Source organism: Lepidochelys kempii, chromosome 9 (genome assembly GCF_965140265.1).
Source record: "Lepidochelys kempii isolate rLepKem1 chromosome 9, rLepKem1.hap2, whole genome shotgun sequence".
NCBI lineage: Eukaryota > Metazoa > Chordata > Testudines > Cheloniidae > Lepidochelys > Lepidochelys kempii.
In genome coordinates this window covers 27,724,240-27,795,792 of record NC_133264.1, presented here as the reverse complement: position 1 = coordinate 27,795,792, position 71,553 = coordinate 27,724,240, and the positions used below count along the sequence as shown (strand labels likewise).

At 41.6% G+C, this 71,553-nt stretch overlaps 3 protein-coding genes across 6 annotated transcripts in view; 2 read left to right on the top strand and 1 right to left on the bottom strand.

Moving 5' to 3' along the window:
• Nucleotides 1-12,778: 12,778 nt before the first annotated feature.
• On the bottom strand, nt 12,779-14,768 carry SERP1 (stress associated endoplasmic reticulum protein 1). The gene is made up of 3 exons (XM_073359701.1): nt 14,443-14,768; nt 14,119-14,194; nt 12,779-13,066 (listed from the first exon to the last, which is right to left on the bottom strand). Exons 1-3 carry the CDS (start codon nt 14,524-14,526, stop codon nt 13,026-13,028), a joined length of 201 nt encoding a protein of 66 aa, XP_073215802.1. The 5' UTR covers nt 14,527-14,768; the 3' UTR covers nt 12,779-13,025.
• Nucleotides 14,769-14,827: 59 nt separating this feature from the next.
• Nucleotides 14,828-47,903, top strand: EIF2A (eukaryotic translation initiation factor 2A). Of its 4 annotated transcripts, none has more exons than XM_073359697.1 (14): nt 14,828-15,034; nt 24,023-24,092; nt 24,504-24,578; nt 26,068-26,186; nt 29,957-30,056; nt 30,452-30,534; nt 32,789-32,862; nt 32,994-33,138; nt 35,784-35,900; nt 39,077-39,648; nt 41,341-41,457; nt 42,423-42,551; nt 43,649-43,789; nt 45,560-47,903. In XM_073359697.1, exons 1-14 carry the CDS (start codon nt 15,007-15,009, stop codon nt 45,623-45,625), a joined length of 1,836 nt encoding a protein of 611 aa, XP_073215798.1. In that variant the 5' UTR covers nt 14,828-15,006; the 3' UTR covers nt 45,626-47,903. The 4 variants fall into 4 exon arrangements, with proteins under 4 accessions (XP_073215798.1, XP_073215801.1, XP_073215799.1 ...); XM_073359700.1 differs by having other exon boundaries at nt 14,829-15,034; nt 43,724-43,789; XM_073359698.1 differs by lacking the exon at nt 14,828-15,034 and adding an exon at nt 20,547-20,619.
• Nucleotides 47,904-65,294: 17,391 nt separating this feature from the next.
• SELENOT (selenoprotein T) overlaps nt 65,295-71,553 on the top strand; it is a 21,605-nt gene continuing 15,346 nt past the window's right edge. Inside the window, exons 1-2 of the mRNA XM_073359696.1 lie at nt 65,295-65,543; nt 70,643-70,753. Coding sequence (XP_073215797.1) covers nt 65,413-65,543; nt 70,643-70,753 — 242 coding nt within the window. The 5' untranslated portion in view covers nt 65,295-65,412. The remainder of the gene's footprint in view (nt 65,544-70,642; nt 70,754-71,553) is intronic.

Genomic DNA, 71,553 nt, shown 5'->3' with positions numbered 1-71,553 from the left:
ACTAGATGATCATAATGGTCCCTTCTGACCTTAACATCTATGAGTGTATGTGCACATTTATGTGTGTAGCACCCTAGCTTTTCACAACCAGGAAATGTATTTTTTTTGTGGTTTTTCTCACACACATATTTGTGGGTAATGCAGAAGCTGAGGCATCTGGTGCCCATTTAAAGTAAGGTGTTCCGTGATTGTTATTTTCAAAGAAGACATATAATTGAAGCACTGAAACAGAAAGAATACATCAGGGAACTGAAAACACAGAGCAAAGTTAGACATGCACAAGTGCATACATGCACATACAGAACTAAATTTTGTGAAATCACCTGATGTGTGTATGAAAATCTGTTTACACACACACACACACACACACACAGAGGCACCTAAATAGCCATGTGTATGTCACAATGACACATTAGGTATCTGTTCACATCTGCCTGGCAAACACAAATGTTTGCAGGAAATTTTTAGTCATTGATTAATAGATTTGAAGGCCAGAAGGGCCCATTGTGATCCTCTAGTCTGATCTCCTTCATAATATAGGCTATAGGACTTCCCTGTATTAATTCCTGCTTTACGTTCAATAGTTGGGCTTAAATTAAAGAATAGCTTGTAGAAAAACATCCAATCTTGATTTTAAAATTTCTAGAATCCACCACAACTCTTGGTAGATTGTTCTAATGATTGATTATCTTCACTGTTAAAATTTTGCACCTTATTTTTAGTCTCAAGTTGTCCCACTTCAACTTCTGGATTTTGTTATATCTTTGCTTGTTATATTGAAAATCCCTGTATTATCAAATTTCGGTTCCCCGTTGAGGTACTTATAATCTGTGTTCAAGTCACCCCTTAAGCTTCTTTTTGATAAACTAAATAGTTTGAGTGCCTTGAGTCTACCGCAGTTAGGCCATGCATACTCATCTTTTAATCATTCTCATGAGTCTTCTCTGAGCCATCTCCAATTTTTTTAACATCCTTCTTGAAGGTGAACAGGAACTGATGGTTCCAACACTTTTGGGAGCAATGTAATCATTTATCCCAGAGGTGGTTACCCCATCTTCACTATCTCTGCCTGATGACCATCCAGATACAACTTGAAGAGGATCAGGAGCATTAAGATAGTTTGTTGAACATCTTCCAACCCTTGGGTCCCACGTGAGTGGCCCTCTTGATCAATGAGCCTGTCATGAATTCAGCTACACAGCCTGACACACTCCTGCTTCTTGTGCTCCCATCACAAAGAGGGTCGAGAGGTGCTAGTTTGTTCAATCTAAAGGAGCAGAGTTTCTATTCTCTCACCCACCACCCAACTCTCTGGTGGATCAAGCAGGCACTGAAAGTACTCCAGTCTTCAGTACCCCAAAACTACACCCTCAGACAAGGGTGCCAAACAGCTCAACCTCCTATGGAAGAAGGTCTTCTCCACTGTCTCCAATTTAGAGTTTCAAATAATCAGACCCTTCTAGCTAAATAGGATTTCACTAATTATGTGAAGTTGTTGGATTTTAAGGGCAAGCTCCCTCAGAAAGACAAGAGCTCAGTTGCATCCCTTAATTAAGGCAAATTAAGGGCCAAAACCTCTCCCCAGACTGCAGTAAATTCTCTGGACACCGTATCCAAAGGGATAACTGGCAATTGTCATGAAGAGAGATGCCTGGTTACAATGCTCTGGTTTCCCTAGGGAGGTGTAAAGTTCTATTCAAGATCTGCCCTTGATACAGTTAACTTGTTCAAAGAAAAGATGGATGAACCTCTCCACTCTCTCAAGGACAAACTTGTTCTCTGGGTATCCATAACCCCGCCCCTAAAAGGAAGCATGACAAGCAACGGTACAGAGCAAGACCTCCTCCTCAACCATTTTACCACCAATGCTCCTAGGAACCACCATGCAAATGACAGAGGGTACAAAGGCCTAAGTACCCACCTCCTGAAACACCCCTGCCACACCTCACTCTAACCCACAGGCAAATAATTTATTTTGAAGGGATCAGTGAGACCCGTGACTATTTACTGATGCCACATCATCCTGCCCTTCAGTTTTTTGAAGGTTGCTTTGCCACCACTGGAGGGCTTTAACAACAGACAAATGGGTACTGAAAATTATTCCTTATATCTATCTGATCAAGTTTCTGTCAATCCCTACTCACAAACCTCCTTCCCACTTCCTTTTCAGCGAACAATCTCAGAGGGAAATTCTGCATCAAAAAGTGGATTCCCTTCTCCATCACAAAGCTATAGAAAGAGTTCCACAATGGCACCTTCAGGCACCCCAACCTGGGACCACTGCAACTCAAAGCCTGGTGTTTTGATGCGCATCAGGAGTAGAGCATTTATGTTCCAGGGTGGTTCAATCTATTCTCAACCGAAGTAGGAAGGATTCTATTAAGATATGCTATTCAGCCAAGTAGAAGTGTTTCTCCTCTGGAGCATGACACCGCCAAAGTTGAGTGGGATCCCTGCTATTCTAGAATATCTAGTTACCCTTAAAACATCTAGTCTCTGTTAGTTCCCTATGGATTCACTTAGCAGCAATCAGCGCTTTTCATCTCCCTATCAACAACCTCACTATCTTCTTTCATCCCACAACAACTGAATTCCCCCCCAGAATTCACCCCAAAACTAATTTCAGAGTTTAACCTGAGTCAAACCATTTACTTACCAATATTTTTCCAAAACCACATGCCTCTGATGAGGAGAGAAGTCTTCATTCTCTAGAAGTCTGAAAAGCTCTGGACTTTTATCTACAAAGAACAAAAGCAGTTAGCAAGACACCTGGACTTTTTGCTACCATAACAGAGATCAGGCTGTATCCGAGCAGAGACTTTCTAAATGGATCTTTGGCTGCATTATCCTTTGTTAACAAATAGCTCACATCCTTCCCACAACGGGGATGAAGGCCCATTCCACCAAAGCACAAGCAACCTCTGCTGCATCTCTGTGAGACATACCTCTACTGGAGGTATGTCGGGCAGCTGCCTGGAGCTCCTTATACACCTTCACAAGATATTACACTTTGGTCCAGTCTTCTACTACTGATACACTTGTGGAATAGCAGTATTACAGACAGCCATCATTTCTGCATCCTTCCACCAACCTCTTGTTTGACTACTGCTTGCTAATCTCCCATGTATGGAATTCACATAAGGACCATCACTCAAAGAAGAAATGGAGGTTACTTACCTGTAACTGGAGGTTCTCCGAGATGTATGGTCTCTATCTGTAGCCTACAACCTGCCCTCTGTCCCCTCTGCTGCTGCTCATAACTGGATTTGTGGCAGAAGAAGGAACTGGAGAGGTGCTGGTCTGAGCCGTCCCTTATACCTTTGGTTCAGAGCATGAAAACAACTGCGGATGTGCAGACAAATGGACACTGCTTACTAAAAATCTCCAGACTCAGGCACATAGTGTACATGTGTACCCACATGTGGAACACAGATAGGGACCACACATCTTGAAGAACCTCCAGTTACAGGTAAGTAACCTCCATTTCCCTAGAAACTAGAAAATTTTTTGAGCATTCTGGTAAGCTGTAGTACTTAAGTACTTAAAGCATTAACTACTTCCAAGGTTAGTCAGTATTATTATCCCCAGTGTATAGCTGTAAGGACTTTGCTATGCCATTCTCCTGATCTGGGCGATGCTCAGATATTCCAGTACAGAACCCCTAGGTCAGACAGATATGTAAACTGAAAGGGTAAGAATAAATTATGCAAAGTTGGATGTATAAAACTGGGTATCATGAGGTCCTGGTCCATGACTAGGTCTCCTAGGTGCTATGGTAATACACATAAATAATAAGAATAAATCCATTTTGAGGGGAATTTAGATAAAATGGCCTGCTTTTCTGAGAAACTATCTATGACTAGTAGCTCTGGATTAAGGTCTATATAATTTTAGATATTCCTGATTTAAAAAATTGTCCATGTGACTCAACAATGGGACTAGAGGGAGTCCACATCTGAACTGAGTTAGTCAGTCCCTTTCTGAATCCCTTTCCTTTCTCACAAAGATATGCTATTTAGGGAAGACTTTTGCTGATAGGGTGAGGAAGTGACTTGCTGGTAATTTGTCTCCACCTGCTGGCAGAAAGCTTAAAACTGAATGCATCAGATTAGCCTAGGACATTTAAGAAACTGCATTTACACAAGTAGAAAGAAATTAGTTTCACAAATTTACATGTCCTATCCTCACTTCCTCACATTTATATCTCTCTGTCACTTTCTGTTCATCTGACCTTCCTGTTTCTTTCTGCTCCCTTCTCTGGTTCAGTTTGTAGCTGGGACACTGTAACTTGTTTTATCTGCACATGCACTCATTAATTAAATCCATCTTTGAATGTGCCCATCAGTCCGTTGTTTTGTCCACCAGGATCTTCAAGGAAGGTTAGTTGCTGCTGCTGCTGGTTTGAACTCCCTCAACGAATTGTGCATTTTGCAGCATGTGGCAGATTTCCCAGAGCTGCCTACAGTGCAAAAGAAAAGCTGGAGGTTTCCCACTTGACTCACTTCCCTCTCCTCTCCCAACCCAAGTTTGTTGCTATCTTCTGAGGAAAAAAATTGACTTAAAAAGATTTGTTTTTAATTCAGCAAAATTCACTTCCCCGTCTTTTAAATGAACATGGACAATGGCTGAGCACAAGAACTCTCATCTTTGAGGGATTTTGGAACACTAGGCCACTGGTAATATTTCTGCAAGCAGCACTGCCTGTCATCACAATCTTTTCTTCAAGGACTGCTCTCTGTGGAAAACTCAGATGTGGGTGCTTATCCCTGAGATTTCCTGGGGGGAGAGGAAGTAAATGTCCCCTCCCCTGTAACCTGCAAGGGGGACTTCTTAGTGGAAATAGGGAAATCTGACCGTAAATAAAAACTGGTTGGGATGAGACTAAGAGACAGTGAGACAGAAATAAGAGTGGGGAGAGAATTTAGTATTTGCTAATGGAGGGAATTAAGTTTTCCTGTGCATATGATTATTCCATTAGTACGTAGAATTTGAGTCTGTAAAATTACCTAGAAGAGTGCTTTAACTTAAGGATACTCAGCCTTTAACAGCCGTGGAGCCGTTTTGCCAATGGAGTTGCAGGGTCACAACATTATCATGTCCTGAAGCTGGGTTGTGATAGTTGTATCATGATGTTTGGCAATGCAAGTCAGCATGGTCACAAATTTAAGGACAGTCAGATTCTGAATTTGATGGTACCTTCCAAGCTCTTTATTACTCTCCAAGAACTCTTTGGCGTAATGCAGAAGCTGCTCTCCTCACTTCTTTCTTTCATCCTCTTTTATTGAGGCTTATATCAAGATCAGCTCTGACTAACCTACTGAATGGGCTGTGTTACATCTCTTGGGTTTGGGCCATGTCAGAAGTTATTCTAAGATAGTACCCACATGTAATGTCATTGCCATGTTCTGATTTTTCAAGGAGTTGAACAGCTTTGTCACCATATCAATAACTCACCCATGGCCCCGCTTGAAACACAGTTCTGTTAAACAGCATTTCTGACTGGGCATTTGTTTTTTCAGACATTCCTACAATTCACCATAGACAGCTGTGATGGGGTAAATACCCCATCTTGTCTCTGAAAGAGTTAACTGGAGCTGGTGAGGCCAATTAACATAGCTGGTTGTACCTAGAGGATGGGGATGGGCCAGGTCTAATTTGAACATGAGTGCCTGCTGGGGGGGAGGTAGGTGGTTAGTATAAAGAAAGGGAGCCTGGACAAGGAAGAGAAACTCTAGTTACTCTCTAGGATTAGAGAATTGAGGAGAAAACCTAGAAAGTTAGCCCTAGGAATCTCTTCTAAGTAGAGAAGTCTGCTAGGAGTCCAGGAAAGAACTGGAGCTGCTACCAGAGTGGAGTAAACTCTGGTAGTGAGCTGTAATAAAAAGGCAGGATGGGGACTTCCAGGGAGAGAGAGACCTTGGAGGTATTCAACTGAGGTATTAAGTAAGGGACATGAAAGGTCAAGCCCCAGAAGGGCAGAAGATAATTTGTAATCTTGGTTTGGGGATTTGTTGGCAGGTTCCAGGAGAGAGTTCTGTGAGTCCTAGTGCTGAAAGAAGGGTGAACTTGGAGAGGCCTGCTAGCAGGCTTGGTAGGAAGAAGTCCAGGGAGGAAGCAGCAAGGAGCCTGATGGAACAGACCTTGGCTGATGGTTATAGGATCTGTGGGCTGGCATAATGGTAAATGGGCCTGCGTACCCACCAGCCATGGGAATGGGAAAAGGACTACTGGATGCCCTGAGAAAAGGGTATGTGGGCCATGCAGCCCAAAGTTCAGGGGTAAGACCTTTTATAAGGACACAGGACTTGTTTTGTTTTTTTGTTAGACTTTGTTACCCTAGGAGGGTGGGACTAAAATGTTGTCTGGCTGGAGGGCTAAGTCATGCAAAGAAGCAGACCACTGTGAGTTGGGAGGCACTAGATGAGGAGAGATGGATATGCCATTCCCAGTCCTGTAGGGGTGTGCCAATGGTGAGTTCACCCTTCCTCAGCATCACTTTATTTTCAGAGGTATTTGCGCACGGAGACCTGGCTTCACATCAGTATTACTCTGGGCCATCTCAGGCAGCCATTCTTCCCTGGCCACCTGTTGGCATGGTAAGAACACCTCTAATTTCCCAGAATTTGTCCCTCAGAACCTGCAGTTCTGCCCACCCACACCAATGGGGCCTTTAATATTGCTAGGGAAAGTTGCCCCACTAGTTCCCTATGTGTTTTTACAGTGGGCCAATGAAACCTACTCCCAGCGTAACAGCATTAGAAATAATTCTCTCCACAACAAACATCTAACACAGAGGCCTCAAGTTTAGTGAAAACTGTATTTACCTTGCCATTTGCAAGATGGTGATTAATAGTCACCTGCAGTAATCTCCTCCTTTCAGAGTATCCCAGTGTAGTTTAAAAAAAACAAACTGTCACAAAGCTATTCAAGCCTCTTATATATGAAAAGCATCATCCAGGAAATAGTGCCTTGGATATACGGTTTGTCAAGACAAGTTGACAATGTCCCTTTAGAAAGCCTGTTACATAAAGCAGGTTCCCAAACTGTGGTGCACAGAGCATTTGGTGGTAGTCCATGGAGCAGTGGCTAGTCACATGGTGCTGGCTCCTCCTTGTAGTTTCTGGCTGCCATTTTGCACTAAAAGAGAACAGTGAATACTTTTCTAATCTTGTTTTTCCACCTAAGCAATTGGTGTAATTGTCACAGGGAAGTTATCTGATTAAGGTTGGATTTGCAAGTGATTTTCACAATCTGGAATGGAAAGAGTGATCATGTATGAGACAACTTCTCTATTATACTTTAGTATTAATACCTAGCTCTTAGAGAGCACTTTTCCTCAGAAGATCTCAAAGTGGTGATTTACACTAGGAAAAGATTTGTGAAACCCTGATTTAAAAAAAATAAAAAATAAATGCTAAAATCTAAGACAAGAGACTTTCATGTCGGCATTCCTTTCTCCTGCTGATAATAGCAATTGTTGTATTCATGTAAATACCTTACTCATTACATTTGGCTTTTAATTTTTTTTTTAAAAGGAATTAAGGAAACAATCTATTTGTTTTCATCTCATCATATGTGGTTTTCACTCTGCAAGTTCTTGGATAATCTTGCTGCTCTTGCTCTGCCATCAAAAGCTGAGAGTGTGTGTCTATTTAGAGTTGCTAATCAGGGCTAATTTGTCATTATAGAAAGATGACTACCCAAATTGCTGAAGACTTCTGCTGTGTGATTAACTGATCTGCCCACTGGGTGTCACTGTTGATATGGTACAATTATTAAAGTGATGTAAATTGTTTTCCCATGCAAGTGGTATTATAGTGTATGGTGGAAGGGCTTGAGTCAGGACCTAGAAAAGGCTACTCCTGCCCACTTCTTGTCACTGCTTAAGGGGGACTAGAGGATGATTCCTAGTACTCTACTTTGGAAAACTGCTTTACTTCCCCCTTGTCCACACCTATCAAGGCCCCTCCCCTGTATCTTTCTCCCCTTACATAAGTGTAACTCCTACTTCTCCTATGAATTGAAGCCAACTCCTCCTCCCACCACAACCCACAGGTACTATCCTATATCATATCCTCCATGTGACTGTAGAACAGTACTTCCTGCTGGTTAGAGCAGGGGACTGAGCCAGAACAACACGGTTTTTTATTGCTTACTTTGATCGCTATGTCATCTTGAGCCAGTCACAACCTTTCTCAGCCAAAGTTTCTCAAACTATAAAATGAGGATAACTCTCACTCACCAAACAACAAAGGATAGCTGGATCCAGGCCAACATTCAGGGCTGTTCCCCTCCGACAAGAGCCCTGCTCATGTAAATTATCAGGAGGCCTGGTGCATGTTAGTGGTTTTCTTCCAGCGATACAAAGGTTTCTGAATTTTTATTTGTGTGATATCACAGCCTATTAGGACATTAAATATAGTAAATTATAACAAACATTGCTGAGCCACACAATCCAATTATGGAAGTCTGCTTCTTTTAAAAGCAGCTGGATGTGGCATTTACTCTAACTCGGCTGTGCTGCATTTCAGGAAAGCCCTACAAGACAGGAAGAAGAAAAAATACAGCTACAATGCAGAAGAGAAACTGCAAGCTACACCATGTAGCTACAACTGTTTTATTTAAGAATGATGCAATGCTTATTTCCTTTTGCATTATATGCATTAAGATTTTGAAATGAATATTGTTTTATCAAAGATAAGTCCACCAAATCAACTAAAAATGTGATTCTGTTCATAAAAGCATTGGCATCTCTATGGCTTTAAAAGTTTAGCATTGTAGAAGCCCAGACAAGCAATAACTAGAAAGCAATGAGTCCTTCACCCCTAAATTACAAATACATTATTTTAATATGCCCATGTGCTTTGGCTTCATGGATACATTAATTAACCCAAAAGTGTGGCTACAATCCTTTTTTTTAATGCAAAAATATTGATAGATACCATCATGCAAATAGGGGGAAGACTCCCTCACTGAGAGGGACCTCCTCCCAATCTCATTCAGCTACATCTATATGGTAAAGAGGAAGTAACCCTCAACCCAAGATAAGTGCTGAAATCCATCCTCCCACACCTCCCTGAAAGCTTTAACACTTTCTCAGAGCTCCATCCCCTTGGCTATTCCAATTCAGTGTTCTGGAGACATGAGACAGTTACAATAAGGAACTCAGAAGATTTGAAAGTGACTTTTTAGATACCCACATATTTTATTCCTGGCAAAAGCAGAGATGTATAGATCCATACAAAAACAAAACCTGCATGTAAAAACCCACCCTCCGGCAGCTTCACCATTCAGACTCCTTTGGGTTTTTGGTTAGTCAGGATCCCCAGATCCTCCTCTCTTTCTGCTCCTGCATAAGCTCTTTCTAGTTTTGGTCCATTGGTCAAATAGTTCCAAGAGCACATGTGATTTTTAACAGCAGCTTCTAATTTCTATTGCTCCAACCTCCCTTCATGGAATAACTAGTTTCTTTTATTAAGGAGTTTGGCCAAGCTATGTTCATTGTTCTCCTAAGGCACAGTCATTCCATGTTAATGACTTCTTTGTGTAGCTGCTTCCAGACAGGATGTGCAATACCTAACCTGGTCTGTCAGCAAAAAGCTGATTCAATGAATATTGAGGGTTAGTTATACATAAATCATAAAAATTAGAATTTGTAAGTTCTACAAAGGTTTCCCCCAACAATCTAACTGAAATAATTCTATTCATTTAATCACTTCAGGAGGTTTCATAGTTTCCAAGACATTACAGAAAAACTCACTCACAGATTAGTCTATTGCTGCAGCAGATTCTGTATCATAAGAAAAATATTGGTAGTGTAATACTAAATGTTGAATGAAAATGTATCCTTGGCACTAGTCCAGTAGGTATAGTGATAGCCTGGTTTAGGGACACTATTATAGGTAATGTTCTGACTGCAATTTAATTCTAAATTCATACAGCAGTCAAGCTGAAGTTAATTCAGGAAACTGGCTTATGATGCAAAATAAGACCAAATCCTGCCTCACTTACTCACTAATGATCCCACTAATATCCTCAGGACCACTCATAAGGCAGAGGACTTTGTTCTCCGTTGCCTCTAAAGCAGTTACTATAACATGACCATCTGTTGACTTGCATTAACAGAATAGTACATGGTTTAAAAAAAAAAAAAATCAAAGTACTTACCTGTGCTATGTTAGATTACACCAGTATATTGCATCATAAGATTTGATAAACTTTGTATTTTTAGATAACATTGAGACTTCCCTACATCATCTGTTTGCAAAGAAAACTAAATCCAAGTTTGAAAGCAGTGCTTGGGTTTTAAGTGTAAGCAAGCCTGACTCTTTGACACTTACCCATTGACTGTATTAAGTAATATTTGTTGGCAAATAGCTACCACTAACAAAATGATTAAGATTTGGAGACTAATTTTTCTTCAAGTTTCTATAATAAGACAAGTCCCATTTTTTACATATTTGGATAAAAAGACATGGTGCAAAGAGGAAAATAACTAAAAGCGATTGGCCCTATACATGTATTTCATAACTGTAATCAGAGATGCTCCAGTATTATGGGAAACATTTTGTAGCTAACCAAATATGGCCCCTACCATGGACTAGGTCTTTATCTGACAAATCTGCATACTGATTTCTACTGATTTCAGTAGAGCTAAGCCACTTTGCACCAGCTAAGGAGCTGGCCTTATATATAATGTTAGTGGCTCTATTAATAGTTTCTAATGATCAGACCTGTTTCTCATTTAAGCATAAGGTTTAATACTTAGTGAGATGGAAACTGAATTAGGTTGGCTAGTTCATGCCCCTGCCAATGCAAAATTAGGCCCTAGAGTATAATTCCTAGTGCTTTATTAAATCTAACCCTGTTTTAAACAGTGCTTTTTATTAATTCTAAGTTACATAGCAATGCTCTTTCTGGGTTAATGACCAAATTGTTACCATACATGACTCGTATAAAAACTTCTCCTTAGTAACTGTACAGCCAAAACGAGGTATTAGTCGGGAATGAATCTGACTACAGTTTCAATCCATTTGATTAAAGAAAAACTAGAATACTTAGCCTTATGGAAACTAGACACTACCATTTTCCAACTGTAATAGTGTGTTAAAGTACATTTATGATACTCAAAGCTATAAACTCATTTCTTTCTCATTCAAGCTATGTGGCTCTCACTATAACCACATAAGGCTCAGTAACATCAAGATCATCATCCATGTCTGATTAAAAATAAGCAATTACTCCATGTTTTCTCGAAACTCTGTTGTGGGATTGTTATACCATGCTGGAGGCAGCCAACTCGGCTACTAAACAGCAGAGTATAAAAAAAATTATTCACACTGGACTGAACCAAAACTTAACATCTCATTTAATCAAGCTTGCATAAACTGTTGAACAACATAAAATGCAGCAAAATTGATATTTAAATTCATTCTGAGTGATACCATAGAAAGGTATTGACAACTCTAACAAAAAAAATTAGGAGCTAATTTTCCCATTAAACCAGAAGATTTAGTTTGGAATGGTCAGCACCTACAAGTTTAAAAGGGAGACAATTCACATTTTAAAAGTAATTTATTTAAAATAGTACTGCAATTGTACACAAACTTTCTCATTTACAAATTATACCAATTTCCAAGGACAGAGAACATAACTTGTCTGGCTAAACTATGGGGCAGATCCTCAGCTGTATAAACTGTCATAAGCCCACTGATTTCAAGTGGACTTAGGCAGCTGAGGATCTGCCACTAGGTGGTTAGTAACACATCCCTATGAAAGTAGCATAGCTTATTTTTCTAGTTAATTCTTAATGCAACCAAATTTGAGTAATACCCCCTTCTTCTACCCAAAAAACATGCTGGAAAAACAGACCTTTATTTTCCCAAAAGAAGTGCACAATGGAAGACCGACTCCACCTTTAAGTTAGACTTAGCTATTACAAAAGGTAGTTTGACAGCCTACGCTTTTGAGAGACTTCTGCAATAAACTAGGTGTGATACATTGCATCACAAAGATAATTTCAGTCTTATACACAAGGAAGTCAAATCAGATTTTTAGGGTTATTTGAATGCAGCTGGGGTGTTTGATGGGGAAATATTTAAGTGATAGAGACAAAGGCAGGTTTGGACCCAGTAGCTTGGTTCACATGAAAACATGTTACTTCTCTTTGGAGGTATTGTGTGCGTGTAAATGGCATGTGTATGATGGTTGAGTGGTTCAAGAAGTATTTACAGCCAAGTTATACACTGCTGCCAACAAAAGTTTAACACTGACAGTCCCAACAGCAGCATTTATCACAGCTGCTATGCCTTAACTTGTTAGTACTAAAGCATTCCCGAAGCAGTTGTTGCCTTGTCATGTTTAGTCAGCCTCATCAAGTAAAACCTACTGATTTTACATTAACAAACACTTGTTTTAGGAGGATAGTCTTGCAAGGGGCATGGAATAAGGTGTTCCACCATTATAAGCGCTAATGCACTGCCACATGCTATAGTAAAACTAGGTGACAGCTACACATGATGTTCCATTTAGATAAGCAATGTAATGCAACAAAGCCCACTCAGCTTAATTGAGTGTGCTTTAAATTCATAGTACAGCCACTAAAAGAATCCCCGCTTCTCAATTTTAAATAAAACCAGTTCCATTTATACATAGGGTTAACAGATCTCAAGACTGGTGTTTACACAGATGTAGTAGTTCCTACATACCTACACTGCATACAACTTAACATATCTACAGAAAAAAAAATGTATACTTCACTAAATAAGTAGGTCCACGATTGTAGATCAACAATAGAATTTTATTGCTTTATACATGTGGTGCTTTTCAAGGCACTGTGGTATTGACTAGAAAACTTGGAATGCCTTGTGAAGGAACCTGGAATGACATATGGCCAATATGGAAAATCGTTCTGGAGCAGGACAGTATCATGAATTAAGTTTTCAGACCAGGGTATCAAACATTAGGAATGACAGTTCATTGTAATTCACAGGAAGATGAAAATAACTTGTTTAAGGTCAGCGCCTTCACATGCCCATCCTGATACTCTGAATAATTTGGAAGATAGCTGCAAAAGAAAAGATGAATACAAGTGATGCTTACCAAATAGGCCAAACAAATCATAGTTAATACTTGCAAGAATCAACAGACACATCAATCGCACACATTCATGAAGACACACAAGTTTTTTTCTTAAATGGCCAATTTTGAAAAAAACTGCCAGAGATCCCTTTAAAGGGTATATCCTTTGTATTCGTAATGGCTTAAAAGTTAAGGCTCCCCCTATTTATATGGATCTTTTCAGCAAAGGAGACTGATCAAAGAAGAAACAAAATACTGTCTAATGTGAAAAGAGAAGTTTCTCTAAAAAGTTAATCATAGATATATTACTAGGAACCAACAGTAGGCACTAAAGATTGGTTACTTTGCTTTACCCTGTTAAGTACAGTGCTAAAGCAATAAAGGACACAAGTGTAAAAACCCTACTTTGAGTGATTTGTTACTTGATCCTTTAGACTCTGTTATATAATACAAATTGCATGGCTGAATGCCATACCTTGAGCAAGGTTAAGGTTGATAAGCTCAAAACAGGTGCACTACTAACAAGATATTCCCAATCACAGTGTACAGGTACTCACTAAAGTTAATATGATTAGCAGATACACATCTAACTTGCTAATGTTAGGTTGTTTTAAATATTTTTTATAGCTTTCTCATTTATATAGTAAAGTCATTTCCAGATGACCACTGTGTTTGTTAAGATCAGTAACTACACAGAAAACCTGTAAGTCTATGTGTGGCTTTTTGCATCTTTCAAGATTTGTCATTTAAATTAGTTCCTCTTTAACTCTTGCCAGGGGGTGGCAGTGAGGAGTGACACCACCTGGGACACCCATCTCACCTGCACACTAATCAGTACCTCCTTTCAGTCCTGCCCCAAGAAAGGTCAGTCACCTGCTGGGCTTTCTCCAGTGATCAGAGGAAGAGCGGGCACAGCCACAGGCCTGGGAGTTGTTCCAAGAGGACTCTGGCCCCGCTGCTCACAGGCAGGGAAAGGCCTGGCCTCCCTCTCAAGTATGGAGGGGGCACAGCATGAGGTGACCCCTATGCAACGCTTACCTGAGCCACAAACCACAAAGATGAACAGCGCCAACAACCAGGGCCCCACGGATGCCTTCTCCTCGGGGGCGTTTCTCTGCAGGGAGAGCAGCAGCATCAGGGCCAACTCCCCTCCAACCAAGCCAACCCCCCCTGGCTCTGAGGGCGCGCACTGACCCACATGCTCCGTCCCCACAGCTCCCCATGCCCTGCCAGGTCCCCACCAGATCCCAGAGGGAATAAAGCAGTTCACCTACAGGGTCCTCCTACCCGCTCCCCCGACCCCGCTCTGGGGCACTCTCCGCCCCCGCCCGCCAGAGCACGGCTAGGGGCCCCCGCCCGTACCGAGGTCTTGGCGACGTTGCCCCGCTGGGTGATGTTCTTGCTGTGCTTCTCGTTCGCCATCCGGATCCGCTGCTTCGCCACCATCTTCCCCCCGCGCCGCCGGGGGCCCGGGCTACTCCTCCCCGCTGCTCTGTGGACGTGAGAGAAGCGACCGCCCCGGCCTGGCCACTCAACCGCCGAGTCTGTGCCGGGCTGGGGGGGTCTCAGGCACTCAACGCCGCCCGCTTCTCCCAGACCGCTGCCAGCGTAAGCACTAAGATGACGTCCCGCCCAGCGGAAACACGCAACGCGGGGAGGAAGGGGGGCGGCGGCCACCCGGAAGGGCAAAGGTCTCCGCTCTCACGGAGCGTCCAACCCGCTCGCCCTACCCCACTACTTCCGGGTCAACGGTAACGGAGGGGCTATCTGAGGCAGGAAGGCGCACTTCCTCGAAGCACATGACCACAGAAACCCACGTAGCCCAGGAGGCGGTTCCCGCTATCGGAGACCTGGGCGACGTGTGTTTTCTAGAGGCTCTGCTGGTGACCCTTGACCCGGAAAGAGAAGTTCTGCGTCCGACTCAACATGGCGCCTTCCACGCCGCTTTTGGCAGGTGGGTTCTGTGCCAATGGCTAAGGCCAGCGGCATAGGAGCAGGTGTCGCTCGGAGGAGCAGCGCCTGCTCCGCTCCCCTTGCGGGGAACTTCCCAGTCATCCTGCGCTGCTAAACCCTGTCCCGCCGCCCTGTTCCCACTCTACTTTCAGCGGCACCTTCCCCAGCCGGGCCATGGTCTCCCTGCCGCTTTGGCCCCGGTGTCCCGGCTCCTTCCCTCCCCCAGGCCTCACTGCGTTGGTTGCCCCCCCCCCCCCGTGCCCTCGCGTCCCCTGTGGCCCCGGCACGTTTCTCGAGCGCGGGCTGCGATGGCCCGTTTGCGCTTGGTGCCGTTGAGTCTCTGCCCTGTGGAGCGTCACACGCTCCATCTCCGCCTGGCGCCTCAGTACGCAGGGAGGGGCGCCGTGCCCGTACAAGCTGCCCTGCCAATGGGATCCCACCACACTCTCGCGTGACACGGGTGCCGTTCGCACGTGGTGGTGCGCCTAAGCCTAAGCAGTTTTGGTGTTTGGGGGGCTGTGGTATTGTTAACTTGGTGCGCTACATCAGCGTGCAACATTACACAGACCTGGAGTTTCCCATGTGACTCTGTTAGATCTGGAGTTGCTTTTGATACTATTTACCTTGAGCGGTAACTAGAATGTGGCTGTAATTATTAGTAGGAGTGTATGGAGTTCTGAAATAGCTAAATTCCTTTCGATTCATTTTGATAGGATACAGAGCATAATGCTGTAGCCAGGCCTTCAGATTTGGAGTTCCAGAGCATTCCAGTGTACTGCCCTCATTTTCATTATATATGTGAGGCTGCTAGGGGAGATAGTGAGGAGGTATGCGCTGTGGTATCTCCAGTATTTGGATGACAGCCAGCTCTGTATCTGCATTTCATAAGACTTGATGGATAGGATTGACCCAGTGTACTTAGTGCTTAGCTGAAATCAGGATTTGGATGAGTTAGCTGAACTCTGTTGTCTCTGCTAAAACTGAGATTGTGCTGGTGGAGTAGAGTACTCCGCTGGAGAAATGGATGATAATGATAGTTGTTCCTTCAGCTGGAGGAGCTTGATCAGTGCTTGTTAATCAGAACCTTGGGGTTCTGTGGGACTCACTGCTGCTTATTGACCAGAAAGCTGCAATGGCTAGGACGGTGTTTCATAGTTAATTCTTAACCAGAACATTTTGACCTTTACTTTTGAATGTAGACCTGCCCAGTGATCAATTTATTTGTTACCTCAGGACTAGACCACTGTGCTATTTTCTGCATCAGGCTACGCCTTAAAATTATTTAGGAACACTGGCAGGTGCAGAATATGTTACTTTGCTAGTTCAAGAATGTTTCTCAGCGGGTTCCCCACGTTAAATATTAGTATTCTAAAGAGCATGTTTAAGAGGAAAGCAGCACGGTCTGGTGATTAGAACACTGTGTAGGGGAGTCAGGAGACCTAGTTTCTATTCCCATTTCTGATACTGACTCTTTGTAACTATAGCCAAGCCACATAACTTCTCTGTGCCTCAATTTTTCTATATGTAAATGGAAATATTTCCCTAACTCATTGGGATGCAGAGAGTCTACATTTATTGTTGGTAAAGTGTTCTGAAATCATTACATAAAAGGTGACTCATGTAAGTACTGTCTTTACTGCATGTTGTGGTATGCTCAGACTCCATTCAATACAGTATCTTCTGTCTTTCTCTTTCCCACCTCTCCAGGCTACCTGGAAAGAAGGGAATGCATTTTTCCTTCTGTTCCTCACCTCTGGAAGTGAGGAGTCACTTTTTGCTCCTGGCTGCTTGGATGTAAAGGGGATTTCAACTGTTCAGATTTTTCTGCCCCCTTGTCAGCTCTGTCTCTTGCACTGTTCTCTACTGCCTGTGGTCTTTACAATGTCAAGTTGCACAGGGAGCACTCCTCGCACAGGTGCTTCACTCTTTCTGAGAGTAATGCCAAGGAAGTGGAGGGCATTCTGTGTCAAAGAATTAAAAATTCTACATGCAATATTTAAAATTCTGCAAATGTTGTCAAATAAATGTGGAGGCTCCAGCATGGCATTGGGGAGCACAGGCCACTGGTTGCACAGAGGTAGGAGATCATTATGCGTCTCCCCGCCCCCACCCCCCTGGACACTAACTCGGTGGTGAGGCTGCACCCAACCCTGATACAGTGCAAGGACTGGTCCTGCCCTAGAAACACCCCAGAGCCCTGCTCCTCCATGCCAGGTGCGGGCAGGCAGGCTCAGCATGGCAGGATCCAAGTGTGGAGGGGCTTGGTATGGGTTGAAAGGTTTCTGTGTGGGGCAATCTGGGTATGGGAGAGGTCGGTGGGTGATCTGGGGGCGGGAGTGGGGGCAGGATCTGGATGCACAGGGGCTTGTTGGGGGTTCTGGGTGCAATGGGAATGGGACTCTGTGGGGGGGGGGTCCAGGTGAAGGTGGTTGGGGCTCAGCAGGGGTAGTCTGGGTTTGGGGGGGATAGAGCTCAATGAGGGGCTGGGGATGGGGGTGTCCAGGTGCTGGGGGACTGGGGCTCAGTGGGGTTGGGATCCAAGTGCAGCTGGTTGGGGCTCGTTCATGTGGGGTTCTGGGTGCGGGAGGGGTGGGTATGAGGGGGTTTGGATGCATGGGAATTGGACGGATGATGGGGGAGCAGCTCCCTGTATGGTGACCCCCTCCCCCTGCAGCTGAGGAACAATGGGTGAAGGAAGTGCCGGGGGGGGGGGGGAGTTTGCAGAGTTCCTATAGCTGGTGGAGAAATCTGGGGGTGAGTCTGACCCGGCTCCGATGCTGTGCAGGGGAAGAGGAAGTCCCATCTTCCCCAGCCCAGCGGGACTAGGAACTGAGCCTGGCACAGGGTAGGAGCCACCAGCCAAGTCTTTCCCAGTTTTGACCCCACCCCACAGTGATTTACCTCTCTGCCGGCTGCCTTGGGCACCCAAAACATACTGCTGGGAAGGGTTGAATGACTGCTTTGGTGGCTTCCCTTTGCTTCCATGTCATAAAGTCATTTTTCTGCAGGGAAATAAAGAACTCTGTGAGGGACATACATTCTGCGCATGCGCAGTGGTGCAGAATTCCCCCAGAAGTAAATATCACTGATTTAGGCCACATCTACACTGGAGACCTTACAGATGTACTGCTGTACCAATGCAGCTGTATTGTTTTAAGATCTCCCATGTAGCCGCTCTATGCCCATGGGAGAGAGCTCTCCAGGTTGGCATAATTAAACCACCCCAATGAGCTGTGGTAGCTATGTCAGTGGGAGAGCGCCTCCTGCCAACATAGGTCTGTGCACACCAGTGCTTCTGTTAATGTAACTTGTGTCACTCAGAGAGAAGTTTTTTTCACACCCATTAGTGGTATAAATTTTATTGACAAACGTGCTAGTGTAGACACAATTAGATGTTAAGATCTTGATATCAGGTTGTCCATTTGATATATATGACCATTATGTCATAGTAAGGGTTGTTTTTCAGTTTCCTTTAAAGATTTTTTTAAAAATATTTGTCTGAAAGTGATTTGAAAAATGAGACTATCAAATATTAATAAGATGTAAAAACTTTAACAACTATTCTTTTTTTTAAAATGCTGCATGATAGAGGAAATAAGATCATTCCATTAATAGAATTTTTGAAGAACAGAATAAAATAATTGAAAATGTGTAGAACTTTTTTTAACTCCTTCAGACACCATTGAGGAACTGCTATATTTGTGAGTGATTTTCACTGCAAGTCAGACTTACTTATTTTTAAGGCCAGAAGGAGCCAGTGTGATCATCTAGTCCAGTGGTGGGCAAACTGCGGGCTGCACGCATTTTCATTGGTAGGTTGAAGAGACATCTATTATCAAGTTTCTGTTCCCCGTTAAAGTGCTTTCAGACTGTAATCAAGTCACCCCTTAAGCATCTCTTTAATAAAGCTACATAGATTGAGCTTCTTTGAGTTTCTTAATATAAGGTAAATTTTCCGGTCCTTTAATAATTTTCAGACCATTTTCTTAATTCTCTCCAATTTTTCCAACATAATTCTTGAAGTGTGGACACCAGAACTGTATTCCAATACCAATTGTATCGGTGCCAAATACAGAGATAATGTAACCTCCCAATTCCTCCTCAATATTCCCTTATTTATACATCTAAAAATCACATCAGACCTTCTAGCCACAGCATTGCACTGGAAGCTCACATTCTTCTGATTATCCATTGTGATCAAGTGTTTTCATTAGTATGGCCTACTTTTGTTTCCAGATGTGTGGCCTTATATTTAGTCACACCAAAACATATTTTTTTGTTTGCACCCCGCTTAGCAAGTGATTCACACTACTCTGTTTCAGTGAATTGTCCTCTGTTTTTTTTATCAGTCCCACAATTTTTGTATTATCTGAAAACTTTGAGTAATGATTTTATGTTTTCCTCCAGGTTATTGATAAAAATATTAAATAACATAGGGTTGAGAAACTATTCCTGTGGGATCCCAGTGGAAACAACCTCCTTGAACAGGAGTTTTCATTTACAGTTACATTTTGAAATCTATCAGATAGCTAATTTTTAATCCCTTTAATACATGCCATGTTGATTTTGTTAGCTTTAGTTTCCTAATCAAAATGGCAGTACCAGGTCTCATGTTTTAGAGAAATCTACTTATATTACATCAGCAGAATTATCTTTATTAACCAAACTTGTAATTGCATAAAAAAAAATCAAATTAGTTTGCCAGATTTATTTTCCATAAATCCAGATTGATTGGCATTAGTTTGAATACCCTCTTTAAATTCTTTATTAATTGAGACCCATATAAACTGTTCCATTATTTTTCCTAGAATCAGATTCAGACTGACAGGCCTACAGTGACTCAAGTCATCCTGTTTAATCTCTTAAAATATGGCACAACATTAGCTTCCAGTCCTTCTGGAACATCATAAGTGTTCCAAAACTTATTAAAAATTAACATTAACAGTTCAGAGAGCTCATTGGCCAATTTTTTGAAAATTCTTGGGTGCAAGTTATCCTGATCTGACTATTTAAAGGTGTCTAACTTCAGTGGCTGTTTAACATCCTCCTTAGTTACTGTTGGAATAGAAAGTATTTCATTATCATATGAGTTAAATACATTATCTGTCTTTTTCACAAATACTGAGCATAAATATTTATTGAACACTTCTGACTTGTCTTCATTATTATTGACAATTCTACAAAATCCATCTAGTAAAGAACTAATAACATTATGTATTAGGGTTCCTTTTGTTCCTAATATACTTCAAAAACACATTCTTGTTGTCTTTAATTTTACAGGCCATAGGTTTCTCCTTGTGTTCTTTTGCTTCCCTTATCAATTTTCTGCAATTTTTAGTTTCTAATTTAAATTCATTGCTGTCAACTTCCCCTTTAGAACAGGGTCAGATTTAACTTTTTATGTTAGAATTTGATGAGAGAATCTGACATAGACACATTATTCTAATTTTTTATTCCCAACTTTTGAGAGATATTACCGTGTATATTTCTTTCAGACCCTTCTGTAAACCATCTGCATGTGGACCTTCCATTGAAATCAGTGTATGAAGAACTAGAAGGATTGGGCCTCTTATCAGATAACCTATAGTAAATTTTGTTTTGATACCTACTAAAAAGCAACACAAAACTTGTTATTTTTGTTCATTCTGTTGTAGCCAACTCATGTGAATATACTAAGGCAATATCTTTGCTTTTTGATTAATCTTTAACCTTTAGAATTAAAAAATTAAGTAACAATCTTATTTTCTCCTCAGAATAAATTCAATTATTATAAAAATAATCAAAATAATATACAGTAATTTTTTTAAAAAAGGAGTTGGGGTAATATTTGTCCTAGCTCTCTCGATCTCCACAAGAGGAAGATTGCTATTCTTTTTATTATTTTCAACTTGGAAGTTCACAAAGATATAGGGCTTGCAGTGCAGTGCAAGGTATTTTTATGAAGACCATGATAAGCCATTTATACATGATAGCTCTGGCAATGATTTGATCTTGTAGTAATTTGCAAACTGTGCTAGACTATAATGTCTATTATCTGAAATAATCTATACTTGAAAAGGGACAAACCATTTACAAAAGATAAATAATGTTTAAACCGATGAAAAGAACTTTTCAAGGAAATGTATTTAGAAGAGGTCTAGATGTGCTGAATATGTTTTAATTATTCTTTTTATATTTTTTTAAACTTGTTCATTGTAGACCAGTCCAAGTGTAATTTGCAAAGTCTAGACTAAAAGTTTTAATTTATAGATCTAAATTCTTTTCTAAGAAGGAGAGAAAGATCCATGTAGCATTCTCAAAAACTTCCAAAGGATCATAATGTCAGTATATCTGCTGATCTGTAGTAAATAGATCAATACATAGTTTATTCAAATTGTATATTTCTCTGGGCAGAGACCTGCCCCTTTATTTTCCTGTTATGCATTTAGTACATTCTGGGTTTGGGATGCTATAGTAGTTAGGTAATAAATATATCATCCAAACTGTGCTGCTATGTATCAGAGGGGTAGCCATGTTACTCTGTATCCACAAAAACAACAAGGAGTCTGGTGGCACCTTAAAGACTAACAGATTTATTTGGGCATAAACTTTCATGGGTAAAAAGCCCCACTTCTTCAGATGCACTGAGTGAAAATTACAGATACAGGCATAAATATACTGGCATGTGAAGAGAAGGGAATTACCTTACAAGTGAAGAACCACTGCTGACAAGGCCAATTCAGTCAGGGTGGATGTGGTCCACTCCCAATAACTGAGGAGGAGGTGTCAATACCAAGAGAGGGAAAATTGCTTTTTTAGTGAGCCAGCCACTCCAGACCCTATTCAAGCCCAAATTAATGGTGTTAAGTTTGCAAATGAGTTGTAGCTCTGCAGTTTGTCTTTTAAGTTTTTTTGTTGAAGGATGGCTACTTTTAAATCTGTTATTGAATGTCCAGGGAGATTGAAGTGTTCTCCTACTGGCTTTTGTATGTTACCATTCCTAATGTCTGATTTGTGTCCATTTATTCTTTTACGAAGAGACTGCCCAGTTTGGCCAGTGTACGTGGTAGAGGAGCATTGCTGGCACATGGTGGCATATATCACATTAGTAGATGTGCAGGTGAATGAGCCCCTGATGGCGTGGCTGATGTGGTTGGGTCCTCTGATGGTGTCGCTAGAGTAGATATGGGGACAGAGTAGGCAGCGGGGTTTGTAACAGGGATTGGTTCCTGGATTAGTGTTTCTGTGGTGTGGTGTGTAGTTGCTGGTGAGTATTTGATTCAGGTTGAGGGGCTGTCTGTAAGCGAGGACTAGCCTGCCTCTCAAGGTGTGTGAGAGTGAGGGATCGTTTTCCAGGATAGGTTGTAGATCGCTGCTGATGTGCTGGAGAGGTTTTAGCTGGGGACTGTACGTGATGGCCAGTGGTGTTCTGTTGTTTTCCTTGTTGGGCATGTCCTGTAGTTGGTAACTTCTGGGTACCCATCTTGCTCTGTCAATCTGTTTCCTCACTTCCCCTGGTGGGTATTGTAGTTTTAAGAATGCCTGATAAAGCTCTTGTAGGTGTTTGTCTCTGTCTGAGGGATTAGAGGAAATGCAGTTGTATTTTAGGGCTTGGCTGTAGATAATGGATCGTGTGATGTGTCCTGGATGGAAGCTGGAGGCATGTAGGTAAGTATAGCGGTCAGTAGGTTTCCGGTATAGGGTGGTGATTATGTGACCATCACTTATTTGCACGGTAGTGTCCAGGAAGTGGATCTCTTGTGTGGACTGGTCCAGGCTGAGGTTGATGGTGGGGTGGAAATTGTTGAAATCCTGGTGGAATTCTTCAAGGGCCTCCTTCCTGTGGGTCCATATGATGATGATATCAATGTAGCGCAAGTAGAGGAGGGGCTCTAGGGGACGAGAGCTGAGGAAACGTTGTTCTGACTCAGCCATAAAAATGTTGGCATACTGTGGGGCCATGCGGGTACCCACAGCAATGCCGCTGACTTGAAGATATAAGTTGTCCCCAAATCTGAAATGGTTGTGGGTGAGAACAAAGTCACAAAGCTCAGCCACCAGGTGTGCTGTGGCCTCATCAGGGATACTGTTCCTGATGGCTTGTAGGCCATCCTCCTGTGGAATGTTGGCGTAAAGAGCTTCTACATCCATGGTGGCCAGGATGGTGTTTTTCAGGAATCACCAATGTAGTTTCCTCAAGAAGTTGGTGGTGTCTCGAAGATGTGCTGGTAGCATAGGGTCTGCGGAGAGAGTTCAAGTAGCCAGATAATCCTGCTGAAAGAGTGCCAATGCCTGAGATGATGGGGGCATCCAGGATTTCCCGATTTATGGATCTTGGGTAGCAGAAAGAATACCCATGGTCGGGGCCCTAGGGGTGTGTCTGTGTAGATTTATTCCCATGCTATGTATGTACTGCTGTGACAATGTCAGAATTCCAGGTTTGTTGGTGAAATCACAAAACAAATGTAAAGTTGCCACACTTACCAAAAAAACCCCTACTATCTTTAATATCCTATGAAAACACATAATATTTAACTACTGCTTATGCATTTCTAATATCATGGGATACCAGACTTGACTTTAAGTGTTGTCACTTTACATTTGTTTTGTGACTTCAGTAACAAATTTGGAATGATTCTGGAAAGTCAGCTAATCTGATTTTTTTTTTATTATTATTATTATTATACACTACAAAGTCCTTCCTAATGGATAGTTTGGGAATGAATCTGGATGTCTGTTCTACTTTGTTGCCAGGCTATAATAGCTGAAACAAGGCAGCACATTGCAGAATTCATGTTCCATTTTCTACCAATATTTATTTCTTACTTGCTCTGTTTAGAGTTTAGTTTTCAAATTCAGATTTCACAGTGGACCAAACCTTGTCTCATGTCAGCCTGACTTTCTTTGCTGACACCATCTTAATATCAGTCTCAACATTGATAAGTTAGCTAGCTTCAGACCTTTTTCCAATTTAAAGTGAGTAATAGTTTATTTAACTTTTCTTTTCTAGTGCGAGGATCTGAAGGATTCTACATGGTGACTGGACCACCTAGTTTTACTGAGAATACAACACTGCAAAGGTACTGTTTTAAACATTCCATCTTTTGCAGAAAATAAAACTGTTTTTCTAAATATTTAATATACATCTAGAATTTTCATTTGGAAAAAAATCATAAAGTGAGTGCTAATGTCTGATCATGAATTAATTTTAATCTAAGTTAATAACTTAGAAAATTGGTGTATTTGAGGGCTTTACATTTGTATACGCACCATAATATTTGTATTTGTTAGTTGACTATTGCCCCACCCGAGCATGTAAGTATAATTACACAGACTGATTTTGTTATCTCTGTTATAACATAAATACTCCCCAGTAATTTCTATAAGCAGCATGGAAACTGGTTGTAACATTGCTTTTCATCTTGTTTTATGAGATACCTCTTTTGTGTGATATATTTGACTATTCATGTGTATTTGTTATGTTTTTTTAGGGACTTCGGGAAAAACTGCAAAGTTTTTGCTTTCAGTAAGGATGGTACTCTCTTTGCATGGTGCAATGGAGAAAAGTTAGTGCCGCTTTTATTATGAATGATTTTCTTTAATTGATGTTATGAGATCTGGATATATATATATTTTAGAATGTACATAAATGCTATAAATGAAAACACTACAAAGGCACTTTTTGTACTCCAGTTGCAGTGGTAGGTTTTTGTTTTCAAATTAGCATATGAATTATTTATTATTGATTTCATACATGTATAGGGCACCCATCACCATGGAATTTGGATGCTCTTTTATCAGGGGGTGATATTGTTTCTGTTCACATTGCCCAGTAAAAAATATCCAATTCCCAGTTCTGGGACTCATCCCAGGACCTTCAGCATAATAGGGTTGCAGCATGATTTCTAGGCTAAATTCTTTAAAAACAAGAGAAGGAAATGATTGTATATGGTCTTATTATTTTGAAAATATTCTGGGTGCTCAGAATGCTTGGAACTACTTGATTGTCCACCAAATGTGGAATTTTCAGTACAATACAAGGTAGTTTAAAAAGAAGTTGGCACTCTAGGCCAGATGCTGTTAGGTACCAAAATTCCTATGTTCCTAGTGAAATCAGTGGAAAATGAGGATTTTAGGCCTCCTTATTTATCGACTACACAGATTCGGGCCCTCCTATGACAAATCATGCCTCAGAAACATTCCTTTCTGCAGTAATGGCCCATTGATACCAATTGGAAAGAGGAGATAAGAACCAGTTTTGAGATTTTAAGATTCTTAATGCTCTGTTTACTCATTACCTGGCCAGTGGACAATACAAAATGTCTGTTAATGCTGATGAATGTTTTGTTCTCTGCTCAATTTTGTTCCTCAACATTTTGAGGTTTTTCTCCGCTGTGCTAGGACCTTTGTTTCAGTCAGCTGGAAAAGTCCCGTCACTGGAAGAGGGGCAGTTCATGTAACAGTGGGGAGCAAGGTCTTACTCCAGTCGCTGGAGTCTAGCAGTGGGTTGGATAGGGTATGAATCTATTTGTATATTGTTCTTTGGATTCCACATGATGCAGGTCACCATCAAACTTTAGTTTTCAAACGTATAATGTCAGGGCTGTTATCTCACCTTGTTATAGTTATTTTTTGATTGTGATGTACATGTTCTCTGGACTTACAAAAAAAATTAAATGCAGTATCTTACAGATCTAACTCTATTCTTCCTTGCTGTTGTCTATTTGTAACTCAACTTTAACATTACAGAAACATCAGTAAGAGGTTTTTTTGTGGCAATTTTTTTAGCTGGAATGTAAATTTTTGCAGACCAAGTATGTAACATGTTTTTGACCTGAGATTTTTACTTACTAATTTACTTTTTGGTATGCTTGGATATGTGGTCTTAAAATTTGTTTTAATCAACATTTAACAAAAGGAAAAAACCCTCCTGCATTTAGTTACATTAGCCAAATGTGGAAGAAACCTAGAAGAGCCAAACATATGTGAAATGACACTGGCTATTGACTAACCAGGCTAATCAAGCTTTGTTGAAATGACCTCTCTTGGTTCCAGAGTAAATATTGTGAATGTTGCCAGCACTGAATTACTGCACTCTTTTGATCTCCCAAAGGCAGTTTGCCTTGAATTCTCGCCAAAGAATAATGTCCTGGCAACGTGGCAGGCCTACACAAGTGAGTATTTTACCATCTGTAAAAATGCATTAGGGAACTGTGCACCAACTCAAGTCAACATGAAGACTTGCCATTACTTGATTTGCATAACTATTTGCCAAAGATGTCATGGGGGAGAAAACGTTTTACTCCATGTACAGGTGCATGGTTAAGTGCATAATAAAGCGAAGATGCCTTCTGAAGCATCAGGTATGGGCCACTGGACTAGTGATCTGATCTGCTGAGCAAATGCTATGTTTTAAAAAAATTACTGAATACTACATGGAGAATATGTGTCATCTTAGTGTATGTGCAAAGTGCCTCAGGTGCCATGTGACTAGGATTCATCACTGAATTTGGTCTGCTGGTTGGGTCATTAGCTTTCCCAGTCCGGGCCAGGTACTGACTGGGAGTAAGACGTGAGCGCTGATCAATGCCTCCCAGAATATGTGTGGACACCCTAGAATACAGTTCAAACCAGCTTATAACCATGCAAATAAGATACTTTATGGAAAGAGAAAAGGAGTACTTGTGGCACCTTAGAGACTAACAAATTTGTAAGTCTCTAAGGTGCCACAAGTACTCCTTTTCTTTTTGCGGATACAGACTAACACAGCTGCTACTCTGAAACCTGTGTTTATGGAAAGAGCTCATCATAAGCTAAAGAGAAACTGAGACTTTAACATGGGAGTTTAAAGAGTGGCTGGGTGAGGTTCTAGGTGACAGAACAAATCAAAGAGTGGGACCCAACTGTGGAGAGTCACAGGAAGGGAACAGGAAGGCCAAGGTTAAAAGACTGTTGTGAACAGCCAGGTCAATAGTGTATTATAGATAATGGGTGCAATGAGTCCATGGAGAGTTTACAGTTTATGGCTATGAAAGCAAAGGTGATAGATGATGGGGGTGGATGTGGTCATGTGGGAACAAATCTTAGAGGATTTGAAACGTTTACTTTCAGTTTACCCACATGGTAGATTTTCTGAGCGCTTGACTTAATTTGTAAAATGTGTATTAAAAAAACCCCAACCTTTCCTAGGGTTAGTGACTCTATTCCTGTGCCCTTGTCTCATAGTGTAGGGAGGAGAAACCAGGAACTTCAGAGTTCTAGTCAGTTTGGGCTTTGCTGTTGACTTCCTGTATTGCCTTTGGGAAGTCTACTCCTTAAACCTGACTCTACTCTGAAAATGGACTCTTTAAAAATGGCATTGTGAGGGTTCATGTTTATTGTCCCATATGATTTCCATATCAGGCATGCTTAGGGGGAAAAAAAAACAACTAACCACCAAAGCTAGTCTGGAAAACTGAACTCTGTCACTCTGGATTCATTCTTTTTTGTGCATAAAGGTTGTGCAATCCAAATTAGTCCTTTTGTGATGGCTTGGATCACAGAAAACCCCTTGGGAACTGCCACCTGATGTGCTGAGACTACCTCTGAGCCCATTTTCCCTGACAGCTTGGGACTTCAGTGCCCTGCCTGGTTCAAGCCAGACACGCTAGCCTGCTACAAACACAAACCCAGGTCTGAACAACGTCCCCCAAAAGGTATAGGCTTAACTGAAAACAGCTTAAGAAGTGTTCCTGTCTCCACCACTCAGATGCCCAGCTCCCAATGGGGTCCAAACCCCAAATAAATCCATTTTCATAAATTGTTCACTCTCTACTGATAGAGAGAGATGCACAGCTGTTTGCCCCCCGATATTATTAATTAACTCACAGTATGTATTAAGTAAAAAGTGATTTTATTAAATACAAAAAGTAGGATTTAAGTGGTTGCAAGTAATAACAGACAGAACAAAGTGAATTACCAAGCAAAATAAAATAACACACAAGTCTAAGCCTAATAGTATAGGAAAATGATTACAGAAGAAATCACACCCTCAGAGATGTTCCAATTAGCTTCTTTTACAGACTGGTCGCCTTCTAGTCTGGGTCCAGCAATCATTCACATCCCTGTGGTTACTGTCCTTTGTTCCAGTTTCTTTCAGATAGCTTCTCCACCCCCAAAGGGGCTTATTTGCAGTGTCATTTACCTGAAGCAGAATTGCAAGGGATATAATTTAGAATTTTCAGGGGCTTAAATAGACTTCCTCTTGTGGGTGGAAACCCCTTCTCCTCTCCCACAGAGAATCCAGCTCCAAGATGGAATTTTGGAGTCACATGTCCATGCATGACTCAGTTCCTTACAAGCCAGGCCACATTCCCAGGAAAGTTCAGATGTGGATTGGTTTCAGAGCGGTAGCCGTGTTAGTCTGTATCACCAAAAATAACGAGGAGTCCTTGTGGCACCTTAGAGACTAACAAATTTATTTGAGTATAAGCTTTCGTGGGTTAGAACCTACTTCATCAGATGCATGGAGTGAAAATACAGGAGCAGGTATAAATACATGAAAGGATGGGGGTTGCTTTACCAAGTGTGAGGTCAGTCTAATGAGATTAAATCAACAAGGAGTCCGGTGGCACTTTAAAGACTAACAGATTTATTTGAGCATAAGCTTTTGTGGGTAAAAAACCTTTGTAGAGATATGTAACTTGGAATATCTAGCATAAAACTCATTCCAGTTATGTTATATTTACACTCATAAGCATATTTCTATAGAGCATTATGTGGTGCAACGTCACACCCTTAATTACACTTCTGCAGCCAAATAGTCTTCAGATTATGCCCTAAGTGGAAGAATAGGTTCATAGGTAACAATCTGGTTACACAGGTTTAGTTGCCTGGAACCCAGTTATCAGTTCTGTTGATGCATGACAGAATGGAATGGACTCCACTTCATTTTTTCTCAGCTATATTGGCTCTGCATGGCTAACAGGAGTGAAAAGTTACTTTAGTTACTCAACTCAGTGGATGGGAGTCTGAATGCACCCAGGGAGCTGATCTGATTAGTAAGTAGAGGCTATTTAGTTTGTAGAATAGTACTATATTTGAATAGTAGTGCCTTGCTACCTCCCAGAGATGAAAATTAACTTGGTTAGTGTTTGAGTTGCACAGTTAAAAGGTAAAGTGCAATTCAAGTGCAAAGTAGTATTATTAATGGTCAAATCATTTACTACTGTGGTAACAATTTTGGATATAAAAAAAATCTTCTTATTCTTTTACAATTGATGAGCTATCTTCTGTGGGGAAACCTGCTAGAGGCTATGCTGGGGGAGACTGTTAATGTTGCTTACGGCACCCTAGGAAGCTAAAGGAACCACAGAATGAAGAATGGAAAAATAGTTTAGAGACTGGAAATTAGGAGGAAGAATCAGGAACCGTTGCTGATAACGGAAAGTCATCTCTGCAATAAATACTTTTTAATGTTGCAGATGGCTAATACAATAAAAAAATTAATTCATTCAGCAAATCTAACTTGTGGTTTGCTGATAAATGGAAAGGAAGTGACATAGTCATTTGAACATCTTAGCAAATAACAAAACATAAATTTGGATACTTAACTACAAGGCACTGATCAGGAATATCACAGCATTGAAGAATGCTGGATGCTTCACTAGTGCAAGGTAGATCCAGTAAACTGGAGGAGCATAGCTCCCAGATTTAAAGAGAAAGTAGATATGTGGTTGCATAAAATAAGCAGCTGGTCCAAAGAAGGAGTAGGTGAAAGCCTTATACTGTCAGAATCTGCCAAATTTAGGACTTGATCTTGCAAGGTGCTTGCACATTCATAAGGGTGTTTAGCCCTTTGCAGGATCATGAAAGGTCATTGTTAGGGTGGAATAGGATGGTGAGTGAAGCAGACCTAAACTTACTCCTGGGGCCACCACTGCAAACCTATGTTTTTTTATTACAGCTGCTAAAGATGGCACAGCAGGCATGCCCAATCTACAACTTTATGATGTGAAAACTGGGAAATGTTTAAAGTCTTTCATCCAGAAAAAGATGCAGAATTGGTAAATAATATTTTCAAGTATTAATTATCTACAGAGAAATGAAGTTTTCAAAACCTGATCTTGAAAGTATGATTTTAATATTGTGTTGGTTCTCAAAATATTGTCTGCTACAAACTGAAAGTATCTATACTAGTATCTTTGTACACATGTGTAGTCAGTTTGTAACATAGTAAATCCACTACCATTTTTACAACTGGGGGGAAATAGTACAGTTAGTAACTGGTTGTATGATATTTTCACCACTAACCTCATATAATCTTGTAATAGTGTTGAATCTCTTTTGAGCATTGGTCTAAACTTAAGTTATGAAATGTAGTTTTTAAATATAGAGATAGTAAATGTTGCCTATTTCAATTTTTATATTGTCTTTTTTTTTTTTTTTTTTTAAACCTTAGGTGTCCTTGCTGGGCAGATGACGAAAGTATATCTGCTAGGATCGTAAATAATGAAGTGCACTTCTTTGAAAACAACAACTTTGGTATGCAAACATTTCTAAGATTTGGCTTCATTGCATTCTAGATATGTCTCTTTTGCCTATCTTCACCCTTTTTACATTTTTCTGATTTTTTTCATGTCGTTGGCTTTATCTGAAATATTGCTTAAATCCTCTTTTATTTTGGTACCCAGAAAAAATAAGATCTTGTGACGTCCTAGCATATTTTCAGCACATTGACATTTTTTGTTTTCTACTTCTCAACTGCCACTCTGTAATGTGAGACAGTTCCCCATTTTAGATAAAGAGGGCCATTGATCTATGCCCAGTGGAGTTCAAAGGATGTGTGTCAGTATAGAACATGATTTCTTCTGTGGGTTGTGCTCAGCTTATCTCTTTTGGGTTCCAAAGAGCCACGAGAAGATTGACACTTACGGTGATAACATTACTATGGAGCCAGGATATTTTCCAGAGTAGTTCAGCATTAACCAAAGGTATTTTGGAAGTAAAGAGAACAAGCTGAGGCAGAGGGAAGCAGATGAGGAGGAAGGAAGCCAGGAGAGTTTGGAGATACAGAATGTTGAAAATGGAAGAGAACAAAAGGAACGCCAGGGAAAGAGAAGACAAGAGAACAGTGAAAGTAGAACGGAGGAATTCAGAGAAAAAGAAAAAACGTAGATGACACACAAGTTGTTTGAGGGTTAATGGTGTAACACACTGCCTTATGGGAGACATGGCTTTAGGATTCGGGGGCAGTTTCTTCTGAAGCTCATGGAACTTGGAGATATAGAGACATGGAGACTCTGGCTCCATGCTTGTTGGAGAAGGAAGATTAGGGTGAAAGTCATGTGTGTCTCCCTCGTCCCCCCGCCCCCACAATTTGGTGACTGGTTTACGGAGTAATATTAGTGGTGTTCTGGGAGGAGGCTTTTCACCATTCTTCCCAGGTGGAAGAAACCTTCCATAATGCTCATCAAAGGGGAGGTGTTAAGGGGTTATCCTGAGAAAAATCTGTATTCTCATCAGGTGGGATTTCCTACATTGTGCTCTTGTTCTTTCCCATTTATGATCTGTTGTAGATAGAGATGAGACTGCTATGAGAGCAGACACCCTTTAAGCTTTTTATTTAACATGGATTATTATTAGGCTGTGTAAATCCTGCTGGGTTTACTTAGCAATGGGGTGGTTCATGAACTGAACCTTGAAGTTTGTTTGAGAGGTGTAGAAAACCTACATTAATTAAGCCCCAGCTGCCAAGAGAGAATTCCATGATACCGTGGCCACTTCTGCTGTACTGCCTATTGGCCACCCCCTAAGGAGGGTGCTAGGTGTTCCTTTCTCTCTCCCCCATACTCCTTCCCCGCTCCCCCCACACACAGAGGTTTTATGGTGTTGGCAGTCCACTGACCGCACAAATCAGTCAGGGTGTTCAAAAGTATGTTAGGTGCCATCTCACCCCTCCCAAAAGCTATAGTACCAGGAACAAGGCAATGACTTCCAGACTTAGCTTACGCAGGAGTTCTCCATAATCCCTAGTGTGGTAGCTAAGGAACTCCCCTATCATTTGGTAGGGAAATATGAGGTGTATCTATTAAGGTGTGGGATCATTTGTCACTTCTGCCACTAAGCTCACTCTGATAGCTGCTCAAACGAGACTCTCGTCCCACTGCCTTACTGCGAAGGAACTGGCAGCGAGTGCAGATTCACTTCCAGAGAAAATTCTTATGTGTAGGGGAGTGATCAGTTCACAGCAGGCCTTTCAGAGAACGTGCTGTGGGGAGCAATCACCTGTGTCCCATCCCCAAAGATCCAAGGAGGGGAGACTGTACAGAATGGAGCAGGATGTGTGGGAGTGGCCGCGCTTCCTCTGAAGACAGCGTAGTTAAGGTGGGTGGCTATGCCACTTGCTTTGATTGTGGAAAATGAAGTATGTTCATGGGGGGTTCAAAGACTTTCTTGCTGTGTGAACTTCTCCTCCAAGGTTTGTAGAACGTTTAAAACCCTAGGCTGGTTCAAGTGGGTTCAAAGTTTGAGGGAGACATTTCACACCCTATAATTGTCATACCTGTGATCATAAAGAGAAATAAATCTAGCAAAAACTTCAAGTCTGAGAGACTACATAATCAAAGGTGGTGATCATGCTGCTTTTGCCAAGTAAAGAATCTTTTTATGGTTAAGTACATCATTCCTTGTGTATTATCAGTGGGGTACACTCATAAAATGGTATAATATAAAAGTACATTAAGTAGTGTGAGTTAAGTGTTTTGTCATTAACCTGCCTGTAATTGTGATTTTGCAGATACTATTGCAAATAAACTTCATTTGCAAAAAGTTAATGATTTTGTGTTATCACCAGGACCACAGCCAAGCAAGGTACCTATAATTTTTATTCACAATTCATATATTTTGGTTGTCTTTAATTCCTTTAGAAATCATTGTATTTCTCTGCCTTTGTGCTCCTAAGAACAATGTATCACTAATTTAATATATTGGTGTTGATTTAGGTTTCTGTTTATGTTCCTGGAAGCAAGGGTGCACCCTCGTTTGTAAGACTGTATCAGTACCCTAACTTTGGTGGCTCTCAGTCTGCATTGGCCAATAAAAGTTTCTTTAAAGCTGACAAGGCGACAATGCTCTGGAATAACAAAGGTACAGCAGCTATTAAATTAATATCTCTTATATTTATATTCACTAACTTCAAGGTGTGGTTATTTTGCTTGCTTTTGTTTTTGTATTCGTCAAATGCAAAGACAAAAAACTTGTGTTAATGGAACATTAATGTTATAATTTTAAACACTAAAGTTCTCATAACTTGCCCACATTGTCCTTCATAATCTCGTCCCCATCTATATCTGCTCTCATTTTCTCCTAAACATCTTGCTCCATCAACTCCTTGCATACCTTTCTTTCCCCTGAACCCTATAATTTCTTCTTCCATTCTCATCTTTGCATGCTCTTTCATGCTGCCCTGTATATCTATGTAGGACTAGAAAATTGGTTATAGTTAAACTGCAGCCTCCAAAGGAAAATCCCACCACACCATTTCCTAATTCTTGTTGACACAGAACATACTATCTCCTGTTTTCACGTCCTTCTTTAAAAGGCATTTCATCCAGAAATCCTGCTTCTTTATCCTTCCTGTACCTGAACTGGTGTCATGTGTTCCTTAGACTTGTCAAGGTTCCTTCCCCACTCTGAACTCTAGGGTACAGATGTGGGGACCTGCATGAAAACCTCCTAAGCTTATTTTTACCAGCTTAAGTTAAAACTTCCCCAAGATACAAACTATTTTAGCTTTTGCCTTTGTACTTTATCACTGCCACCACCAAACGTCTAACAGATACATAACCAGGAAAGAGCCCGTTTGGAAATGTCTTTCCCCCCAAAAACCCTCCAAACCCTACACCCCCTTTCCTGGGGAAGGTTTGATAAAAATCCTCACCAATTTGCATAGGTGAACACAGACCCAAACCCTTGGATCTTAAGAACAGTGAAAAAGCAATCAGATTCTTAAAAGAATTTTAGTAGAAGAAAAAGTAAAAGAATCATCTCTGTAAAATCAGGATGGTAAATACCTTACAGGGTAATTAGATTCAAAACATAGAGAATCCTTCTAGGCAAAACCTTAAGTTACAAAAAGTCACAAAACCAGGAATCTACATTCCATTCAGCACAGCTTATTTTCTCAGCCGTTTAAAGAAAACAGAATCTAATGCATATCTAGCTGGATTACTTACTAAGTTCTAAGACTCCATTCCTGTTCTGTTCCGGCAAAAGCATCACACAGACAGAGAGAAAGAGGCTTTGTTTCTCCTCATTGGTCATTTTGGTCATGTGCCAGCGAAATTTTCCTAGCGTCTTAACCTTTTACAGATGAAAGGGTTTTTCCTCTGGCCAGGAGGGATTTTAATGGTGTTTACAGTCTTGTCATAAATATAAAGGGAAGGGTAATCTGTTTGAGACAAGGAACATGCCTTACTTTCTTTTGTAAAATGCCACATACGTTTGCATTGCTACATAAAATGTGTGGTAATCCCCATTCTACATATTCTTTATGACCTAGTTTTGTCCTACCTTTTTCCACACAACTCCCATTGAAGTCCGTTGGAATCATCTGCGAATAGCTGAGAGTAGAAGCAGGCCCATTATATTCAGTTGTATATTTAACATCATAACTAATAATCTGAAATATTCCATATATGTGTGATGTGAGCAAATTCAAGTTACTACAAGAATCTGAACATACATTTCATGACTTTTGCATGTATACGTGGGAGCATATGTTTATTTATAATTTCCATAAATTTTATAAAGAAGGATTAAAACACTACTTTCTGTACTCTCTCATTTGTTTAGTCAAAAAAATCTAGAAAACTAGCGAACAACAGACTGAAACAGCACAGACACACATTTACATAACTAATGAAACTTTATTAATACATACTTCCAGTCCATGAACACAGATACCGCCTAATAATGTGGAAAATTCATTTGATATATAATATGTATTGTGTGTGCTTTTGTGTGTAACGTATACAATTCCACTGTGTTTAGACACTTAGATTTGTGAAACTGCAAAATGTAATTACATAAAAACACATCACATTTGAGATGAACTACATAGTCCACTTTTGTGCTTTACCACTCATGAATAATGATGGTCATTTCAAAGTCATGTTGGTAAAACTTTTATACTAACCACCAATTATTACATATACATGTGAACAGAAGGCAATGTTTATATTATATACTTATATATTTGCTTATATGCTATTTGTGTGTGCGTAAGTGAAATAGATATACATACAAAAGCTATTAATGTGCAAAATTGTTTTGTTTTATTGGTAAACTGGTCTGGATGCTAGTTGACAGTTAGTCTTGGTCAAGCGGATAGCTTAATATAGTTATGTTAGTGTTATGCATATATAAAAAATCTCTTCACACCACTTAAAAAAACCTCTTACCTTTGAATAATTCAAAATGAGTGAATGGGTTTTGCTCACACTTCCTCCATCCTCTTTAAATGAAAAAAGATCATCTTTGGGTTAAAATCAAGAAAGGAACATTTTAATTGAAAAGGAGAAGATGATAGAAAGTTCTGAGCATGTGATAAAGCATCATTAAAGAAAGTGTCTGTATAATCTTAATTATAGATTTCACAACTGGCCAAACTTAAAATTCTTTCTCTGTGTATATGGTAGTTTCTGTTAGTGGAGACTAAAATGTAGAGTCTCAGGATTACTAGGTGGTTTGCATGTTTAAAAAAAATCTTACTATGTTTTGTACCCTAATAGCTACGGCTGTGCTAGTAATAGCTAGTACAGAAGTTGATAAAACAGGAGCTTCATATTATGGAGAACAAACGCTGCACTACATTGCAACAAATGGAGAAAGTGCTGTTGTACAACTACGTAAGTGGCTTTTGAACATTTACATAGTGTTATGTCATTTGTTATTGGGAATTGTACTTAATGTATGCTAAAAATCTTACAGTTTCGGTGAAAACAGTGAACTACTGCTTGTCATTCAAATATGTTTCTGCACTAAACAGATATTAAGGTAGTGAATTTTGTTACCTCACACGATGAGAGTTTCTATGACCTCTCCCCTTTCTGTTTAATAATAGTGATGGACTGTTCAAAATAAAAACACTTAAAATTCCACTTCCGCTTCTTGAAACTTGAAAAACTGTTCAATTGAATCATGCTTGGTGGCATATGCTTTGCTATCCTGAAGTTCAACCAAAGCATGAAAGCATCCCACATGAGAAGGCCCCGCCTCTTTTCGAGGACATTCCATAATAAGCATAAGACTGTTAATACTGCCTTGCCCTCCACAAGGGCACACATACAAACTAATCATATCCCCTATGTACTGTAAAAAGAAGCATTGAAAAACAAAAAGGTTTACTATTTTGGAGGAAAAATCACTAAAACTTTTGGATGAGACCGTATTGCCAGCCCCCAAAGCTCAAAAATCATGAGTCAGGCTCACCAAAAATTATGAGATTATGTAAAAATGATAGATTTGGTGTTCTTTGTATGTGTCTTCTGCTTTTTGAGCCTTTTGAGTGCACTGGGGTCACATTTTGAAGCTTTCTCCACAGCTGTGGGGGCTAGAAATTTACTTTTTCTTTGAGAATGAAGGCTGAAATCATCACACGTCCACTTGACTCCAGGAGCTGGGGCTTTAAGGAAAACAATTATCATGAGACTCATGACAAAATCATGAGAGTTGGCAACACTGAGAGATTTAAAACTGATATTTTTTTTGTAAAAATAAGGGTGTTTAATCCCAGTACCCTGGTTCAATACCAAAACCACTAATCTGTTTACCTAAAATTTCCTCTGTAATAGTTTTCTTCCCTTTTTTTCCTTAACTGTGGTTAGGCTTGTTTTGCACTGTTAAAGACTGTTGTGTGTCAAGAGTGTTGGGAGGCTGAAGGCCTGTCTACACTACAAACTTAAGTCGACCTATGTTAGGTCGACTTACAGCAACCACAGTAATTACTGCAGTGGTTCATGTCTACACTACCCTTCTCCTGTCAGTGGTGTGCGTCCTCACGAGGAGCACTTCCGCCAACTTAAGAGAGGCAGTGTGGGGGGCTGAGAGCTCAGGCTCTCAGGTCCGTGCACAGCTCCCCGCTGTGAGCCTGGTTGCCCTCCTCCCCTGGGCTCTCTGCTGCCCCCCAGGCTCTCCGCTCCCCACTGGGAGCCCGGCTGCCCATTTCCAGCAGGGAGCTCTGCACCCAGAAGGAGCCTCCAACCTGCCCTAGGGTGACAGCAGGGTGAATCAGGCTGGTAGGTTCCCTGCTTTCTTGTCTATTTCACTGGTGCAGTTAGGGCTTGTGCTTGTGTTTCTTAATACCCTCTTTGCCAACTGATATTTATATTTCAGATGCCTTAGTATGCCCCCATATTTCAAATATTTTTTTTTAAATGAAGCTTTGTAGTTAATAATCCTAATGTAGGTATTCTCTTTGGAGGGAAAAATGAAGTATGACTTGCTTTGTTTATAAAATTGGTTACTGCAACAACTATTTCCAGTGTGCATGGAAAAAAAAAATAGCTACAGGAATCAGTGATTGAAGCTCTTTAGATATACTGGGTCAACATTTTATTTTAAGAGTCATTACTTTAAGCACTAGAAATGCAGTTTACGTTGTACAAGTTTATAGGTAAAGATGTCTATATATACCACATGTGGCAGTGATAACCATGTGATAGTTGTAAAAATCATGTAATGAATCACATTTTTCATTAATCACTGAGCACCTCACTTGCACTGTGGCCACTAATCCATCTCCCCATAACTTAGTCTATTGTTCCAAATGTCTGAGCAGCTTCAGACCGCCCCCATTTTTTAATAAATATGCAACAAAAATGTTTTCTGTTCTTCCCTCGTGATTATCAGGGTCCAGACACCCATAGGGGAGAAGAAGGGGTCTGAATCCCAAGAATAAACAATTAAATCAACTGATTGTATATAGCAGGGATCAGCAACCTTTGGCATGCGGCCTGTCAGGGAAATCCGTTGGCAGGCTGGGACAGTTTGTTTTCCTGCAGCGTCCTCAGGTTTAGCCGATCGCAGCTCCCACTGGCCACGGTTCGCTAGTTCAGGTCAATGGGGGCCCCGGGAAGCGGTGTGGGCCAACGGATCTGCTGGCCGCCGCTTCCCACAGCCCCCGTTGGCCTGGAACGGCGAACTGCAGCCAGTGGGAGCTACGATCAGCCGAACCTGCGGATGCTGCAGGTAAACAAACCGGCCCAGCCTGTCAGTGGATTTTCCTGATGGGCTGCGTGCCAAAGGTTGTCAATCCCTGGTATATAGTATTAGTGTATTGTAAAAGTATTGAGTAAGGTCTTTTATGAAAGCTGGTGAGACACTGGTGATTAATATCATTGTGAAATATATGTATTAACACTATATGAGGAATTAGGGATACTCACTGATATTGTGGTTTAAAGTGTGTCTCCTCTTGCTAAGGCAGAAGAGTAACGCAGTGGCTCAGTTTTGGGTGTCCTGAACAAGATGGCACGCCCACTTACTCCATTAAAAGAATGTCACTGGTGAGAGGTTCAGGTTGAGCAATACTCATTCCTAGTCTGGTGACAAATTAAAGTCCAGTATTTCACAACTATGTAGGCCTAGAAACAGGAATTTTGTACAACTATGAAAGAGGATATTTGTAGGTTTCCAGTGGGCCAGTGCTGCTAGTTTTGGAAGGTTCTGAGCTATCATACTTGAATATTGAGACAAAAAGGATTTTTCCACACAAAAAACTATTCTTACTATAGAAGTGGTGATGCTGACCAGTGAAGGAGAGGTAACTCACAATTGGGTGGGCGGGGGGGATGTTGGTTATGCTCAGTTTTATTTAGAGATTGCACCACATAAGACATTGGTTTGCAATATTAATTTCTACCAAAATCAAAAAAAGTTACCAAAAGTTAGTTTTTCTGGAATTGTGAATGACTGGACTTCAGGAAAGCTTTGTAATCGTGTTTTTTGTTTTTGTTTTTTATCTAGACAAATGTAAATGATACGATTTCATAATCTTAATTTATATATGTTTTTTTTTCTTTAGCAAAAAATGGTCCCATTTATGATGTAGTGTGGAATCCCAATTCCACAGAGTTTTGTGCTGTGTATGGTTTTATGCCTGCGAAGGCAACTGTTTTCAATCTGAAATGTGATCCTTTGTTTGATTTTGGAACTGGCCCTCGTAATGCTGCCTACTACAGCTCTCCTGGACATATCTTAGTACTAGCAGGATTTGGAAATCTCAGAGGACAGATGGAAGTATGGGATGTAAAAAACTACAAACTTATTTCCAAGCCACTGGCATCAGATTCTACATATTTTGCTTGGTGCCCTGATGGGGAACATTTTGTAACTGCTACGTGTGCTCCAAGGCTACGAGTTGGTAATGGGTACAAGATCTGGCATTATACTGGCTCTGTTCTACACCAATGTGAAGTCTCACCGAATGCAGAAATATGGCAAGTTTCCTGGCAGCCATTTTTAGATGGAACATTTCCAGCAAAAGCAGTAACTTACCAGGCAGTTCCAAGTGAACTGCCAAGTGCTGAGCTAAAGGTTGCCCAAGCTTATAGACCACCAGCTTTGAGAAACAAGCCTATAACCAGTTCCAAGCTGGTAAGTAAACTTCATCTCAATTATGTTGGCCCATCATTTCATTTGTACATGAAATTTGGTTGCAAAATACTTTATTAATTAGGAAAGTGGTTGGGAAATGATGACACCAATCTTGGGGGGTGGGTGGGTGGGTTTGTTTTTGTTTTTTAAGAAATAAACATTTGCCTTTTAATAGGCTTGTTTCACTGACTGCCCCATCTGCTCCCTGTTTGCAGGAATATGTGCTAGGAATGAAGTGAGCTGTAGCTCACGAAAGCTCATGCTCAAATAAATTGGTTAGTCTCTAAGGTGCCACAAGTACTCCTTTTCTTTTTGCTAGGAATGCTGTAATTTTATGGGGCAAATCCTCTTCCCTGCACAAAACTGCCCCTTAGACCAGCAGCACAAAGAGTTGCAAATGCTGCCTCCTCTTGCTGCTGCTGAACAACAAAGAGAGCCTGGGTGGTGGGTAAACTGTCACTCCAGTTGTGGTGTGTTCAGCTGGTTTTCATGAACCAACATGCTAGAGTCAGACATAAAACAGATTTGGCCAGGCTTGAGCCAGCGTTGAGGTAGTTGAGTGGTGGTTTGCCCTCCTTCAGTACACTTTGGGTATTTGTGACTCAATGATACTATTGGCAAGTCCACTGCAGCTTAGCTGTTTTCCTTATGTGGATCTACTCGTTTATTTAGCGTTGCTTTATTTTTTTTTTTTCTGTTTTCAGAAGTAGATTTGTGTGCGAAGATACTAAGTATAGTTAAGGATTACAGCCTTGACCTGTTTTTTATTTTTATTTTATTTTAGAAGGCTTTGATTTTGAGGCTTCTATCTTCCAAGGAGGCTTGGAAGATAGAAGCCTCAGGCCACAGGCTATCAGCAGTTAGTTATTACTAGGGCCCGACTTCACAGGTGCTGCATAAGCAGAGTTAGCAAGAAAGATTCAATCTGTAACAGAATTCAGGGAACTACATTCTGCCAGCTTGTATGGAGGAAAAATCAGAGTTGTGGGTGGAAAACATTTAAACCCATTTGAGCATTTAATATGTCTGACCTGCTAAAACTAGTTTTTCAGAAAATAACAGAGTATATTCCTGGTTTGGTTTTGGGTTTTCTTAAGATGAACAGCAAGGGGGAAAAAAGCTTCCTATCTTTACTACTTTAAGATGTAAAAAGAAAATCAAGTTCTGTCTGTCCTGTTTTTGCTTGAAGGACTAAAGAAATGGTGGGGGAGCTTTCTTAGCCCTTACCTGGAGGGGCAGGACTGTAAAATTGTTAACAAAGTGCTTTGCTTCCAACTATCTGTCAGGCATTTGAGTTAAATAGGTGTAAACAAACAGCAAAGTTTTTTAAACAGTCTGACTAAAAATCACCTTCGCACTCAATTGTTCAGGTTTTATATTCCTAGTATTTGCTTTAGTACTTTTGCAGCCATCTATAGATGCCTCTAGGAGAGACAGGACAGACAAGTCCTAAAAGGCTAGTGTAAAAAACAAAGGAAAATCTTTTTAGGGGGTGACACTTTTTTCAGGGTGCCTTCAATCATCAAAAGAAGCAGAAAGGGCATAAACCCATTTTTTGTCCTTTGCAGGTCACCTTTTAAACTGTGGTACTTTAACACGTAGAAAAGTTTTTCTAGAGTTTTCATTCTTTTGTAGGATATTTTGAAGTATGGCACATGCATTTCAGAAATGTCAATCTTATGTGTCCCTTAGCATGAGGAGGAGCCACCTCAGAACATGAAACCACAACCAGGAAATAGTGATAAGCCATTATCAAAGATGGCACTTAAAAATCAAAGGAAGCACGAAGCAAAGAAAGCTGCTAAACAGGTACTGCTAGCGTCAGCCCTCTTAAGGATAACGTTACATTAGCTTTTGCAAATGTGTTGACTAGTCCTGCAGTAACAAACTTTGGATTGCACTAAAAGTAATATCTATTCATGGCCATGTGTGTGAAATTTCAGGGGACTGGATGGCACGTGTGATACACCTTTTAAGTCATTCACTTGAAATTGGCCCAGGTTGATAGTGACCGACAGTTGTTACCATCGGTTGGTTGTTCATTAGTCTGTGTGAAGTGAAATGAATTGGAAGCGTCAGTTCTGTTCACATAAACATCACACGCTTCATCCTTCCAGTCCCTAAGATTCTGTTCAACTCTTTGCAGTCTCAGGTGAGAGGCAAAAGACTGAATGGTTTTGAAAACCGAAATATTGTCTCACCCTTTAAATGTGGTCTTCCTATAGGTCAGGGTGGAGGCATGATAGCAGGGCAGAGCAAATAAGCTTGTACTTTTGCAGCTACCTGTACTGTATCTGTTCTATGGCTAGATGGCAGATTTCAGCTTTTGATGTTAGCTCTATAACTTCCACAATTACTAAAACCCTTCTAAAGTGTATAATGCTTTTGCTTCATAAATTAGACCTGATTTTGGTTTTTCTGGTAGTGGGGAGGATGGACCACCAGCTCTTATAAGAAATGTTTGTGGATGTATATTTGTAGTTTCATTCCTACCAATTTCATTATACTAAGCATGATTCTTGTCTGTCTCGGTGGGAAGAAAGAAGACACAGTATATTGGAACTCTAATATTATAGCTAACATTTTCTGATAGGATCTCGGTCTCAAATAATATAATATGTAACTGAAAACTGTTTACAAACAATAGAGAGCACCAGAGGACTAATGAAAGGGAGAAATATTCAACAGCTTTTCTAGGTTTCCATGTTATAAAACAACAGAGCTGTTGTTTAAATGGTTTACAGGAACAGTAGATGAAGTTTATTAACTTACAGGAGGCCAAAACTGATGGGAACCAGGAATCAACACCATCTCCAGCATTACAGAATGTACCACACAGCACTCTGCCTTCTGTGACATCTGGAGACCCTGAGGTAGACAAAAAAATAAAGAATTTGAAAAAGGTGAGAAATTTTTCTAATGAAGAATAGTTTCCTCTTGGAGAAAGTCCTGAAGGGCTAGTCTGATTGTGGAGATGACTAATATCAGTGAGGTGTAGGGTGTACATAGAGCATACACCGCAGGCAACTGCTCTCCTCTGCTTTCTCATAGTGTAAAGTAGCACAACAGTAGCCACTTAAAAATGAGCCTGTCAGTATAGTGTCTAAGCATGTAAAGAAAATTGAGACTTGTCCAGAACAGCAGTAGCTTTTCCATTCTCTTCTCTTCCATTCTCAAGAACTGCTGGCTCTCTTCAAAAGGGCAGATGATATAGCTGGTCAATATTTGTGAAGGAACTAAGTGAGCTTCCTAACCTTGCTTTGCAAATCCTAGTCTTATTTAGGATCTGGGAAGGCTGCTCTGACTTGAGGTTGGGGGAAGAGAGGGTTGGTGGTGTTTATAGTGCAGGACTGCCAGGAAGGTATAAAGTTTACCTTTGATGGACATGTATCTCCTGTAGATCCTATCAACTCTGTGCAGAGAGGGAGTCACTGGAGGACAAAGGAAGTCAGTCTGTCTGTCTTCTCAGTCCCAAGCCCACAAAGGAACCCAAGTGTACTGCTTGTGTAGCTCTGTCAGCTTTGGAGTTCTTTGATTTAAATCCTTTCAAACAAGGGTAGAGTCACATTTGGCCAGGGCTAGAGAAGTTTTTCTATTTCTGCACTGCACAGCAGGCCATCTTTTCTTTGGTTCATAATACAGCCATGCTGAGAAAAGATGTATGGAGAAGGGGAATATTTACAGTGGAGGAGTTCTCTTTCTGAATCTTAGATGTAGCTTCCCAGTACAAGAAATTATCCTCCTTTTAAATTGTTGTTGTTACTACTTTAGGGTCAGATTTTATGGTGTTTACATTTCAAATGCATAAAATAATCTTCCAAACTCCTCCGGTACTAGATAGATGTTTCTCTACTCGGGTCTATTCATGACGAAAATAAGATAGGTTGTTAGGTTATCTTGGTTTCTGTTGATGTGAAATTCTGGTTTAGGTATATAAATGAAAAGTCGATGCATTTCTATTGCTAAGTCTTCCCATCAGAGTATCTCCTTCTCTGTTAAGATTATCAACTGGAAACCCAGAAAACTGAACATTTCTGTTCCTCTCTTGGCTCTCCCATACTTCTGTTTTCCACAGAAACTGAAAGCAATTGAGCAGCTGAAGGATCAAGCAGCTACTGGAAAACAGCTAGAGAAAAACCAGGTATTACTAACTTGCATGTGTTTTTATTCAGGATCATACTACTTTTCAATGCACTTAAAGGCATGTCTTCATGTTCAGCGCCACAGCTGTACCATGCAGCGCGTCCAGTGAAGATGCTCTATGCTGACGGCATAATAAAACCACCTCCGTGAACAGCAGAAGCTATTTGAGTGGGAGAAGCTAATCCATAGTACATTTCAAATATAATTCTGGTTAAGTACCAAAAAGAGTGTGGCTCTCTGTCTCTCTCCCATGTCAAAATTAAATGAAGTGAAAGAACTTACCTAAAAAGAGGTAAAGTTTCTCTTCTCAAATTCATCTCTAAAGAGGCAGGGCCACTAGTGCTGAGGAACTACTAGGGAGCATAGCCAATAGAACACACAGAGGAGCAAAGGAATCGGGATGTCTTCGGTCGCCATTGGCAGCTATAGGTCCCTCCCCATCACAGCACTCTTATTGCCTACCATTTGTTTTCTGCAGCCATCTATGCCATTACCCACACTCCAGGGGTTACACAGCACTTGATTAGGTTAATGCTTGATGAAGAACATTAACTTATGCTGCTTTTACTATCATAAGGTACACAAATTTTGGATGGCAGCATGCTGTCTTTGGCTACTTCTCAACTCTGTTGCTCCTTCAGCTGGCCAGACCCCTTTTTTCACACAAATTCCCCCTTCAGCAGATACAAGAAGCTGCTGGTGGAGGGTGGGGAAGTATACTCGGAATCTCTCCATGCATTTCCACCGTAGCGTTACCCAACCCGATTACCTCTTGAACAGGCTTTTGTATCCTTTCTCCCCAAGTGGACTAGTATGGAGCATAGAAAGCTTTATGAATATAGAGGAGAGTCTTGTGGTCAAGTGATACTTGGGACGAACTGAGTTCTATCTCTAGCTCTGGCCCAAACTTCCTGACCTTGAACAACTATCTTAACCTGTGGCTCTCAGTTTCCTCGTCTGTAAAATGAAGATAATACCTCTCAGGAACATTGTGAGGCTAAACATTGAATTTAAAAATCATGTCTATTTGAAACCCTTTCTGTGGTATAGTCGCAAGTAACAACAGACTCTGCTAAGATTACCATAGCAGAGAGATGAGGGAAAATATTTTTCTCAATTTTTTAAATTTGTTTGCATTTCATAGCACTTAATGAAATTGACTATGCTCCATCTCCATTATGTAGTTTGTCAATTTCCCCTGTTGCTTTATGGGTCTTTAAAATGGTGCTAAGGAGAGGAAAAACTGGAAAAAAAAAAATAGGATAATGTGATTATAAAGCCACAAAAATTGGCAGACACACTCTGAGGCAAGTGTAGTTCTTAAACCTAGTTTTAACTCATTTTTTGGGAATTCACTAGATTTCAGGTTGACAGTGACACTTTCACACTTGTAAAACACATTGAATGTATGTTTGATATAAGGAACTATAAGTGCAAAGAATTATTACTGTATTGTAAGGTGTGTGGACAGCGTATGTAATGGACTGATCCAAAATAGCAATAATATGGAGTCTTCAATTTAAAAATTAGTATTTTTATACACTAGCAATTCGCATGCATAATTTGAACATTAAAACAGAATGTGGTACTATATCAGCCTCTGTGTATTTTGATTCTTTATAATGCCTGCTGCTGTTAAATTACTGCAATCTTATTTTTTGCTATTTGTTACATATTAGCAATTATGTACATTATATATTGACTTAAACATTGCTGTTTTACTTCCTGTGTAATAAGCAAAATGTATGATCTTGTGTTATTTTTCTAGTTGGAGAAAATTCAGAAAGAGGCGGCTCTCCTAAAGGAGCTAGAAGATTTGGAACTAGGCTTGTAAAACAGTAGTGAAAAGGAATTGGATTGTTACACAAAATCAGTGCAAAATGGGGTGCATTTTAACCTGAACAGAACAAAGAATATCCTTCAACTGCAGATGGCTGAGGAAGGACAAGTTTACATATTTGCTGCACACCTACATTTGTTAACCTTTTAAAAAAAAAAAAAAATCCGTGCATGTGCAAAATTGTAATCAAACAATGTATATTCAGTCAGTCATTCCTGCTTCCATTCAAAACCAGAAACACATTCACTCAAAGTTCTAAAATGGTGTTGCTTAAAAATCAAAACAAGTATTTTTTTTGTTTTGTGTTTTTGGCTTTTTGGTTGATCTACCAATTTGATAGCTTTATTAAACTTAAGGTACATGTGACCCTTATGCAATAATAGGATTGCAATCAATAATAAAGAGCATTTAACATTAAAAAAATTGTTGGTTTTGTGTTACCAAGTCAGAACTTGTAAAATGTACCAACCATTTCCAAGTTACCGCAATACCATCAACTTGAAATCTACTAAACTTATAAAAATGAGTTTAAAATATTTTCACTTGCTATACCTGCTCCTGTCTTTCCCCATACCAATTTGTTGCAGTTTTGCAATCACATTTTCCTTTTTTTTTTTTTTTTAAATCCTTTCCCCTTTTGCTGGGTTTTTGTATGTGACCCATACAAACAAAAAGGAAAACAGATTATACGAGGAAACCACCAAAACTGACTCTACACCATGTGCTATCAAATGCACAAAGTAAACAGAAAGAAAATTCAATGATCTCTCCGTTTATAGTAATATTAGGCCTAATTGTGCAATCTGATTCATATGGGTGACCCTTAAACCAATGTAGAGTCTCAGTGAAATCAATGGAGCTCTGCATAGAGGTGGGAGATTGCCCATATGGATGAGACTAAAAGATCAGAGCCATGGATGTTACTTGAATAGTAGGATTTTTTTTTTTAAATCGAATATAAAGTATATTTTCTTAATTGATGATATCCCATTAAATTATCACGGAAACACACTTGCAAACCTTCTAATTGATCATTGTTGTTTAGATGGTATAACATTTTCCATTCTTTAAAAAGTAATCTTTCCTTACATTTTGTTTCTATTACACAATTCACAATCACACTTTTATTAATTTACATTGTGTAAATGTTTTCTCTTTGTTTTGTTACAAAACAGTCAACAGTTTTATACTGAAACAGTTTTGAAGAAAATAAGAATTTAAAGATTTTTAAATTTTTATGTTAGAAGAATAAATGCAAAATTAAATTCTTTGATTTATCTGGTGTCTCCCTCAGTTAATCTGATTTAAAAATGTATTTGTTTGTAATTTTTTTAAACATACATTTAGACATATAATTGCTTTGTAATGTTTAGTGTCAGTACATTACCACATTTGTTAAAGGAAAAACACATGAGATTGTTAACAAAAATGGAAAAGAAACAGTTTATTTTAAACTGAATTCAGCTTATTTGATTTTGTGTCTTGATTGAAAAAAATTATCTTGACTTTTCAGAATAGTGTAAAAATGAGCCATTATGGTTCAATTGAAATTCTTGTGCAAAAATCTATTACTCATTTTAGAGCAGTGGTTTTCAACCTGTGGTCTGTGGATCCGCGGAAGTCCACAGATTATGTCTAAGATATCCAAACGGGTCTGTACCTCCATTCAAAATTTGTTAGGTGTCTGCAAATGAAAAAAGGTTGAAAACCACTGTTTTAGAGGACTTCACAGTTCCTCAATGCAGCAACAATCAATGGAAATGTAATGGTTGCCCTCTAGTGGAAGAATCACATTACTGTTTAGACAAATATGGAACTTTCACTCTTGTGGCAGTGCTGAACATAAGAATTTGGAATCAAAGTGAATCATAAACATTGGAGATTAAAAAGACCTATTTAGACCATCCATTCCATCTCCTTTCCAATGTCTGATTGTTTTCTACAGTACATTTCCTGGTTTGACCAATTTGGTTATAAATGTCTGAAGTGATAGGGCTTCTACCATGTTCTCTGACAGTTCCACATCCTAATAAGTCTGTCAAGAAGTATTTCCTGTTATGTGGCTTAAATTTCTCCTTTTAAAAATTACACCTCTATTTGCTGTGCTGCATAGTTCCTCTCTCTCTCTTTGTAGTTAACACCCTTTAAAAAACAAAAATGGTTTATGTATCACACAGAGTTATTTCCTAACCAAGCTGCCCATATTTAGCTCTGTCAATCTTTTCTACTAAGTCAAAACTTCTAGCTTCTTCATCCCAAATGCATAAAACAACTCTTAACGAAAAACATCTTAATTCACATGAAAATCTTTGTTACAGTTAAGGGGGCTAAGAGCAATTCAGAAGGAGAGATTATTATGAACACTAAAAATGAAGGAAATACCGGTAGTTGGTGTGTGCATGCCTTAACTAGGTATTAAAGAAACCGTTCATTTGCAAGCTAGTCAGTTTCCGCCCCCCCAAAAAAAAAAAAGTTACCAGTACTGTTGGATATTATGTTTTCTCTGCCAATTTTTTTGTGGTTCTATTGAACTTTTTTCCTATTTTTTTATAAGGTTTTCTCTTCCCTGTTGCTGTGTGAAATACCCACACAAGCAACCAGAAAAACTGGCCATGCACAAAGTGCTGTCAAATCCAGAAAACAGACTGGAAAAATAGAAGAATTGCTTATCTTTAAGTTACAGTATCCTTAAGTGCTACTTCTAATGGTAATACATTTAAAATAAACAAGGTAAGCATGTGATTTTTAACCCTTTAAGGCTGCTGCCAGAATTAAGTAACCTGACATGATTCCCATTATTTTAGTGTTTAGAGGTTTTCAGTGATGTCTGGTTTTGAATTTTGTCTAGCAATCTGAACTATCAATTGTCTTTTTGTGGGGAAAAATATCATTATGGCTGGCTGGCTGGGCTATTGAATTTAGATTAGTCGTCCTTTCTGAAGATTGCGTAACACAGATGTCCTAAGAAAAAGTGTAGTTATGGAGATGGTCCTTTCCTAGTGCAGCTGCTACAGCCCTTGAGCCCTTGGAAACTGAGAGCTGTAGTCAGAGAGCACATGAAACTAGGAGCAAGCATCTGACCTGCAGGAACCCAAATACCAGGCTTCCTGTGTCTTTTGTTGGAATAACAGAGATGAGCGACCCAGTGCTCAGGAAGTGCTGCTAACTCTCATTTTATTGCCAGTCTTGTGATATTCGGTGTTTTACTTAAAGCTCCTAGGAACAAGTGATTATGCAAGACTGTCAGCTTTTATTTAAAAAAAAAAAGTTTCTATCCCTCATGATAGCAGAGAAAACTTGAAAAAATTGACTCAGGTGTACCTTAAAGGGTCAAAACTTGGGCTGTTAATTAATCGCAGTTAACTCACATGATTAACTCAAAAAAATTAATCACGATTAATTGCACTTGTAACAATAGAATACCAAATGAAATTTATTAAATATTTTTGGATGTTTTTCCACATTTTCAGTATTGATTTCAATTACAACACAGAATACAAAGTGCAGTGCTCACTTTATTTTTGATTACAAATATATGCACTGTAAAAATGATAGACAAAAGAAATACTAATTTTCAATTCATGTCATACAAGTACTGAAGTGCAATCTCTTTATCGTGAAAGTGTAACAAATGCAGATTTTTTTTTTTTTGGTTGCGTAACTGCACTCAAAACCAAAACGGTGTAAAACTTTAGAGCCTACCAGTCCACGCAATTCTCCTACTTATTCTGCCTATCGCTAAGACAAACAAGTTTGTTTACATTAATGGGAGATGCTGCTTCCTGCTTCTTATTTACAATGTCACCTGAAAGTGAGAACAGGCGTTGCAAGATATACTAAACATTTGTATGCCCTTTCCATGCTTCAACCACCATTCCAGAGGCCATGGTTCCATGCTGATGCTCATTTAAAAAAAAAAAAAAGCTTCAATTAAATTTGTGACTGAACTCCTTGGGGGGAGAATTGTATGTCTCCTGCTCTGTTTTACCTGCATTCTGCCATATATTTCATGTTATAGTAGTCTCAGATGACAACCCAGCACAGGTTCGTTTCACAGCAGATTTGACAAAATGCAAAGAAGGTACCGATGTGAGATTTCTAAAAATAGCTACAGCACTCTACTCAAGGTTTATGAATCTGAATTGCCATCCAAAATCTGAGAGGGACGAGGTGTGGAGCATGCTTTTAGAAGTCTTAAAAAAGCAACACTGATGTGGACACTACAGAACCCAAACCACCAAAAAAGAAAATCAACCTTCTGCTGGTGGCATCTGACTCAGATGAGGAAAATGAACATGCATCGGTCCGCATTGCTTTGGATCGTTGTTGAGCAGAACCCATCATCAGCATGGAAGCATGCCTTCTAGAATGGTAGTTGAAGCATGAAGGGACATATGAATCTTTAGTGCATCTGGCACATAAATATCTTGCAACACCAGCTACAGCAGTGCCATGCAAAGGACTGTTCTGACTTTCAGGTGACATTGTAAACAAGAAGCAGGCAGCATTATCTCCTGCAAATTGTAACCAACTTTGTTTATCTGAGTGATTAGGTAGGACCAAGAAGTAGACTGAGTGGACTTGTAGGCTCTAAAATTTTAGATTTTTATTTTTAATGCAGGTTTTTTTGTACATAATTCTACATTGGTAAGTTCAAAAAAGATAGAGATTGCACCACAGTATTTCGTATTAGGTGAATTGAAAATGTTTGGGGTTTTTTTAGTACAAATATTTGTAATAAAAATAAATATAAAGTTAGCACTGTACACTTTGTATTCTGTGTTGTAATTTAAAATAATATATTTGAAAATGTAGTAAACATCCAAAAATATTTAAAATAAATGGTATTCTATTAACAGCACGATAAATTGTGATTACGTTTTTTTAATTGCTTGACAGCCCTAGTCAAAACCCAAAGGCAAATAAAAATTATTTTTTTTAAAATCATGTCTTTTATGGTCCCTGACTCATGATTTTTGAATACTTGGGATTGGAAATACTGGAGAAGCCTTAATGTGTGTTTCTGTATTGAGGTAGGGCTACCTAGGGGGAAAGAGGTTCCTTCTCCTCAGGTTGTAGTAAGCAGGAAAGGTCTCTGCTTTTAAATGTATTAATTACTTTGAATCTTGTGCATCATCTGTTTGTTAATATACCTGCTCTGAGATAAGGGACATGGAACTGACCTTGAGCATTTAGGTTTTATTTGGAATGCACTGGTTGGTGAATCTGCTGGTTCAAGGTATATCTGCACTGCAAAGAAAAGCCTGTGGTACCGAGTCTCAGAGCCCGGGTCATTTGACATGGGCTTGGGCTATGGGGCTAAAAATAGCAGGTCAGACATAGAATCATAGAATATCAGGGTTGGAAGGGACCTCAGGAGGTCATCTAGTCCAACTCCCGGCTCAAAGCAGGACCAATCCCCAACTAAATCATCCTAGCCAGGGCTTTGTCAAGCCTGACCTTAAACTTCTAAGGAAGGAGATTCCACCACCTTCCTGGGTAACGCATTCCAGTGTTTCACCACCCTCCTAGTGAAAAAGTTTTTCCTAATATCCAATCTAAACCTCCCCCACTGTAATTTGAGACCATTACTCCTCGTTCTGTCATCTGCTACCACTGAGAACAGTCTAGAGCCATCCTCTTTGGACACAGTACTCCAGATGAGGCCTCACCAATGTCGAATAGAGGGGAGCAATCACGTCCCTCGATCTGCTGGCAGTGCCCCTAGTTATACGTCCCAAAATGCCATTGGCCTTCTTGGCAACAAGGGCACACTGTTGACTCACATCCAGCTTCTCATCCACTGTAACCCCTAGGTCCTTTTCTGCAGAACTGCTGCCGAGCCATTCAGTCCCTAGTCTGTAGCGGTTCATGGGATTCTTCTGTCCTAAGTGCAGGACTCTGCACTTGTCCTTGTTGAACCTAATCAGATTTCTTTTGGCCCAGTCCTCTACTTTGTCTAGGTCCCTCTGTATCCTATCCCTACCCTCCAGCGTATCTACCTCTCCTCCCAATTTAGTGTTCCCTGCTTGCTGGTTTCAGAGACCCATCTCCAGCCTCAGCCTGAATGTCTACACCACTAATTTTAGCCCTGCAGTCTGAGTCAATTGACCCAGACTCTGAGACTTGGTACCATAGGTTTTTCTTTGCAGAGTAGACATACCCTTACAGACCTGGAGTATATGCAGCCCATCACTAAGGTTAATCTCTGCATTGGAAGAGCCCTCAGGCCTGTGGTGGTATCACAATTATTTTTCTAAGGCTATAGTCATTTGGAGAGTTCATTGTCAAGTTCACATTTAGGGAATGCATTCCCCACTTCACTGGTTAAAACGTCATAAGGAGGCAAGAAACATGTTGGATTTAGTACAGGGAACACTGGAAATCCTAAGTGGGGATGAAGCATTTCAAATGCGGAAAGATGAGTTGAAATGATTCAGGGGGAAAAAAGCAATAATTAGTAGAATGTTCTGAAGGCCCCAAATAACAAGGGGAAGAGGGACCCCTATGATTGGCAGAAGCACTAACTGTGCCCTCAAGTGGGGATGTGAACTGTGGAGCTGATACTCGGGGCAGGAGGTGCAATACCACTGGACTTCTTCATGTACTCATGGCCAGAAGAATCTTTATAGGATCCGTGCTAGGTGTCCTCCAAAAAGGTGACTGTGGGCAAGGCTAAACACTGCCCTCTGATGCTTTTGTGGCACCAGGAGCTGTTGTACTTCCTGTCCCTGCATCACCCGGTACAGGAGATCCGTCTTGATCATGAAGTAGGGTCCTGGTGCCTGGGCTTTTCTGTCTATGGATACCCCATCTATTTCAGCCACCTCCTTCCTGATGTTATAATATCTCAGGTCTTCTGCCTGAAATTCTCCCTCCTGGGACTAGCCTGTCCAAGTTCCAGGGGGCCTGTCTCTGCCCTCTCTGCCAGTTCGGTGGCATTGTGATTGGGACCAGCCTCAGGTCCTTCTTGTGCCGTGACAGCCTCTGTATCCGCCGCCCATGTCTGCCTGCCTATGAGGGCGGCCTTCTGGCCCTGGGTCAGGATCCAGGTTTCCAAGGCCTTAGCTGGCCCTCCTTTCCCGCTTGGTCTTCCTGACCCTCCCAGGAATGGGGAACAGATCCTGAGATATTTCAGAGAAAGTTGGGAGGGGGGTGGCATTCTGCTGTGGACAACTCATTAACTTTGGGATCCTCCCTTTCTTCCTATCCCTCTGGTGGGAGCAAGCTTCCAAATCCCGGGAAATTCCTCCATGTGAGTATGAGGTATGGGAATTTAGGGACCACTCCTGCTGTTACCCCAGTAAAGTTCCCCTGTATCTCAATTTTCACCAGGATGGTGGGGTAATAATTGACCACCCCATGGATGCATGTTACCCCCAGTATGTTTGGGCTGCATTAGCTGGCTCTGGCTACTTTTTCACTAGCTTCCCCGAGATGAGTGTGATAGAATTCCCGGAGTCCACAAGTGCCATGGTCTCTACCCCATTCAGTCTCACTGGCCTTGTGTGTTTATGTGGAGTCACTGCCTCTTTGCCCAGGTTGCTCCATCCCTTCGTGGCTCCTGGCTGGTCCTTGGCTCCTCTCGACTTTCACCTAGACTTCCCTGGCTCAATCGTCCGAACACCCAGGATAGGGGCTGGTCGTTTGATTCAGATGTTGTGGTTGGGATAGTTCCTTGGTCATTATTCATCTTTCCACCAGCACGACCACCTCCATCGTCGTAGAAGGAGGGGTCATTCTAGCAAACCGATGCGCAAAGCTCTGGTGGCAGTTTCCTCATGTACTGGTCTGTAGCCAAAATATCCTCTGGTCTATGGGCCTTAGATCACAGCCGCTTCCATGCGAGGTTAGTAAGGTTAAATAGTTGGGACCACAGAGGCTTTGTTCTGTTGGTATCTCCACATGTGATACCTCTGGGGCTGCACTGCTGCAGTCACCCCTGATCGGGCCAGGATCTCCACTTTCAACTGGGGATAATCGGTTGCGGCTTCTGCAGACATGTCATGGTAAGCTTTCTGAGCCTCCCCACATAAAAAGGGGGTGAGGATGCTGGATCACTGGTCCTGGGGCCAGGCCTCGGACAACATGATCCTTTCAAATGTAAGGAGCTATGCCTCGACATTGTCTTCTGCAGCATCTTTGGTGGATAACCAGTAGCCCTCAGTGCTTGTGTCCCGTCAGGCCCATGGGCTAGGGGTGGTCAGAGCTTTTGGCTGGTCCATCACCTCTCACAGCAGGGCTAGGTCCTGGGTCGCCTGACTCATAAGTAATTGGTTGGTCTTGTGCTGCACTGCATTGATTCCTGCTGGGCTGTCACTTGGGCCCAAGTGGCCTCCTGCTGGGCCACCGGGGCCTGTTCTAGTGCCCTCACCACATCGTCAGTTGTGTTGAGGACAAGAAAAATTCCCTCCCCCCTTTTTCTTTAGCTTAGTCCACTGAGCTGTCACAATCCCATCTCTCACACCAGTTGTGACAGAGCTCCTTCTCCACCTCGGTAGTTTCTGCACTTCCTCTTAGCAGCAAGCCAGGGTATTCCTCTCTCCCTCAGAATTTCCCCACGTCCCTGGGCTTACTGTCCACACCTTGCCTGAGCAGGGTTCCTCCCAGCCTCCTTGATGGGAAGGGGGAGGGGAGACCCTTAGTCTCTGTTAGCCCCTATGGGCATGGTGACAACAGGCCAGACATCCATTCAGTCTCTCACCTCTGGTGGGGTTTCTTCCCTCAGACCTTGGGACCCTGCTGGGCAGGGTTTCCCTTGCCCTTCGCCTCTGTACCTGTGGAGTTTCCCTTGCCCTTCGCCTCTGTAACTGTGGAGTTTCCCTCCTCGTGCTTGTCAGCATCTGCACTGCCCAGCTCTTCAGTAGCGCACCTTCCTCCCACAGCTCTTATCATGCCCTTATCTGGTTGGAAGGGAGGCTCTTAACAGGTTCTGGCAGGCCCCTTGATTGGCCCCAAGTGTCCTAATTAACCTGGAGTAACCCCTGTTCACTTACCAGGGTAAAAGGGACCTGCTTATCCTGGGGCTAATATACCTACTTTCTACCACTCTCCTGTAGCCATCTGGCCTGACCCCATCTCACACACACACACTCTCTCTCTCTCTCTCTATTTATATATATATATATGTATATGTGTGTGTGTGTGTGTAGACAAAGCTCTGTCCTTGCCTCCGTAGGTCCCGCATTCTTGGCGGATTTCGGTAGCCTCAGAGGCTCACTGTGATCCTCCATGTAACCCTTCTCTCTCTAGAGACGAGGGTCACAGTCTACTGAGCCATTTTCATCATGAGCCAGTGAGGGAGGTGAGGAGAAGTTATCCTTCCTTGCACAGTCTCTGTTGTCTCCCAGTCTCAGTGATTAATCAGGGGGCAAAGCATGGGGGAGCCCGGGCCTACCCTTTACTCTGGGCTCCAGCCCAGGGACCCTAATAGCATCAGCTATGGTAGCTGACCTTTTAGAAATATAACATGTACAATTCCCTGGGCTCCTTCCCCCACAGCAGCCCTCACTTTCTCAAGCTCCACTTCACCCTTACCTCAGGGCCTCCTTCCTTGTGCCTGATATGGTGTGTACTACTCAGTCTCTCCAACAGCGCAACTTCCTCCCACAGCTCCTGACATGCACGCCCACCTGACTAACTGGGAGGCTTTTAACTAGTTTCAGCCCACCCTTGACTGGATTCAGGTGTCCCAATCAACCTAGCATTCTCCCTGCCTTCTGGAAAGTTCTTAATTGGCCCCAGGTGTCTTAATTGACCTGGAGCAGCTGCCATTTCACTTATCCTGGTACCAGGGATTTGGTTAGCCTGGAGCTAATATATCTATCTCCCACTACTTTTCTATAGCCATCTGGCCTTGCCCCGTCACTAATATATATAGATCAGAACACACATTAACAGAAGGGTCAATTCTTCAATTTCTTATTTATGTGAAGCCAATGTGAAGCTTACATGACTAAATACCACTCACATGAATAAAGGATTACAGTATAGGGGCCTTAGAAAGATCACCAAAAGGAATTCTTTCTTTCTTACTCTGGCATTAGTTTATGCTAGATAAAGGAAATCAGAAAAATCTCTCTGCCTGATTGTTTGGGGGAAAGTAGCTCTTACAGAAGAAAATGTGTTCCAAACTAGATAGGATAACAGAGTTTGAATTACAGATTGTACAACTTTACATTGTTTATGGAAAAAATAAAATCTGACTCACTCATCTCAGTTTGTATCGTGCTGGGACCACACATAGCCTTTAGTTTCTGGGTCACTGTGTTAATTCAGAATAACCTAAGACTGCTGAGCAGAATATTTCTTGTTGGGTCAACTACACAGTTTGTACAAATGAATGTAATTAGCTGTCTCTGAATTAAACAGTTTTCAGATTAATTGCTGCCTCAGTTTATGTTTAATGCTCTGGATACATGGAATAAAAGCAACAGGGCCTCTGAAATGAAATAAATATACATACCTCTTTTTTGTTTTCTTACGGGTCATAGATTTTTACTACTCCAAGGCAGTGATTCTTTGGTTTGCACTAAAGTCAGTTTTCCCTCCTACACCTTTCATGTTAGGCTCCGCATCCCATTCTGCTTCTGTCATAGATGGATAGTTATACCTAAGTACCCATAACACATTGGCAGGTACATTAAAATATCATAGGGGATAGATTAGATTGCAGATACTGCACTCACCCTGAGAGTGACAAGCTCCTTTGCAGTTGCAATGCAACTTCATAACCAGCCATGTGATAGTACCGGAGAAAGTTTAATATGTGTTAACTAGTAAGTTTGAAGCAGCATTATTTGGGATTTGAAAATAGTTGTGAGGATGGATTCTTTAAAAAGGAGTCTATCTGGCTGATAGATTGGTAGTGTCATATACATGATGATCTCCGCTCCTTCCACACAGTGAAATGAGGCTCTCAACATTAACCCTTTATTATCAGCTGATACCCATCCACCTCCCTTCCCTTCAAATGTGCATTGACATAACTGAAATATAGCCTTAACTATAAAGGCACCACTGTTGCCTTTGTAATATATATAATGTATATTAGAAATGAAATAACTTCAGCACCTAAATGCTGTTATTTGCATAGAATCATAGAAATAGAGGGCTCGAAAAACCTCAAGAGGTCATCTAGTTCAGTCCCTGGCACTGAGGCAGGACCAAAGCATACCTATATCACCCTGACAGGTGTTTGTGTAACCTGTTCTTAAAAACCTCCAATAATGCAGATTCCACAACCTTCCTTGGAAGCCTATTTAACTACTCTTATAGTTAGAAAGTTTTTCCTAAATCTCTGTTGCTGCTGATTAAGTACATTACTACTTGTCCTACCTTCAGGGGACATGGAAACCATCTGAGCACCATCCTCTTTAAAACAGCCCTTAACAGCCATATTTGAAGACTGTTATCAGCTCCCCCCCTTCAGTGTTCTTTTCTCCAAACTAAATATGCCCATTTTTTTAATCTTTCCCCATAGGCCACGTTTTTAAGCCTTTTCTCACTTTTGTTGCTCTCCTCTGGTCTCTCTCCAATTTGTCCAGTTGTTTCCTAAAGTGTGGTGCCCAGCACGCACTACTCCAGCTGAGACCTCACTGGTGCTGAGTAGCATTGTACAAATTACCTCCCATGTCTTAAATGACACTCCTGTTAGTATAGTTCAAAATACTAGCCTTTTTCGCAACTGCATCATATTGTTGACTCATATTCAATTTGTGATCCTCTAGAACCCCTTTTCAGAAGAATATCATGTAGCCAGTAATTCCCCATTGTATAGTTGTGAATTTGATTGTTCCTTCCTAAGTGTAGGACTTTAAACTTGTCTATATTGAATTTCATCTTGTAATTTCAGACCACTTCTCCAATTTATCAAGGTCATTTTGAATGCTGATCCTGTACTCCAAAGTGCCAGCAACCTCTCCTAGCTTGGTCATCTACAAATGTTATAAGCATATTCTCCACGCCTGTATTTAAGTCATGAATGAAAATATTGAATAGTACCTGACCCACTTGATATGTCCTTTCAGTTTGAAAGAGAATCATTGATAACTTCTCTGTGTAGTTTTTCAGCCAGTTGTGCATGTATCTTATAGTAATTTAATCTAGACCATATTTCCCTAGTTTGCTTATGAGAACGTCATGTGGGACTGTGTCAGAAGGCTTAGTAAAATCAGGATCTATCACGTCTACCTCTGTCAAGGTTCCTTCCCCACTCTGAACGCTAGGGTACAGATGTGGGGACCTGCATGAAAACCTCCTAAGCTTATCTTTACCAGCTTAGGTCAAAACTTCCCCAAGGTACAAAATATTCCACCCTTTGTCCTTGGATTGGCCGCTACCACCACCAAACAAATACTGGTTACTGGGGAAGAGCTGTTTGGAAACGTCTTTCCCCCCAAATACTTCCCAAAACCTTGCACCCCACTTCCTGGACAAGGTTTGGTAAAAAGCCTCACCAATTTGCATAGGTGGCCACAGACCCAAACCCTGGGATCTGAGAACAATGAAAAAAGCATTCAGTTTTCTTACAAGAAGACTTTTAATAGAAATAGGAGTAAATAGAAGTAAAGAAATCCCCTCTGTAAAATCAGGATGGTAGATACCTTACAGGGTAATTAGATTCAAAACACAGAGAATCCCTCTAGGCAAAACCTTAAGTTACAAAAAAGATACACAGACAGAAATAGTTATTCTATTCAGCACAATTCTTTTCTCAGCCATTTAAAGAAATCATAATCGAACACATACCTAGCTAGATTACTTACTAAAAGTTCTAAGACTCCATTCCTGGTCTATCCCCGGCAAAAGCAGCATATAGACAGACAGAGACCCTTTGTTTCTCTCCCTCCTCCCAGCTTTTGAAAGTATCTTGTCTCCTCATTGGTCATTTTGGTCAGGTGCCAGCGAGGTTACCTTTAGCTTCTTAACCCTTTACAGGTGAGAGGAGTTTTCCTCTGGCCAGGAGGGATTTTAAAGGGGTTTACCCTTCCCTTTATATTTATGACAACCTCTTACCCCCATCCACTAGGCCAGTAACCCCTTCAAAAAAGGAAATTAGGTTGGTTTGACATGATTCGTTCTTGACAAATCCATACTGGCTATTGCTTATAAACCTATTATTCTCTAGGTACTTACAAATTGATTTGTTTAATAATTTGTTCCAGATATCAAAGTTAGGCTGACTGGGCTATAATTTCTTAGGTCTTCTTTGTTCCCCTTTTCATCATATTTGTCATATACTGATGAACCTCAAATATGCCTAAATTATTTTAACTGCCAGTGGTTAGAGCAAGGGCCTGTGAGACCAGACTTCTAGGTTCTGCAATGAGTAAAGTAATTTCTGAAAGGTATATAAATCTGTTTGTAAAGTTGATAGAGCACTTTGGGATCTCTGGAGGAAAGGCACTAAATAAGACCCCAATCCTGTGGAGACTTATGCACATGCTTAACTTTATGCACATGAGTATTCCTAAGAAGAGATTGAGTTCAATATGACTATTCACATACATAAGTCTTTACATGATAAGGTGCTAAGTGCTGTTTAACATCAGAGATGTAAATATGAATTCAACATCTCAGCCTTAACTTTGCCTTTTCTGTTTTTTATGGGGTGGGAATATATGGATTTATTTATGCACCATGAAATCCAAATAGGAGCCAAATCCTGCCACTGGAGCAATGTGGATTGCCCCCCAGTCTGTATGGAGTTCCTGTTCCCATGCAGAGTCCTATTGAAATCATTGCAGCTGTGCAAGTATTCAAAGATCTGCCTGTGTGCATGCAGTTGCAGTAACTGGCCCTAAATCTGTAGAAGTAGATGGGAAGTAGGGATGGGTAGCAAACCGTTTTGAAGGGGATGTAGTAACAGAGCCTTCTGTCACCTTTCATCTTATTAGCCAAATAGACGATAGCCAATTCCTATTCTATTTTTCGTGAGTGCATTATGCTCATGTTCCAGTCACTCCCCACACACATGGTTTATTGAAAGTAATGTAATCTGCTGATGGGGGCAAAACTGACAGATTCCAGGCTTGGCAAAGTTAAATTATGCTTGTGTTTGACAATAAAAAATAACTAAGGGCTTGCGCACAGCAGAAAATGTTTGTGGTCTTCTGAGCTGCACGAAGCCTACCAGGCAATGACAGGTGGCTCCACAGCAGGCCAGTCTCGTCAGGGAAAAGACTGATCTGCTATAGAAGCCCAAAAGGAAAACCTTGAGTGTAAGGTAGGGAGGTTCCATGGTGTGAGGTACTGAAACGTGTGAGAGAGCTCCCTCTGGTGATGTTTCTGTATATATTCCCACAGAATGCCCCCCTCCCCGCTTAATTTTGAGCTACAGTTGCTAGACTTCATATCCAAACAACCCAAACAATAATCAAAAGCAAATCAACAATCAGCACCCCCATCCTTCCACTCATTAGTTCCTCTTTTAAACCTAAAACTATCTCCTTCTCAATACTAGGGTTGCCAACTTTCTAATTGCACAAAACTGAACACCCTTTCCCTGCCTCTTTCATGAGGCCCCGCCCCCTGCTCACTGCATCCCCCCCTTACTCCATCGCTCGTTCTTCCCCACCCTCACTCATTTTCATTGGGCTGGTTCAGGGCACTGGGGCGCGGGAGGGGGTGCAGGCTCTGGCTGGGGGTGTGGGCTCTGGGGTGGGGCTGGGGATGAGGGGTTTAGGGTGCAGGAGAGGGCTCCAGGCTGGGACAGGGGGTCAGGGTGCAGAGGGATATAGGCTCTGGGCTGGGAGTGCAAGATCCAGGTGGGCAAGAAATGAGGGGTTCAGGGTGTGGGGGACGGCTCTGGGCTGGGGCAGGGGGTTGGAGGGTGGGGGGTTGAGGGCTCCTGCTGGCGGTGCTGTAGGGGGTTTTTCCTGTCATATTAGCCCCTATGTGCCATCTTGGATTTCCTGTAACAACAACCTGGAATCTGTGTTTGGTACCCTTCTTCCCCCTCCCCCTGTTGGGTTTGGCACACTTTTCCCTCAGAGGTGGGAAATTGGCAGGTCCCTGACTGGTAATCTGCCCAGCAACTGGGCAGTGTATAGGTCCAGGTTGTCAGGAAGCCAGGGCTGCCCATCTTGGAGGTAGCATATGCTGCTGTTCTAGGAAATAGCTAATGCTGCTGTCTGCATCAGAGGTAGGCCATAGCACCACACTAGGATTGTTGGAAGGGTAGCTTACCTTGCACGCGAGGATGGCTGCCATCCGCTGTCCTGATTCTTCAGCTCACATCCACCTACAATGACACAGGGAGGAAGACCTATAAAGGAGGAAGACAGAGTGATCATCTACCTGTCTGAGTTCCTGCTACCAGTACCTGACCGTGTCACCTGGATCCAGAGGTCAGCCAGTCGTGACAGTGGAGCTGCTCCTCAAGCTGCAAGAGATGGTAAAGAAGCAACATATTGTTCTTTACTGGACCTGATCTGGGTTTATTCTTGGGTCAGGGCTGCAAGCCCTCTACCTTGTCGTAGATAAAGCCTGTCATATTTGATCCCTTTTTCTGTTGCAGCCAGGGGTCCTTAGTGTTTTACCTATGTTTTTTACCTTGTTTATCTTACTTGTTTAACTGTTGTCTGTTAATAAATCTGTCCCTTTTTTGCACCTTATCCCTTGTAAGTTTTCTTTGGGGGTAAAGACAAACCAGTTGAGAGATGTGGGGTAGGAGATGAACCTCAGACTGGTTCCCCTGGCCAAGATATAAAATCCAGTCAACAGTGTGGGCTCTGGGGTGTGGCTGGGGATGAGGGGTTTGGGGTGCAGGAGGGGACTCAGGGCTGGGGCAGGGGGTTGGGATGTGGTGGAGTGTGGGCTCCGGGAAGGAGTTTGGGTGTGGGAGGGGACTCCAGGTTGCGGTAGGGGTTGGCATGAAGGAGGGGGTTCGGGGTGCAGGGTCCCAGCGGCAGCTACTGTGGCTCCCAGGAAGCAGCCGCCAGGTCCCTGTGGCCCCTAGGTGCATGGATGGCCAGGGAGGCTCCACATGCTGCCCTCGCACCCGCAGGCGCTGTCCCCACAGCTCCCATTGGTTGCAATTCCCAGCCAATGGGAGCTGCGGAGCCAGCACTCAGGGTGGGGGCAGCGGGCAGAGCCTCCCTGGCCACCCATGTGCCTAGGGGCTTCAGGGACCTGGCAGCCGCTTGCAGGAGTCATGTGGAGCCGGGGCAGGCAGGGAGCCTGCCTTAGCCCCAGACCCCCACTGCACTGCTTACCAGACTTTTAATGGCCCGGTCAGTGGTGCTGACTGGAGCCGCGAGGGTCCCTTTTCGACCGGGTGTTCCAGTCAAAAACCATATGCCTGGCAACCCTACTTAATACCAGAATATCTCTAGCATTATCCTGAACAACCAACAGGTTCCCTTGAAATATCTGAATAGATGATTTGTGCCTTCAGCAATTATTTTAGTGCTGCTATTTAATTTTTTTCGTAGAAATTATGGAAATGAAATCTGCATATATGTTAATCTGACTTTGAGTGGCATAACTCCACCTGAGAGAGGCTTATTTTGTTAAAACCCCCATCCTCCATATTGTGTATTTTTTTCCTCTAACAAACCCAAGTCCTGATACAGAGAAGCAGCCAGGAGATTAGGAGAAGGTAAGCAACTTAAACTTCTTCCTTAAAAATTAGATGGGAAAAAGGTGAGGGATTTGGTAGCTGCTGGACCAAAGGATTACTTGTCTTCTGCTTAGCCTGACTACTTTCAGGTGAGTATGAAGATTGTGTTGATTGTGACAAAATGGGAATTTTCTGTAATATATAATGCTGTGTGTGCTTTGGTTTCCCTCTGTAATTTGTAAAAGAGACCGTAGCCTAGGAAAGCAGCAGGCACTGCAAGTCAGTGCATCATATGTAGCAAACACAGATGCCTACTAGCATTGGAACCACAGCACTTCACTCCCATGCAGGACACCAAACATTACTGGTGGCTTTCAGCATCGAATTGCTCTCTCAAGGCATCCCTAATCCTTACAGCCCCACGCTCGGCCCCTCTAATAGCCCTGCTCTCTGGCTGTTCAAATTCAGCTTCCAGGTGTTGAACCTCCGTGGTCCATGCCTGAGTGAAGCCTTAACCTCTCCTGTGACAAATGTTATGGAGGGTACAGCATCTGGCTATAACCGTGAGGATGTTGTCATCGGCCAGGTCCAGCTTCCCATACAGACAGTGCCAGCGGCCCTTTAAACAGCCAAAAGCACACTCAACAGTCATTTTGCACCGACTTGGCCTGTTGTTGAACCGCTCCTTGCTGCTGTCAAGGCTCCCTGTGTAGGGTTTCATGAGCCACAGCATTAAAGGGTAAGCGGGGTCTCCAAGGATCACAATGGGCACTTTGACTTCCCCTACAGTGATCTTCTGGTCTGGAAAGAAAGTCCTGGCTTGCAGCTTCCTGAACAGGCCTGTGTTCCGAAAGATGCATGTGTCATGCATCTTTCCGGGCCAGCCTGCATTAATGTCCATGAAAAGCCCATGGTGATCCACAAGCGCCTGGAGAACCATAGAGAAATACCCCTTCCGATTTATGTACTCGGAGGCTAGGTGGTCAGGTGCCAGAATTGGAATATGCGTCCCATCTATCGCCCCTCTGCAGTTAGGGAAACCCATTTGTGCAAAGCCAGCCACAATCTCATGCACATTGCCCAGAGTCACAGTTCTTCTGAGCAGGATGAAATTAATGGCCCTGCAAACTTGCATCAACCTGATTCCAACGGTCGATTTTCCCACTCCAAATTGGTTAGCAACCGATCGGTAGCTGTCTGGAGTTTCCAGCTTCTAGATTGCAATAGCCTCTTCTCCACCGCAAGGCAGCTCTCAATGTCATGTCCTTGCGCCTCAGGGTGGGGGCGAGCTCAGCACACAGTCCCATGAAAGTGGCTTTTCTCATCCAAAAGTTCTGCAGCCACTGCTCATCATTCCAAACTTGCATAATGATGTGATCCCACCACTCAATGCTTGTTTCCTGAGCCCAAAAGCAGCGTTCCACTGTAGTGAGCATGTCCGTGAATGCCACAAGCAATCTTGTGTCATATGCATTATGCGAGTCGACATCATTGTCAGACTCCTCACTGTCACTTTGTAGCTTAAGGAGTAACTCGACTGCAATTCGTGACATGCTGGCGAGACCCATCAGCGTATTCCTCACAAGTTCAGGATCCATTCCCGCAGACCAAAAGGGAAGACAGAGCGTGCAGTATAAAAAACGTTGAAAGATGGCACCAAATGTGGACAGAAGCAGAGGGATTGCTGGGATGTGAAGCGGTGCATCACGGGGCATTGGGACAGGACCCAGAATGCCCCACACCCTTCCCTCCCCCTTCCCACAAGCCATGGTGCCAGAATGGGAAGATGTGCTCTGTGGGATAGCTGCCCATAATGCACCACTCCCAATGCTGCTGCAAGTGCTATAAACGTGGCCACGCCACTGCGCTTGCAGCTGACATTGTGAACACACAGCAGTGCTTTCCCTGCTGTGGTCTCCGAGGGCTGGGCTCTACATCTGCAAGTGTAGCCATGCCCCCATTGTTCCCTGTCTGGCTGCTGCAATTGCCTGTTGTCTCTTGGTTTAGATTGTAGGCTCTTCAGCTTCATTGACTGGCACCTTCTTTTGTTGGGTGTGTGGCTGGTGCGTGGCACACTGGGGCCATCAGCCACTACCCCAATCCACAGCAATAATAACCAATCCCGCCCTGAAGCGCCAGCGGGCAGCGCTCAGCCCTGCTGCAACTATCTCCTTGGCAAGCCTGCCCCAGGACTGCTGGCAAGCAGCAGAAGGTGCTGCTGGGTCATTTTTAGCGCCCTACCAAATTCACAGTCCATTTTGGTCAATTTCATGGTCATGGGATTTAAAAAATTGTAAATTTAATGATTTCAGCTATTTAAATCTGAAATTTCACAGTATTGCAATTGTAGGAGTCCTGACCCAAATAGGGTCGGGGTTGCAAGGTTATTGGGGGGGGGGGGGCTGCAGTACTGCTACTTGTACTTCTGTACTGCTCCTGGCAGCAGCACTGCTTTCAGAGCTGGGCAGCTGGAGAGCGGCGGCTGTTGGCCAGGAGCCCAGTCTGAAGGCAGAACTGCAGCCAGCAGCAGCGCAGAAGTAAGGCTGACATGGCATGGAATTGCCACCCTTACTTCTGCACCGCGCTGCCTTCAGAGCTGGGCTCCTGGCCAACAGCTGCTGCTCTCCAGCCGCCCAGCTCTGGAGGCAGCACAGAAGTAAGGGTGGCAATACTGTGGCCCCCAAAAATAACCTTGCGACTCCCCCTGCAACTCCCTTTCTGGTCAGGACCCCCCCCCCAGTTTGAGAAACGCTGGTTTCCCCGGTGAAATCTGGTCTTTTGTGTGCTCTTACCTTATACTATACAGATTTCACGAGGGGAGACCACACCAGATTCCACGGTCTGTGAGGCATTTTTCATGGCCATGAATTTGGTAGGGCCATTGTTTATGCACCAGACATGCTAGCCCCACCCCCACCGACCCCCCCGTCCAGCAGTGGCTGGAGCAGAAACCTCTGGCCTCAGCCAGTTCTGTCCCAGCTCTGTGCGCAGAACGCCTCCCTCGCGCGCGCCCCCGCGCGGGCAGGGTCTCGCGCCCAGCGGCGTGTGTGAGAGAGAAGGGGGGGGGGCCTCCAGTGACTGTCACCTCACGTGTCCTGCCCTGCGCGTGCGCGCTTCGTTTCCTGCTCCCGTGACCTTGCGGTGGGGGTTCGCTCGCCTCGCGGCCGGTGCGTGCTCAGCCTCCATTTGCCGGTGCCGGGGCTGTTGCTGAGGGACGATGCGGGCGCTGGTGCTGCTGTTCCTCCTGGCGGCGGGGCTGGGCCGGGCCGCGGCGGAGCAGGGGGCCCTGCCGGCTAAGAAGCTGCGCATGGCCTACGCCACGGGGCCGCTGCTCAAGTTCCAGATCTGGTAAGTGCGCGCTCGCTCGCTCGCTCGGGCTGCGGCCGGCAGCGTCCGCCACCCCCGCCCCGGGCTCGGTTCCGGGAGCGCCGGTCCTCGGCGGGGCGCTGGGGCAGGGGCCTCCAGCCGCTTCTTCCCCCGCTCTGTACGCAGGCGGGGCTCCCTGTGCCAAGCCCGAGACCCGCTGGGGGCGAGCGCGGGCGGCGAATGGGCCTCACCTCCCTCCCCGAGAGTTTCCCGGGTCGTGCGGAGCCCTGGGCCCGGTGATTGAGCCCCGGTCCCGAAGGCGGGTGGCCGGAGAAGCCCTGCTCGCTGCGGCTCTAGGGGGCTGCAGACTGCGCCGGGCGGTCGCTGTCAGGGCGGGATTGCCAAGCTTTTTGGGTGGCCAGCCTGCTGCTGGGAAGGTTTGCCAGGCGGGGGCTAGTCAAACCGGACTCGGTCAGGCTCTCTTGTGTTGGGGGGGAGGGGTTGTGAGTTCCGTATCTCCCCCCCCCCCCCCCCGTGCTGAGGTTGCCGAATTGTGTAATATTTTAACTTGTGTTTGTGTGTAGCGTCTAATGTCTCCTTCCCGTTCTCGTTGTAGTTGTTCTTTACAGTAGTGAGACTCAAATAAGAACTTGGTTTAGATCATAACATGGATAAAGTTGAGATCTGCAGTGTAGTTTGTGTTGGGACCCAGAATGACTTGCATTTCTTTAATCAGGGTGTCAGTCATGGATTTGGGTAAGTGATACCTAGAAGAAATCAGAAGACTACAGAGAAGCAATTAATACTTTAGGTCTTAAAACCGTAGCAGTACCTCTTTTGAACATTAAATGTTTAATGATGAATTTTTCTGATAACCGAATCAGTGTTGAATACATTTTTGTCCTTACCTTTATGATCTCTGCTTCTTTAAAATATACCAGAGATTCATGTAACAAGGAAGAACTCGTATCTTTTAACGTGGGTTTTTTTGGTTAATCTTTAGTAGTAGTCTTTTAACCCCTTTCACAGCAAGTGTTAATTTAAAAAAAAATGTTTCTGCTTTTCAGGACTATTTTTAAGCTGCTCTTGTGTACTGTGGTTACATTCGCATAGCAACCCATCACAACTGGGACTCAGAGACAGAACAGTAAATAATTAAACAACAACAAAAAACCCCTTCCCAGCTGCCTTAGTGTTTTAAAATAACATAGAGGCACTTTCAGTTTTTTAATGCTATTGCTGGAACTTTATCATTTATAAAATTAATATTGAAAGGAGAAAATATCTTACTCTCTCTAGTCCTTGATAGAAATTGAGCAATAGTTTGGAAGTTACATATGATATAATAGCTAACTTTTGGTTTAATAGAAGACACATTTCTCTAGAAAGGGTTCATAGGGCACTGTAAGGTTAAAACAGAGCTATTAAACAACCACCTCAAGGGGAGAATCCAGCCCCACTTCTTGGTTGTCATCTGTAGGGCATAACTGGATTCTGCAGGATCTGAGCTTTCATTTTTCAAAAGTAAGTTACTAGCCCTCATGATTGTGGAGAAAACCTTTCAAATATGAACAGAGTTTAGACAGCTGTGGTTTTGTCTTGAGTCTGCAGACAATGACTGTGAGGTGTGCACTTACCTGGCTCAATTATTCTTATTGGGATGTAGGCTCTAAAGATTAATGATGACCCTTCATTTTAGTAACTGTCTAATTGCGGATCATTTTATCTGACGGGGAGGTGGGAATTGTGAGTTGATGCAGGAGAGAAAATGCTGAGTGAAGATAAGAGGGGGTACATAAAAACAGGGAATGAGGAGAAGTGTGAGGATGGGGAAAGTAGAGAAAGGGCAGAAGCAGTGGTGGTCCTGAAGGTGAGCATAGTTTCCTTCTGAGTGATGTTGAAGAAGGTTTAGCAAATAGCTAAAAGTTTAGTTACTACATAAAGGACATTATACCTTTGGGCTTATGTTATTAGGAGCTCTGCTGTGAATTGATGGTAGTATATAGCATATATGTAATACTAATGCTCATAGACAATAATTTTAAGGAGTCTGACCATTTCCAAAAAATGAGATTTCCGCCTTTGAAACTAACTTTTTATCCTATCGCTTTTTTGTACATACTGGGGACGTGTCATCAATTAATTGTTATATTTGATGAGCAGCTGAGTTTCTAGCCAAACTTCTTTTTTTAAAAAAGTCACATCATTAACAGAATATTTAGACTTAATTTTAACATGATATTGTGATGTATCTGTAAGTATTTGTAAAAGTGGTAGCTGTTGAAAGGGAAAACATGTCTTGACAGGATATCAAGGAATAATTTTGAAATACTTGGTTTTAAAACAGATGTGAAGTGTCTAAGTTTATACAACTTTGTGAAAGATACATTTTATCAGCATACAAAATGGTTTCCCACAAATCAGCAAAGGGTTAGTAACAGAAATAGTACTTCATCTAATATTTAAATAACAGATACATCTATTAAATACAGTATTCCATACTGATGTGTTCCATAGTGCTTCAAACCCAAACAAAAGCTATACTCGGGATCAGAAATAGAGCTGTCCTACATCACCACCAAAATTATGCAGGAAAGAGTGTATGTTACCTTTGTGTAGTATTGATCATCTCTGATAGGAGAAGATAAATCTAGCTACATGTCATAAGTTTTATCAGAACTAGTTATTTTGTCTGCTGTCTCTGGTATAATTTTCCACAAGTGCTGCCAGTCTTTGTGAACAATGTTCACAGCAGTAGACATCTGATGTCATTAGCATGGCGAGCATTCCCTACTGCGCAGTGGTCCCCAAACGTTTTGTTTTGTGCTCCCCACCCAGTAATAGAATGTGTCCACGCTCCCCTGGGCTGGGACCGGAGTGGCAGCTGGGGTGGGAGTGGGGGCTGAAGACCAAGAGTGGGGGCCTGGAGCAGAGCCAAGGCCGCAGCTTGGGGCTGGGTGGCACTGTCTTCCTGCCCCCTCGTGGGGGCTGGCCTAGGCCCCACCGCACCACCCCACCCCAACAGTCCTGTGTGCCCCACAGTTTGGGGACCACTGCCTGACTGAGACAGCGTGCAATGCCATTTCAGCAGGAAGAAAATATTCCATGTTGGAGCAAGAATGTGCACCCCAAGCCCATAAAAATTAATGGAGTCGTTTCATATTGGTACTAGTGATTCTATAAAACACTACAAGTAACAAACTTCAGTCAAGCTAATATAGCTCTTCATTTTCTTACTTACTATTTCTATATATTTTCATATATTAATGAGACATGCAATCAGATTTTACCTGAAACAGTTTTTACATTTACAAGACATAGGTGAGCATCTTCATAGTTTACTAGAATAAACTAGCATGTTTGACCCTGTATTCATTATCTAAATTCTTCTCTCCATAATAATTTTTAATGGACATTTGTTTTGACATCAGTCTATTCACTTTTAGAATAATATAACTAAAATTACCTATCCTTGACAGTCTGTGAAACGTGCTTAATTGAAATTACTGGAAATGCAACAGTATATCACAGTTCTATAGGAAAGTTCTTTTGTTCAAAGTAAAATCTCAGAGTAAAATTGTGTGCATGCAAATACAATTTTCCTGTTATGACAAATTTTCTTGGTTTGTCAAACAAATAGTTTAATTGCCTTTTTAAACTATTTTAAATAGTTACTTAGTTTTATGAAGCAAATACCATTAGACCTAGCTTATATATGTTTCAAGGCCAAATTGCAGTTCAAAATATTTAAAACTGTCGTTATTTCAATAATATGTTTTGAGTGCTCCTGCTAGCCAATGATTGGGGCATTCCATACAAGTAAAAATAGAGGGTCTTTCTACTTGGGTCCTGTGACTCCTTTACAGTGGCTCCATCTATGCTGTGACAGTTCAGAATGTCCGTGACAACTACTGTGGAAGCTTCCCCAACTCCCAACTTGGTGCTAGATTTAGAAAAGATCCTCTTTAATATATTTCATAGTGTTGTAACATTTATTTATTTCAAAGGATATAAAATGGGAAAACTTCATTTAAACATGCAGTACTGCATATTTTTTTTTAAAAGGAACTTCTGATTCCTTATGGGTTGATTCCATGCTCCAACAAGAGCATTTCTTGGCACCTGTGGTGTCTCAGGTGTGTGCTCTGGAGTGTTTCAGTGAACAAAAACAAACATAAAAGAGTCTAAAGTGTGTGTGGGGGAGGGGTGTCATAATTTGTGCTAAATAATCTCCTTACTATTTGATGAGGAGGCATTCATTGCATGTTTAATGAAGTTGATGTAATTTTTGTATTTTGTTGGCAGTTCACTGCTAAAAACATCTTTTTTCAGAGCTCCCCCCATACTGTCTGTCATCTTCATTTTCACTACTGTGTCTGAGCATAGATAATTTCATTTGTAGAAGGTACAGCTGTTTATAATAGGCTAGACTGTCCAAGACAATAACAAAACCATGGCCTTTCCAACAATGTTTGAGATTTAATGAGAATGATTGTAGTACACTTCTCACTAAAAAGAAACTTTATTGAGAGCACTTTCCTTCAAGTACTGTCAGTCAAAAAAAAAAAAAAGAAGTTGCTTATTTTTACCTCAGCAATGGATATTCTCTTTATGCTGGTAGTATGAAGCTCATGACTGTTAGAGATTGTAGTATTAAATAGCTAGACAGCTTTTTATAGATGTCTTCATTCAAGATTTTTGGCTGAAATCTGAAAGTAGAAAACAATCTTTGTCTTCCTTAACCCCTTTAACCATATTTCTGCTTAAATTGACTGATGAGAGCAGGATAAAGTATCAATTTAGGATTTTGCTGTAGCCTCAGCTGAATGAATGATAATTGTCTTGATTGGTATGACTGTCTGATGAAGGTGATCCAGTATAAGGCTCTTAAGTGAACGTTTAAGAACATTGATTTCTGAGTTCATTTGTAAGGTGTAAATACCTTTTTTGCTGTGGCGCAGTCTATTAATTGGTCAAAAATTGTTAAAGTAGTATTTCACTCTAAATGATCATGAGAACTTATGGAGAGTTTGTATATCTATATTACCAAAAAAAGAGATATCAAATCTATGCCTCACGATCTGTCAGTATAAACATTTGTCCAAAGTTACATTGTTGTTAATTTTTTTTTTTCCCTCTAGTGTTTCCTGAGGCTACAGGCGGGTGTTTGAGGAGTACATGCGGGTTATTAGCCAGCGGTACCCAGACATCCGCATTGAAGGGGAAAACTACCTTCCGCAACCTATATATAGGTAAGTATATGGCTTATCTGCTTATAAACTAGCAGAATGAACCTGTAATGGCTGTATGTGTAATTTGTACATATCTCTCAAAGTAGAACAACAGTTTAAAAAGTGTGGGTTAATTTTTTAAGGTATTAAAATAGTCTCTTGTAAAGTCTTTCAGTTTCCATATGAAGGTATTTCCCTTCTCATTTCTAAATCAGATTTAAAGAAAAGAAACGGAGATATATTTTCCCTTGGCAGATGATCCTTATGTGAATATTTGACAAAAACAAAAAAAATTACATCTGTCTGTATCATAATATTTGAGGGCAGGTTAAATTAATTGTAGCCAAAATTCACCTTTGTTCCCTGGACATTAGTTCACATCATCTATCTCTTTTGTAGCTCACTGTTCATATTTACATAATGTTGCATAATATATATATATATATAAAGGCTACACTAGGAATGGAGAAGTAGATTTTAAAATTAGTTTTCTTGTGACTTGATCATAAACTGGAGAATTTCTTTAAACATAATTTAAAACCTGGTGATGAAGGGTGAGAAAATAAATGAAAATGGAATGATTTTTATTTTTGTATTCAGTAATTTACAGGCTAGAAAACTAATGTTGGTGTAAAGGTACTGCAGTGGTTACTGGACCACTTACTTGTCTAATTGCCTCTTGCAGAAATGTTACCAGTTGTAATGAGGCAAAATAAACATTGCAGAAGATTTTTAAAAGCTTTAGTGACTTTACACACAGAATTTTAAAGTTAAATTGTTCTCTGATGTGGGTTTAACCCCTTCATGATGAGTTATAGGGA

Bases quoted from the DNA above. Each gene is read 5' to 3' on its own strand.
- SERP1 (XM_073359701.1), bottom strand. From the start codon at position 14,526: ATGGTGGCGAAGCAGCGGATCCGGATGGCGAACGAGAAGCACAGCAAG. The intron at 14,195-14,442 runs GTACGGGCGGGG...CTCTCCCTGCAG, and splicing joins GCAACGTCGCCAAGACCTCG to AGAAACGCCCCCGAGGAGAA. The intron at 13,067-14,118 runs GTAAGCGTTGCA...TTTCTTTTGCAG, and splicing joins CTTTGTGGTTTGTGGCTCAG to CTATCTTCCAAATTATTCAG.
- EIF2A (XM_073359697.1), top strand. From the start codon at position 15,007: ATGGCGCCTTCCACGCCGCTTTTGGCAG. The intron at 24,093-24,503 runs GTACTGTTTTAA...ATGTTTTTTTAG, and splicing joins GAGAATACAACACTGCAAAG to GGACTTCGGGAAAAACTGCA. The intron at 42,552-43,648 runs GTGAGAAATTTT...TTCTCTGTTAAG, and splicing joins AAATAAAGAATTTGAAAAAG to ATTATCAACTGGAAACCCAG.